Source organism: Mesoplodon mirus, assembly GCF_964341445.2.
Source record: "Mesoplodon mirus genome assembly, chromosome: 4".
Classification (NCBI taxonomy): domain Eukaryota; kingdom Metazoa; phylum Chordata; class Mammalia; order Artiodactyla; family Ziphiidae; genus Mesoplodon; species Mesoplodon mirus.
This window is the reverse complement of record NC_138979.1, coordinates 77,524,245-77,596,333: the sequence shown is the minus strand read 5'-3', so window position 1 is coordinate 77,596,333 and position 72,089 is coordinate 77,524,245.

Genomic DNA, 72,089 nt, shown 5'->3' with positions numbered 1-72,089 from the left:
TAATTTTCTGTCTGGATAATCTATCTATTGGTGAAAGTAGGATGTTAAAGTCCCCCCCTTTTATCGTGTTACTGTCGATTTCCCCTTTTATGGCTGTTAGCATTTGCCTTATGTATTGAGGTGCTCCTATGTTGGATGCATACATATTTACAATTGCTGTATCTTCTTCTTGGATTGATCCTTTGATCATTATGCAGTATCCTTCCTAGTTTCTTGTAATAGTCTTTATTTCAAAGTCTATTTTATCTGATATGAGTATTACTACTCCAGCTTTCTTTTGATTTCCATTTGCATGGAATATCTTTTTCCATCCCCTCACTTTCGCTAGTCCATATGTGTCCCTAGGTCTGAAGTGGGTCTCTTGTAGATGGCATATATGTGGGTCTCTTTTAGATGGCATATATATGGGTCTAGTTTTTGTATCCATTCAATCAGTGTATGTCTTTTGGTTGGAGCATTTAATCCATTTAGATTTAAGGTAATTATTGATATTTATGTTCCTATTACCATTTTCTTAATTGTCTTGGGTTTGTTTTTGTAGGTCTTTTTCTCCTCTTGTGTTTCCCACCTAAAGAAGTTCCTTTAGCATTTGTTGTAAAGCTGGTTTGGTGGTACTGAATTCTCTTAGCTTTTGCTTGTCTGTAAATCTTTTGATTTCTTTGTCAAATCTAAATGAGATCCTTGCTGGCTAGAGTAATCTTGGTTATAGGTTTTTTCCTTTCATCACTTTAAATATGTTCTGCCACTCCCTTCTGACCTACAGAGTTTCTGCTGAAAAATCAGCTGATAACCTTATGGGGATTCTCTTGTATGTTATTTGTTGCTTTTCCCTTGCTGCTTTTAATATTTTTCCTTTGTATTTAATTTTTGTTAGTTTGATTAATATGTGTTTCAGCCTGTTTCTCATTGGGTTTATCCTGTATGGGACTCTCTCTGCTTCCTGGACTTGATTGACTATTTCCTTTCCCATGTTAGGAAAGTTTTCAGCTACAATCTCTTCAAATATTTTCTCAGGTCCTTTCCCTTTCTCTTCTTCTTCTGGGACCCCTATAATTCGAATGTTGGTGCATTTAATTTTGTCCCAGAGGTCTCTGAGACTGTCCTCAGTTCTTTTCATTCTTTTTTCTTTATTCTGCTCCATGGCCGATATTTCCACTATTCTGTCTTTGAGCTCACTTATCTGTTCTTTTGCCTCAGTTATCCTGCTATTGATTCCTTCTGTTGTGTTTTCAGTTATCATGTCGTTCATCACTGATTATTTGTTCTTTAGTTCTTCTGGGTCCTTGTTAAACATTTCTTGTGTCTTCTTGATCTGTGGCTCCATTCTATTTCTGAGTTCTTGGATCATCTTTACTATCATTACTCTGAATTCTTTTTCAGGTAGATTGCCTATTTCCTCTTCATTTATTTGGTCTTGTGGGTTTTTACCTTGCTCCTTCATCTGCAGCGTATTTCTCTGATATCTTATTTTGTCTCACTTACTGTGTTTGTGGTCTTCCCGCAGGCTGCAGGGTTGTAGTTCCTCTTGCTTCTGTTGTCTGCCCCCTGGTGAGTGAGTTTGGTCCAGGGGCTTGTGTAGGCTTCCTGGTGAGAGGGACTGGTACCTGTGCTCTGGTGGGTGGAGCTGAGTCTTTTCTCTCTGATGGGCAGGGCTGCATCAGGTGGTGTGTTTTGGGGTGTCTGTGAGCTTAGTATGACTTTTGGCAGCCAGTCTGCTGATGGGTAGGGCTGTCTTGCTGGTTGTTTGACATGAAGTGTCCAGCACTGGAGCCTGCAGGCAGTTGGGTGGAGCCAGGACTTGGTGTCAAGATGGATACCTCTGGGAGAGCGCATGCCGATTAATATTCCCTGGGCCCAGGAATTCTCTGGCAGTCCAGCATCCTGGACTCGGTGCTCCCACTCTGGAGGCCAAGGCCTGACCCATGGCCGGGGAACAAAGAGCCTGCAAGCCATGCTGCATGGCCAGAGAAAAAAGAAGGAAAAGAGGAAAAAAAAAAAGAAAACAAACAGACAAACAAAACCCAGGACAAATAGCAAAACAAAAACAAAAAACCGGCAACAACAACACACACACAAAGAAGAAAGAAAACAAACAAACAGTCACTCCAAATCCAAGTCAAATGTTAACAACAAAAAACAAACTCTTGGTAGGTCTCTGGACCTGCAGTGGGCACTGTGGGGACAGCTCAGACTCTGACCTGGCCCAACTCCCACGAGTACTTGACCCAAAGTCCACTGCTGCTAAGGCTAGACCGGGAACAGTTGTGGGAACACTCATTGTCTATTCAGGTACTCCACAGACCCAGGATTTACCAAGTTGATCATGGAGATTTAATCTGTGGCTTGTGCACTCGCACAAAAGACTTTCTCTTCCTTAGTCGCACTGTCCCTGGGGCTCACCTTTGGTTTGGGCCCCACCTCTGTGTGTGCACCACCCTCAGGCATCCGTTCCCCACAGATTAGAGGGAGTGAAGGCAGTGACTGATTGGGGCACACTTACTCCCTCAGGCTGGAGAGGGGTATGGCAGCTATAATTGTGTTCATGAATTGCCTGTGGTGGCGGGTACTGACAGGCAGTTGCAACAGACTGGGGCATACTCAGTCTACTGGGAGTCCCTCTCAGTGCCCGTGGAGGCCGAAGAAGCCAGTGGGTGGGGAAAGGGGTTGTATTGGTGGCCCTGCCCCTTACATGCCACTCAACAAGGATGCCTTGCTTCTATTGTGTCCTGAGCTTTTTCTGCAAACGTTCCCAGTTGTGGAGCTCCTTATTCTTGTCCCTTCAGGCTGTCTTTTCACAACCAAAAGCTGTCCCTTCTCTGGGTCCACACTCCAAACCCCATTTTCCAGCACCCTAGCCCCTCCACAACAGGAGACTCACTACTCAGCCTGGGATGCTCAGGGTTGCAATGCATAACATGCATGCAATTCATACTTTGTGCTGCCTTCCAAAGGTCATCCACTGTGTTCTCCTTTGATCTCCCCGAAGGTCCCTTTCTATCCCAGCTGATTTCCCCACCATGAGGGAGCTTTTCTGAGTGTGTGGACCTTTCTTCACCTTCAGCTTCCTGCCAGGGTTGCTGGTCCCTGTTTTGATTCCTCTTTTCTTTTTTTTCTTTCTTTTGTCTTATCCGGTTGAGAGAGGATTTTTCTTGTCCTTTTTGGTGTCCAAAATCTTCCACTAATGTTCAGCAGGTACTCTGAGAGAATTGTTCCATTCTTTTTTTTTTTTTTTTTTTTGCGGTACGCGGGCCTCTCACTGCTGTGGCCTCTCCCGTTGTGGAGCACAGGCTCCAGATGCACAGGCTCAGCGGCCATGGCTCACAGGCCCAGCTGCTCAGTGGCATGTGGGATCCTCCCGGACCGGGGCACGAACCTGCGTCCCCTGCATCGGTAGGCGGACCCTCAACCACTGTGCCACCAGGGAAGCCCTCCATTCTTGATGTACTTGTGAGGAGCGATGAATTCCACGTTCTCTTATTCTGCCATCTTGACTCCTCCCCAGCTCCTGCTTTAGAAAAGCTTGGGTTTTGAGGCCAGAATCTCACATCATTAGTTACAAGAAGTGTTAAAGAAGGTGGGGGGGTGGGGTGGAAGAAAATTTAGTTGGAAAGAAAGAAGACTCAAATAGAGGGGCATAATTACTGTCTCCCCATGGTTTCAGGGTTTCCATATGAAAGACAGATTAGACCTGTTCTTCAGGACCTCAGCAGGCAGAATTTCAATCGAAGGGCAGAATTTCAGCTTATTTCATGGAGGCACAAAAGGAACTGTCTTAAAATAGACGTGACTGCTTTGGGCAGTACTGAGCTCCTTGTTCTTAATAGTATTCAAGTTGACATTGGGTGACCCATTGGGGAAACAATAGAATAATCAGCATTCAAATCCCAGCTCTTCTTGATTTGGCAAGTTATTTAATTTCTCAGTTTCTTCATGTGTGAAATGGGCTAATAATAAACAAGTCACAGAATTGATGGGCAGATGGGTGGAATAATGCTTAAGGAGGGCTGAGCATAGTGGCCATTCAATTAATGCTCTAATAGTGGCCCTGATGCTGAAATTGGTGATTCTGAAGTTGAAGGGGATGCGATAGTGAAGATCTGATCATCCAAAGAAGCAGGCAATTGGACAACACAACCTCTAAGATCCTTTCCAATCCTGAACTTCTATGAGTTTATGATTCTGAACTTTAGTTTATTTATCTGCAATGAGAAAAGGACTCTTATCAAGTCCTGAAAATGAAGGCAACTCCCCTGTTACCTGGGTCCCACAGACATACATCTCACCCAGGATCCACATCCTCCAGGCAATATCCTCCAGATGTGAGTATCCCTCTACAATTTGCTCTGCCTTACCAGATTGAGCCTCTGTCTGAGGGCTGACGTTGGCCTCAGAGCTGAATTTACACTGAGGTTTTGTCTTCTCTATAATCCCTTTTAAAGACTTAAAACTCCAACTAGCTTATCACAACCCCTACTGGTTTGGCCAGAGGGAATCTCTCTTTTGGTCTAAACTTTACAACAGCTGCCCAGAGATAAGTACAAGGGCCCCTGGTTAGAATCTGAGCTCTGTCAACGTAACTCTGTACATCAAGGGCAGACGCTTAAGATGGGATATCTCCAATTTGACTTTTTAGGAGTTGATTAAGCAAAAGGCACAGGATCTTTAACTCCTTTTGCTGGTCTTCCACATTTGGAATTCTCTGCTTCAGGGACAAATAAAGATCTTTCCAGTTATGTTTAAGCTTGACATCAGTGGCAGGAGATTTTAGGGTGCCCAAGTTAGCGATACCAGTGGAAACGGAAGGCTAATTAGAGGCTCCTTCTCATCATGTACCATGATTCTGTACATGTAACTCGGTCAGACAAGCTGGCATTTGATATTTGATTGTACAATCCTAAATATCAACACACCCTGAGTTTCCCTTCCTCCCCCACAATCATCTTCCTTCAGTGAAAAATTTAAGCAATCAATGCCAATGGAGGCATTTCCAGCACTCGCTGCAAGAGACAGTTGAATCAAAAGGTCTAAGATGAGAAAAGTTCTTCTTTTCCCATGTGTTGAGGTTTTCTTTAGTCCAGGGAGTGAAAATTCCTTCAAAGCTGGAACAGGCTTACACATTCTGAATTATTTGGCCAATAAACATTGTGCAGATTGTGCAACCAATCTGCTCCTTAAGTAGGAAATGTCAGGAAATGGTCCCAAGTGCCATCGGCACCTAGAATTATTTACAATAGATTTCTTAATGCCAAAAGCCTCATTTTCAGTAGAGAATAAACATATATCATATTGTACCGATTTTTCTTCTTTTTTTGCTTCTATGAGTTACAGTTATGGAATATTTGAAGGCACAGAGATGTACAATTCTTTTTTCACTCTGCTTTATTATTCTCCAAAGGTGGTTATTAATAGGTGTCAGAACAAGGGTAACTTTTTAACCTCACAGTCCCTGCAGCAATGCCTCATGGCCCTTGATTGTCTAGGTCCACTAATGTAACCACACTGGGAAAATGTTTTAAAGGCACTAACATTTCTAGATGCCATTTTCTCATCAAAATATTTTCCCTTATTTGGTCCACCAAGCTAATGCATTTATGTGACATCCACATTAACACTGCAGTCACTTCGTACCTTGACCCCTTCCTTCTAGTCAGAGCACAGTCTGATGCTGTAGAGTAGAGGCCTCTGGGAAAGAGGGAGGCAATTAAGTAAAAAGTAATACCTGGGTTTGATGGTCTTCGTTGATTAAGTAATCACTAAAGCAGTTCCTGAATTGTGTGATGTATTAGACAACAAGCAAGGAAATAAATGGTTGGAATCCGTATCTATATCTACATCTATATCTATATCTATATCTATATCTATAAAGGTACGCTGTGTTAATCATTTCAGTTCTGTGGGTAAGAGAAATCCGTGGGACCTACTGTTTAGCATTCTAATCTCATATGAACTCAGGGGTACTGGACTTCATATCCATAATCTTCACCTTGTAATTCCAGTAACCTTCCTGAGCCAGGAAAATAACAACCAAAAACATGTTTAGAATTGAAACATGGTCAGATAGCAGATGTAATGGGAAATAAAAGCCCTTCTCTTTTTCACTTACTTTGTGTTTGGTTTTGATGCGAATATATGTGGGTGTGGGGTGCTGAGATACCCTGAGTTTGTTTGCTACAAACAAAATGACAATATTTTCGGAAGGAAAATGGAGATGTAGAGAAACAGCTGGAGGTGGCAAGGAGAGGAAGAGAGTGGTGCTTGCAAACTCATCCTCCTCCTGTTCTCCATAGTTTAGTATCTACTGTAACCCAGGCAGTTGGAAATACAAAGAAAAATAAGACCTAGATTCAGAGATCATAGTCTTAAGTATAAGAAAATGATTCGAGCAGGGCAGAGAAGATTAGGGGCTAGAGTATGGGTGGCATGGATAAGAAGGAAGATTGTGGAATACTGTGTCACATTTTTGGTTGTAATCTAACAGGCGGGCATCATATGATTGCATTGATGCATCCTGTGGTCTGGTTAGGGACAGAAAGTCCTAGCCTGAACCGTGGGCAAGCTGTCAGGAGTTCAGGAGAGGAATATTTCCTAAAGAAGTTGGTGTTGGAGCAATATTGGATCCTAGAAGCATTGACTGAATTTGAACACAAAGAGAAACCCCTCTAGGTAGAGAAAATTCAGAGTTGAGAAAGTGTTGGGTTTCTATGAAGAATGAAAATGTCTACTTTAAATCTCAACATCATGAACAAAATTAGTGTATGTTTATTGAAAGTCTATGTTGTAAGTACAAAGGGTCAAGTGAAATCTTTTCTTTCCCACATACTCTGCCAGGAACTTAAAATAAAAGGAAATAAGGTTGTTTTCAGAGTATTAAACTGTTAAAAAATTCATGAACAATGGACATGATGAACCATCTGTGAGAGTAAACCAAGGCATTTTCTGTAAAGTGAACAGGAAAGTTTGAGAATAGCCAACTGTCCAATCCAGGTGACCCTGTAATTCTCAACAGGAGGCAGAACTGGAGGTAGGAATGTGATTGCTATTTGATGAGTAAAGACCCATTTTCTCATATCGTGTTTGGAAGAGAGAATTTCTCAACAGAGGGGCATGAGAAGCTGAGAGGCAGGTTCCCAATGTACGGGAAAGGCGTCTGATGACAATTATTTTCTTAACCACCAACTATCACCCTATGAGACATCAGTGTGCTTTTTGGGTGTTAAAAATGAGTTTTCATATCTAAAATGTTGTATACCACCAGCATAGGGACTGATAAAAGGGCACACAAAGATCCAGGAGTTAGCAGGGTTTCTCCAGTATTATTCAGGGAAGAAAGATAGTATGAAACTTCTGGTCCCCATAAAGGTACCATCTTTGTACAATAAGTCTTCAAACCTCACCATGAGTAATATTGCCAATAGCTGTTACTAACAGAGAGTGCATTATATGCTTGGGACTTTGTACACACTGTTTCAGAAGATCTTATGAATTACACCCATTTTTTAAAATGAGGAAAACAAGAAGGAAGTTTGCCCACACCTGATAGTGGACCTGGATTTGATTTATGTCTTGCTGGGTTTCCAAGCTCATGTGTGGAGTGCAAACACAAAAATATTGCAGAAGAAATTGACTTTGGGAAGGAAGAGTGGTCTGGGTATAAAGTGACATTATTAGCACTTAGCCTGATGCTTCCTGAAGTAGGTTTGAAATAAAAATTACATAAATAAGGGACTTCCCTGGTGGTCCAGTGGTTAAGACTTCAACTTCCAATGCAGGGGGTACAGGCTCGATCCCTGGTCGAGGAGCTAAGATCCCACATGCCTCAGGGCCAAAAAACCAAAACATAAAACAGGAGTGATATTATAACAAATTCAATAAATACTTCAAAAATGGTCCACATTAAAAAGAAATCTTTAAAAAAAATTACATAAATAAGAAACCTACTGAGACCCAGGGTAAGGTAAGTCAGAAAGAGAGTGGGTGTGTTTCTAGAGGATGCATCATTGAGTATTCACTGAAGGGAGATAAGGAGAATCAGAGTAACAAGTTCTTAAACCAGCTTAATCAAAATCTTACTTTTGTTGGCTGCTTTCTTTCTTTAAATCATTGACACTTTAGGCTGTGATAGTGTGTAAGCTTAATTTTATTATATTGATGAAATATGACAGGCTGAACATATATCTAAGCTGTGTAGGAGGTTAGAGAAGCTATGAGTCAATAGTACCAGTTTTGAAATAAGACAGATGTGGTTTCTGATCCCAGGTCTATAGCTTACTAGCTCTGTGGGCCTGTCTCTCACCTGAAAATGTGAATAAACATCCTTACCTCACTGGATTGTTGTAAGGATTAAATGAGAAGTTGTCTAGTGTTCAACAGACGTAGTTGCTGTATTTTTTATACATTATTTTTCTTTTCTCTCTTCTTTTTCACTCTAACACTTTCCACTCTATATTCCCACCCTTTATTTCCCTATAAGACCTGGATACCTAGAATAGTGCCCTGGTGATACCATTCATCCCAGCTTTCAGGATATCTGAGATATCCCGATTGTGGTCTGTGGTCCAGGCAAACCTGGAGGGAATGGGGATTTGTAGTCTCCCTGGAGACTGGATCTTTCCAAGTGGGTCTCTTTTATCTGATGCTTTATTCACCTGCTTGTGATACTCTCTTTGTATTACAACCTAACAAGAGGGGAGAAGACCAAGGCAAACTTTCAAAAATAAAACTTACACTTCTAGCTTTTGTCATTCTTTTTGTTTGAGTTTCTAAAATTTCAGTTATTATTTTTTTTTACATGATAACCTGTGGTAACTGAGGAGGAAGAACAGCTAGTAAGAGAAAGTAAAACACTTTCTCAGCCATTTCTTCAGATAAAGGTTTTTTGTTTGGTTTGGTTTTTAGAAAACCAAAATAATAATGCCATATGTAGAATTATACCAAGATGCGAGACAGTCTTTCCTACTTCAGCTGGGGAGAATGAAAGAACATGGGCAGGCAGGAGGTTGTTTAACCCCGAACCCCAGAGCAGACAAGAGTTTTCCAAGTACAGATTTTGAGACAGGAAGTGGATTTTCTAGAGGCAAATTTGGAGATGAGCAGACCAAGAAAAAAACAGTAAGTTTTTGTAAAAGACAATTTTCCCTGAAATTCAAATTAGGGAAAGTAGAAACTCCAGGAGAAAATTCAACAAAAAAATGTAATATACCAAATTATATCATTCCCTCTAATTTCCTTTAATATAAACTTTCACTTACATTATCTCCTTTGCACTTCCTAAATCTCCTGTGAGATCAGTATTGTCTCTATTTTACAAATAAGAAAAATGAAGCTCTTAGAGGTCAACAGACTTGCCTAAAGCCACACAGTCTGAAGGCAGTGGAAGTTGGAGCCAATATCAGTTATTCTTATCTGATTGTTTGACTGGTGGATTTTGTTGGTGAACGCTCTTCTTTTCTACCCCAGCTGGTACATATATGCACAATTATGCACTGCATATGTTTCTTCAGTCATTTCTCATGGGCAGAAAAACTGATCACTTACGTTTTAGGACCCATTGTCTCAAAGAATTCACTTGTTTGCTTGCCTTGAGCTGAAATGCTGACCCATGTAGTCCCAAATTATGGGGAAATCAAGGTCTTATCTCTTGAATACTAAATAACAACTCACATTTATTATGTGTTTACCTGTGCCAGTCACTGTCTGTGTTTTATGTGTATTAACTCATTTAATCCTCCAATAACCCTAAGAGATAGGTATTATTAGCATCTCCATCTTTTTTTTTTTTTTTTGCGATACACGGGCCTCTCACTGTTGTGGCCTCTCCCGCTGTGGAGCACAGGCTCTGGACGCGCAGGCTCAGCGGCCATGGCTCATGGGCCCAGCCGCTCCGTGGCATGTGGGATCTTCCCGGACCGGGGCACGAACCCGTGTCCCCTGCATCAGCAGACGGACTCTCAACCACTGCGCCACCAGGGAAGCTCGCATCTCCATCTTATAGAGGATGAAAATCAAGCACTAAAAGGTTATATATACTGTCCAAGTACTCACAGATGGAGGTGGAGCTGTTGATATTTAACACCAGGCAGTCTCGTTCAGAGATTGTGTCCTTTACTTATACCTATCCGTTTCCCACCAGATCAGTAAAGTTGTCAGCCCAGCTGGTTGGCATCCTGATCCTGAGAGAAAAAGACTAGAATATGAAATGGGATGAGCAGAATCAGGGCAGGGACAGACCAAGAGAATTGGAGGGCGACATGAGTATGCTAGCCGTAGAGGATGGCTAAGATGCCAGGGGAGAGAAGGGCTGAGAGTTTTAAGGGAAGTGGCTTGTGTCAATAACGTTTAAATCCACACTTTTTAGTATTTTTCTAGGACCAGAATAAATACATACTCAATTTATTTTGGTTGTTTCCCTTGATACACTGGAGTTTTAGAATTTAGATGGAGGAAGGTCTTAGGACAGCAGTCTGGTTGGAAGAAGGATTAAGGGAATTCACTGGAAACTGTGGTTGCAAGTACCCTATATTTGCTTTAAACATTTTTTAGGGTGGCTTTGGCGGGACTGTAGGGATTATCGGAGGGGAAGGCTGAAGCTCCTTCCATCCAGCTTTGTACCAACATGATATCTACTTATCAGTTCAGTTCCAATTTTTTTTCCTTTCCATGAAATATTCCTGGCATTGTTGGAAGACAGTAGTTATGCACTGCATATTTTCAATAAAAAAGATTTACTTCCATTCCATATGAGTTTGTAGCAGCATTCTACGACCTTGCACAATCTTCAGCAGCATGGAATCAAGTCCTTTGTATTATCTATTTAAGTCTTTAAATTTGGTATTTAGGTTAAATACAAAATATGGTTCTTAGCATTATTCCAAGGTCACTATTCATGATGGAAAAAATGTTAAGAGCATAGAAGTAATGCATGAGAAATCCATTATTAAGAACGGCTCCCCCTTATCTACAATTGCAGTTACTTTAACACGATTTCCTTGCATTGTAGTGACATGCTATTGCCATCATTGCTAAAGCCCTGTTAATGTTTCCACTATACATCACTATTCAGCATTTCCACCACTTTATAATTCCATGTATTCTTGGGCTAAACTTTGGTTTATGGAAATCTCAGTTTTAAAACTTCCCCAAAGAAATTAAAAACATATGAACGAAAATGTGCAGACCATCCCAGTTCTTGTGCACAAGGGAGCAAAACACCTTCTTGTTTGGGGGATTTGAGTGGGAAATTGATTTTTGTCTTTTAATCAGTTGTGACCAGGATTATAATGCTATTAATGTAATAGCATGCTGAACTAATTAAGACCCAGAGAACTGGAAAGGATATTCGGAGGTCTCCAATAGGCAAGGTTATATCAAAACCTTCTAGACAAATGGGGTGCAATGTCCAAAGAGCCCTGGGAAACCCATTCCACAATTGTTATAGCTAACTTGTTCCATTGTGTAACAGCCCCTACTGTCAGGAATTTTTTCCTTATGTCTAACTCAAATCCTTACAGTTTAAGCCAATTTCCCACTGCTTTCAGGGGAAATGGCGAACAACTGTTCGACGTCGCAGGGATAATAACTTCTTTTATTTGATATATACCACTATTGGAGCCCTCCTAAGCTCAGCCCCTGAGTAGAACATCACCTTCCTAGTTCCAGTTTTAAAACTCTGAATCACTGTCACTACCTTCTTAAGTGTTGGAACCCCTTACTGTGCCCTAGTCTAACAACCTCCTAGTATTTATCTGTCCTGCCCATAAATGCAGAAATATCTTATGATTTTCATATGGTCAATGAAAATTATCCAGTTATTTTCATGTTTTGGAAAATAAAATGTATCTTGTGATTTTATATGAAGTTGCACGTGAATCCAGATTATTTGTAAGAAGCTACTTGGCTCCACAAAGTACAGATTTGAATGCAGAGATATGATTTGAACTCAGGTCTCTCTCATTTCAAAGCACTTTCTGCTGACCAGTGGTGGATCCCAACTTCTACGTAAGAGAGATTTAGGGTCAGAATCTGGCTGGCAAGAAAAACATGGAGACATTGTAAAAATGCACTTGCTTCGTAAGTTCCTGGATTTTATGTAGATTAAGCATTTGCCTAGATGGGATTGGCAAAATAATTGAAGTTACAGGGCAGAGGATGGGGGAAGCTATTCTTTTCAAGACATTCTGATAAACAATATATTATGTATTCTATTAATTTTATATTTTCTCCTGGAGTTGCCTTCATCTTGCCTAGATCTGCTTTGTCAGGTCTGGATGCCATCTCCATCTAGGGCTCAGGTGCCATTCTGTCAGCATTTAATTGTGACTCCTGAGCTTATTTCTGTTCTTCTCTTGTGTTGGAGTTTGTTTTCTCTCTCCTGCACCTTCTTCTTCCTTGGTTTATTCCCTTGTTTTGGTGGTACACATCCTTTAGTAGTTTCCTGAGACAGAGTATAGGAGGGAAAATGTTTTTTGTGACCCAGCATGCTAAAAATGTTTATATTCATTTTTATGTTTGTTAGTTTTCCTAGAAGTAGAATTTTAGAATGACATGTTTTTTTTTTCCTTACTCCATTGTTGAAGACATTATTCTATTGGCTTCTAGCTTCTAGTATTACTATTAGGCATTTCAAAGCCCTCTGCTTCCTGATTCTTCCTATATGACCCACTGTCTTCCATCTCTAGATGGTAGTACCTTATCTTTGTCGCCAGAATTCTGAACTTTCATGATGATGTGCCTGTGTGGATTTTTCATCCATTATGTTCAAAATTCAATGGGCTCTTTCCATCTGGAAATCTATATCCTTCAGTTCTGGAAAAATCTCTTGAATTAAATCATTGATGATTTCCTTCCTTCCAATTTCCTTGCTTGTTCATTCTGGAACTTCTGTTACTGAGATACACGGAAGGTCTTGTCCATCTATTTTCTTTATTTTCTTTCTGTTTTACTTTTTTAGATTGTGTCAACTTTAACTTCTAATCCTTCTATTAATGTTTTTATTTCTGCTATTATGCTTTTAATTTCTAATAGTTTTTCTTTGTTGGTTTTCTAAATGTTCCTTTAAAAATAATACCCCAGAGGATATTATTTTGTTTTATTTTTCTCCTAACTTAAGAAATTGCTTTGAATTGCATTATTTCTCCTATTTTTGAGGGGACATTATTTGATCTTTTCTGTCCTCCAAGTTGCTTTTTCTGTTTTTGTGTTATCATCCCTGTCTTTCATGTGATAGGCTTTCCTCGTGTCATAATTTCCCTTTGTCTTCTTGTGTTTAAAAGAAAATAATTTTAAAAGCTGATTGAGCTTGCCACCTAGGAGCTGAACTGTTGTGTGGTGTAACTTGGCCATTTAGTTGGGGAATCTCCAATGTTAGAATCTTTCAGTCTTTCCTTTGGGGAGAAGGTAGTAACCTGGGTGAAAATGTCTTTTAATCTCTTGCCTGGAAGTCAAGCTGACAGCATTCTGGAGGCAAGGGGAATGAAGAGCAGCCAGTGTAGGAATCACCCTGGTTTGCATACGATACCCACCCTCAGATATGTCTGGTGTTCCCCCAGTACAAAGACTGTTTTTTGCTTTCTTCAAAGATTGGAGATTTCATCTTTTACCATGATGAAGAAGAAACAGTTCACTCTGGTGTGCAGAAATAATGATTTGGGAGTCTGAGAGGTTTTATTTAAACACACTTTTATTTGAACCTCTTTTTATTAGCACCTCTTATTCATGCCTCTTTCCAGAGTTATGTGATAGCACCAATTCTTGAGCCTTTTGGGGATGCCTGATATGAATTTGGTCAGTTGTCTGCTTTTCCCATGCTTGGTTAGGATTCTGTTTTCTTGTGTCAGCTATTTTTCCCTCTGCCTTACACCTTTGAAAATGTTGATGTTAGTGTAACAACTTCTGTTTTTCCTGTCCTTGTATTTTTTCCTTTAAAAAATTCCCTTTATTGTCCATTAATGGAAATGGATGTTTCCGATAAATCTGTCATCTTTACCTTGAAGTACATTGTAGTGTTTATTGAGTTTCCTTGGTTAGCGAGGCCAGAAGTTGGGAGAGGAGGGAGAGAGAGAGAGAGAGGAATCACTCCCAACCACTGGTAGCTCATAATCTAAGGAATTGAAGTTATGTGTAAAGGAAGAATTTGAGGGAGCCATCATCGCCCATTGTTCTTCAAGTTGGGGAAAACACCATGGTCATCTATTTCCCACTAGAAGTTTTCTCTATAAGGTCTGGATACTTTCCCGTGTACAGAAAAGCCTGCTGGTTTTAAGAAAAGGACATATTGGTGTTGTATAGCAGACTTCTGGGCTCATAATCCTGGATCTGTCAGCTATTAGCTGTGCATTCTCGGCAGCTTATTTGCTTCTCTTTGCTTTTGTTTCCTCCTCCTCCTTTGGAAATAATAAGAATACCTACCTAATAATGTTCATGTGAAGTTAAAGTAAATGAAGATGCTGAAAAAGGAGACTGGCTTGTGGTTAACATCATATAACTGTGTCCAATTCTTATTTTGTTTTCCATCTATTGGCTGCTTTCCTTATAACTCCTGTATGAATGAGGGAAATGCAGTAGTTGGAGCACAGAGTGAGAGGTTGTCCTGATTTTGGACCAAATGTCTGACGGATGGGAGAGGGGAGTGCCAGGTTGCTCTTCTTTCTGGGAATGCAGCAGTGAACAAAATAGCAATGATCTCTGTCCTCTTAGGCCCTACGTCTAGAGGTTCTATAGTCATGTGGAGACCTCTATAATAATTCCTCTATCCTTCTAGAAAAATCTTATGGCAATAACACTCATCAAACCCCATTCCTGGCTGCCAAATGGAGCTTGAACCAAGCCACAGGGAACCCTGGAGTGCAGCTGCAGACAGCAGCCCACGTCCCTGGTGTTTCCTTAGGTTAAACTTTCTATGTCCTCACAGCCTCATCTCTTCACACTTCGCTTCCAGGATATCTCATGTGGGTAAGAGAGTCTCCCACCATAGAGCCGGGGCCCCCTTACTCATCCTGGTGGGGGAAGGGGAGTTGGGTACACATAGCCTGTTGCCAGTCGGGAAGGGAAGTGCCCCATCTGGACCATTCTCCAGGATAACACCCTTCAGCACCTTTCTCTCAGGGGCTTACTGACTCACTGACTTGCCACCATGCTCTGCAAGATGATTGTCATAAAGAAAACCCTTTTGAAAAGAAGCACATACCCTTCTAAGGAAGACATGGCCCATTCATTTGGGCTGGCAACTCACAAAAGAAGTAACACCACTTCCATATGTCTCCTGCAAAGCTCCAGGAAGCTTGTGCTGCTTACATCAGAACTCTGGATGGTATATGATTTCCTGCTCAGTGGGAGTATGTTTAAAATTCCTGAAGGGAAGTACTTGGCATCAATAATCTCAAGTGTGTGCTACACGGTGGGATGGAGAGCAAAGAGCTGTTTTGCTCAGGGCTCTTGCTCTGCACAGTGTGCTCTGTGAGGCTCTGCAGCTGTTATCCTGCATTTCCCACAATGCTGTAGAACAAGAGACCCAGGGTGAGGAGAAGAAAGCGGGAAGACAGTGCACTATGTACACCCAACATAATACAATTTGCTCTCAGATGTCTTCACAGCTTGCTCTGAGACTGAACAACACATGTGAGGCCATGATCAGTATTTATCCATTTTGCTGAGTGATCTATAGCTGGCTTCTGGGCTTGGGTCTTTTCTTATATGGAAGGACAGGTTGTGTCTGTGCCTACTTTCCCATGTCTCTGGTTAGATGCTAAAAGCGTGTTCATCTCTTGTCTGGATCGTTTAGGAATTCTTAGTGCCCCATGTGGAACAGTCAAAGATTTCCAGGCACAATATCTGGTGGAGGAGGGAGCAGAAACTGGGAAATGAGAAATGATAGCTTATACAACCCTATCTTTTGCCTATTCAGGACCCTGCCAGAACCACACACAGCTAGACACTCCACTGCAATTTCTAGTTATTTCTCTGTCACCCCAAAAGGCTTCAAGTTCTTTGAGGACTGGAATTACAACAGGTTCAGTGTCATATCTCTTGAGAGTGTCTGGCTCTGAGTGGGCTAAATGAATGGCTTATTAGCAAGAATCAGAATGACAACAAGATTTTTTATGTTGTGGAAAGAGCACTGAACAAAGATCTCAGCCACGTGGGTTCTGGTCTCAACCTTACCAGTCACAAGCTGCTAATTTGGGCAAGTTACTTCTCCTTCAGGCCTCAGTTTCCTCTCCTGAAGAAATAAAAGAGGGATCCCTCTGGTTTTCTTCAGCTCTAATATTCAGCAGATCAGGAGACCAGGAACCTAGTTTCCTGCAGGTCCTGGTGTGAATTTGTAAATATCTTAGGCTCACACAGTTCTTAGACTGTAAAACCAGAAAGAAGTGAAGAGTGTGGATGCTTTAAATTCACAGACCCAACAGGCAGGTACGTGTCACACAAGGACCACAATCCCTGCCAGCTCCCAGCACAGGGGTGATCGTGGGTTCTAACTTGCCCTCAGTTGGATTGGCTTATTGCTTAAGTGTGACTGAGGACTGTCTTCAGAATGAATTGGAACATTACTTTCTCATTCCTCTCTCCCAGAAACAGAGTCAGCTGAGGTCCGACATTCACAATATGCTTGTTGAATAATATGTGAGCCTGCTCCAACAGAGAGGGTTGCTCTGCCTGGGTAGAGAAACAGACTCTTTCTTGCAATATCATTTCTCTCTCTTTCCCCTTTTAACCCAGATGCTTCCTGACGTGGGTACTGGGATTTAAGCATGAGAAAACCACCTGGGTTTCCAGCAACATTCCCACACCACCACACTCCATTCTCCGGCCCCGGTCCTGCTGAGCTCATCCTTTCGGTCATGAAGATGACTTTACAAGTCTCATTTGTATCAATTAAAGCACAGCAATGTGAGAGAGACCGCTTTTTATTTCTCAGGTGTCTTTATTGGGTGAAATATGAACTTCTCTGCAACTCTTGGCCTTCTTCTTGGTCCTTGCTGCATCCCTCTGGTGTATTTGTGCATGTTTCTGTTATGGCATTCTTCCATCGGTATTTGAGTGATATGTCCCTTTGACTGTCCACTCTCTTTCCCATGGGACAGTGAATTCCTTATGAGCAGGGAGGGAACCTCATCTGTGTGTGTGTGCATCTCCCAGGCCTGCCACGGTTCAGTAAATGTTTACTAAACTCACCTAATTCTCCATCCCACCCCTACAATCACCTTCCAGACTGCATGGGGATTTGGGTATCTTCTATAATCACCCTAGTTTGCCTATAACTCCCAATAATTTATGTTTCTGTGCTAAAAAAGAAATACAGAAAAGGAAACACCAGTTCAACAAGCACTCTTAGCTGTCAGAGAGCCCTGCTTTGGTTTCACTGAGCATTTTTAGAGTGTCATCAGATGCTCCTACATTTGGAGTTTTTTTAAAGATTAGATTTCCTCTAGCTTGATCTTCAGTTCTAAATAATTTTTAGAGTGCTTTTCAATTTTTAAAGGACTTCATCAATTTCACAGATTATAGGGCAAATGTACTCTGTATAATCCTTTGTTATTTTATAAATATGGGCTTTTAGTATCAACTTTGAAAAAGTCAAAACCTATGTCACTTTTATTTTAGAGATGTTACCTCCTTTCTCTTACTCAAAAGAAGAAGGGAAAAATGCATTACACTGATGAGATCTGATGTAGTCAAAACCCTTCAGTCTCATTATTGTGTTGGCAAGGCTATGTACTACATGTTATTTGAATCCTTTTGGATGGTTCTAATAAATGCATGGTATAAAGGGACACTACACATTTGAATTTAGAAGGATAGAAAGAGTTAAGTGACCATCACCAATTACAGCCTCGGAGGGGGTGATTAAGATCAAAATTGCAGGGAGGTTTTTAATTTAGCTGCCCAGAGAAGCAACCTCCGTTGAGCCAAGCTCATCAGATCACACACATGTTCCATCTCTTCACCCTGCACTGCCACTCAGAGCAATTGTATCAGAAAGGGTACCAAATGGATTGTGTGGCCCAATACCCTTTGCTTGCGTGTCTACGAGAGTCCCCTTACCATTTTACTAGAGAGCGTGAAAAGGAGCAAATCAAATTTAAGTTCAGCAAACCAAGAACCTTTAGAGAAGAAGTTTAAAGTATGACTGTGCAGTTTGTTCAATTTGTGCAGTTCCTTCCTGTTGCAAACGTGCATAAATATAGCTGTGGATCGTGTTAAGACACAGGCTTTGGTTTGTTACTATGTGTACTTTCTGCTACAGAATCATCTGCCAAGTCTTTTCCATATATTTTATCAGAAGTACATTCAGCCTGCACCAATTTCTTCCTTACACTATGTATAACCCTAAATGGCAATGCATATTATACTGATAAAATGTGTGATGGATGTAAGGAGTTACTTTGAAGAAGTGTGTAATTAAGTGAACTTCCTTTGGGCTATAATGGCAGAGCGGTGCTCTTATGAAGAGGGACCCTCTAGTAATATTGCAAATAACTCCTTCTGCACTGCTTACTATGTGTCTGGCATTGTGCTAAGGATGTGACTGTGTCACCTCTGATGCTGAAAACACCTGGGATGTGGTTCTCTTGTCCCCTGCCATGTAACGATTGTGAATGTAGATGAAAATAATGCAAAAAAAAAATGCTTGTTTATAAACATGCTTGGGATGCTATGCACTACTCCTGAGGTACACTTATTGATAGGGCCGCACATCCATTATTTATATAGATAAGGCCAATATAATTGAACTTCATATTAACATAAAGCCAGAATAAATATTTATGAATTAACGTTTAATTAACATGTTGGTTTAAGCAGGTTTCTATTGGTAATACATAGCCAATGACTTGGTAAATTTTCAGAACTGTATACAGAATGAGTGTTCGTAAAGCTAAGAAGCCTATTTTTCATTTGAAAATAAAAATGCAGGTTGAAATCAGGACCCAGTGCACCATTTCTTATGGTATTGCTGATAATATATTCTTGAATATGAATGTGGACCCATAGTAAGTGTTGAAGGCTTCTTAATTAAATTAGGAATAATGAAATATTTTCAGGATTCCCATTAAGAACATTTACTGATGAATACAGTTTATTCTTTGCAGACTAGAGCTTGACTTAATTCAATGTTCTGATTACATTGCCCTATCATAGTAGGGTGGCCTCATCAAAATAATGATAATCCTCAATTCAGTACTTTGAAAACAGCCAACTTTTCTCCTTGTTTAATAGGCTCCAAATCAGTAAACTAAATTAATCAAAAAGTCTTCGTCTCAAGTAATGATGTGTTTTCAATTCAAATTTTTACTTTGTAAATCTATCTATTCATCATGTGTTCCAAAGGAAGGTACAATGACAATGAGTTCATTTAACTCCAGCTCAACAAAATGTCTAAAAAGATTTATTTCATCCAACCTTACTTACTTTGTTGAATGTAAAATATTTTCACACTTTAAAAGCTAAACATTTTAACTGTTTCTATTGCAAATATATAATATTAAATACATAATATATTCTAAAAATATAATATATACACATAATATATGTTTACATAAAATATGTGATACACACAGATATAAAATCACTGAGCATTTAAAAAAACATGTTAGTAAATGCTTAAAAAACCAACTACTGTATATAATAACCCAAGGAGCTTATATCATTTATTATCTCAGAAACCTCCCTCTACATTTAATTGCCTCTTTTTATTTCTGGAAGATTCTGTCCTATTTTTCAGTCTAGAATCTTCTCATTCATTACTATACAATCTGTTCCTGACCAAGTCACTCAGACCACTTTATACTAAAAACTTTCTAATGTGAGAAAAAGTTAAAGTTAAGAAAGGTATTTTTATTTTTATTTTTGAAATTTTATTCAACTGGAATCTGTGTAAATAAATGAGGCAATAATTTATGGTTAAAATTTATTCCGTTACCTTTTGACAAATTTAAAAATGTTCACGAAGCATAATTCATATGTGTGATAATTCTTCTTAGAATGTAGACTATGGTACAAAAAGCTATTTAGTGATTTCAAACTGCAGTGATATATACTCATATGGGAAAAACATTAAAATAAAACCAACATGAATTACAGTTAAAAAATTAGATTTTTGACATGTTCTTTCAGTTACCACAAATAAAATACTAGCCAATACTTTCACCTATAATTGGTGCTGTTTATAGTTTGTATACATTTCAAAAGGTTTATAAATAAATAGTAATGTAACACAGACCACCAAAACAAGAAAAAAATAGTTTCAAATTTTAATACTGTAGACTATTATTTAAATATTGAGTTATATTTCTTTAAAGATTGAGCTTTTCACGTGACAATATAATTTGCATCCAAATAATTCAAAAATAGCAAGACTATTTATATCTATATTTTTCTTTAAATTATAATATGCTCTCTGTGTCTTAGGACTTCTTTAAATATGAAGAAGTTCATCTTAGTTTGCATTTGAGCACATGGCCTAAGTAAGTATTTTTCACAGTTTAATACCAAAGAATATTAATTTATGAAAAAAAATTACAATGGTATTTTTTTGTTTTTCAGTTTAAAATTAAAATGAGTATTGCAATACTTCAATATGAACAATGAATCCTTTATTTTCATAATTTAAATTTCAAGAAGGAATAGAAATTCTTTTGTTTTTGTCCTCTAGCATTACAATTTGTCAAGTAATTTTTCATTAAACCAAATGCTAAGTTAAATTATCACACTAATATTTATTTAAATATATTTTTAAGAAATAGCTTTTCTTTAAGTTGCATACCTAAATGAAGTAGAAGGCAAACATTGTCTTTAATATTTTTAAAAATCTAAGTTTTTGTGGATCATTTAATTTTATGGAAATTTTTGTATCAAAGCAATCAACTAGACATTTAAGATTTATTTAAATATTATTAAATTAAGAAAATTAGAGTTTAAGAACAACACGGTTTATTTACTTTAATATAGTAGAATTTTATTTTTCCCTTTCAGTGTTGTCAGTATTTTGATATTTAAAGAAGATTAATTTTAGATACACCCAACTATGTTTCTATTTGTGGACTAAAATACAGTAAAAATAAAACTAAGCTCATGCAGATTTCACAATTTTTACATGGACTATCAAAATTAGAGATTTTTTTAGTGATAATATACTTTTTACATTCTATTATTATTTATGAAGAAATCTTCTTAATTATAATTCCAAGTAATAAAATTCAACTGCAAAATATATTCCAAGGGCAAGAAGAATAGTGAGGTAACTCATAATGTATTAGAAATGTTTTTGCTTTAATATATTTTATATATTGTAGCAGTCACCTTAAAAGACAATATTAGAAATTGCAGAGAAAGTAAAGATTTATGGGTTTGATTTCAATTTTATAATTTATGATTTTAAGCCATTTATGATATTAAAATGTTCTATTATAGAAAATTATAATAAAATTTACTATGTCAGTTTCTAAAGACCATAATAAATAACAAAATGAAGCAAAGCAACTCAAGTATATGTGGAGCCATTCTGTTGGACTTATTTCTCTATTCTAGATCATTTGTACAGACCCCACAGCAGTTTTAGTTAATGAAGATTGAAAGATATTTCAAAGGTATAATTCTATTAAAATTCTAAGTTACTATCATGATTAAGAAATAAGCCAGTGGAAAGTTTGGCATCTTAATCTTGGCTATCCTTAAAAAACAATACTGTGGCAGAGAGTTTTACTTGAAAGGAAAAACATTCTGAGCAGAATGAAAGTAAATTTTCTATGTCTCATCGATTTGTGTCAATATTGGAACAAGTATAACTCTGTTTGCCTTCTATTTATTTCTGTTGGTAAAATTATTTCATAGAAGTCTGCAGGATTCAATTCATTTTATTTGCTTTGTGAGTTTGAAGACTTATGTATTCTTAGATACATAAAGAATAAGAGTTTTAAAAACAGGTAGTAAAAATTCAGTAAAGAATAATAATTTTTTTCTTTCTTCAATTTATACAATTTTTGGTATATCTTGTTATATTAAAATACTTTTATAAAAGGGAATATTTCCGAAGGTAGATCGCATTTTTTGCCATTTACTCTTCTCTGTTCTTTAATTTTAATTTCTTGGTATATAAGAATCAGCTTTCTTCATACAAATTTATTTAATCACTTTTATTTTCTTTATGTGCCAATATTTACAAATCCCCAAGCCAAAACATTGCAGCATGTAAATATCTGGTCTCTTTGCATACATTATTTTGATAGTTTAATGTTTAGAAGCATTGATAAATGCTAAACTAATATTCCAGAACAGATACCTGAATATTTTTCATGTAAAGTGAACATTCTATGCTGAAAAATAAAAATTAGTGACACCCTAATACAATTTTAATTATTTTAATATCAAATCTATCACTAAGTTATGACTTAAGCTTAGGTTGCTCACAGTGTAAAATTTTTCACTAAGGTAATTAGTGTAATTAATTAATTATTCCATAATTGAAATGCAGGTTAACAAACTTCTATATATAAAAGTTTAAAGAAATGTCCTTCATTCAAACTGTGAACTCTAAGCCTATAAAACTCTTCAAAGGACTCCAAGATATCAAGCAATCTTTTATTTAGCTAACCTACCCCCCACATTCACTCTTATTCATACTTAAATACTCAGTATGCTCACAGCTTGGAAAAAAGCTAAAAAGCCTTAATGGATCACTGATTTTAATTAAAGAGGTAGGTGCATATCCCTTATAAATGAATTCAAAACAATTTTTGTTTTAGCATTAATAGTTTTCATCAAATGAAAACAAGCTTCTTAGTGGTGGAGAGGAAAGTCTTGAATGGGGCACTTATTAACATTTCTTTTATTTTAAACTCAAGGACAAACATTCTAAAACAATATCTATTACATTGGAACCATGGTGCGTTTTTTCCACATTTTCTAATATTCCAGCAGTGCACTTCTTTTGAGCAAAGGGTAGCATAACCAAAGTACAAAGTGAAGGATTCAGTAAAAACAGCAGGAATACATAAAATCAATTTAAGGAAAACATATTTAATCTTGTCATAGTTGAAAGCCAATGGGGTGAATGTGTTTTAGACCTTCATTTTTCATGAGGTGTATATTCTCAGTTTAGGTGCTATGCCACTGAAAGTGTATTTATGATTAAAAACAATGAAGTGGAGATTTGAATTTTCATCTGGCCAATATAGAGGTAGCTTGTTTTAAAGATACCTACACATTCTAGGTAATGTTATTATAATCCACAGCAAGAATAACTTCCAATGTCAAGGTAAGCTTTCTCAAGATTAAAAAGTGTAAAAACCTGGTAGTGCTTTATTTTTTTTGTTCCTTAAATACCTGCATAATCTCTTTTAGAAGACATACACATTGTTAAATGTATGCCTCTGTTTCTCTGAGTGATACTGAATGTCAAACATTTCTTTTAAATAATTTTTTTTCTAGGCTTGGAAAATGGATGACAGTTTGGAAACTAATGATAAAATAAATTATGTATTTTGACAAAAACAGTGAGAAGGGAAATTTCCATTTTTAGTTAATGGAGGAATTTCAACAGATTTAAATCGGGGATGATAAAAATCACTCTAAAATATTCCACTGTTCCTCTTTTTTCTCCTCCCTAAATAGAGTGCTAAAAATTTTTAATATTGGAAACACAAAACCAGTCATAAAACAGGGATATAATCATCTGTGTAATGTTGATCTTGTAATTACCACTTTGAGGACAAAAATGTAATTTTTAATGTGTGATTGTGAGAGGTTATCAAAAGAAAATGTTTGCAACAAGTGTCACGATTCTTTAAAAAGTGTTTTCATATTAACTATGTAAGATTAAGTGCCGATTTGTGACAAACTTTTTTTTCACAAAAAACTACAACTTTTGCTTTCTTTTTTTCAAATAGAGTTTTAAAACCACTGTTATTAATTGCACTATTTAAAAGAATTCTTCTCATGTCTTCTCTGCACTCTTTGTGTTCATTACCTAGTCATCTTTTAGCATTTTGGTCTGGGAGTTTTCGAAGTGCCCTCCCTATCTTTTTGACACATCGTTCCAAGGTATTGTCAAGTCCAACCCAAGTAGTAATCACACATCCAGGAAGACAGTGGCAGTTTCTTTTTTTAACCTTCTCAGTGAAAACAGGTAAGGGCATGAACAAGTATATTATGACCCCAGTGCATTTGTGGCTTTCGAGTCTGACACCTGTCAGATAAAAACAAGCTAGAGATGCTCTTATCAATTACAGGAGATCACCGATAGCACCAGGATGTTGGAATGATGAGGAAGGCTTACTTTTTTTTTTTTTTTAAAGGACGCCATCTGTAGCTATTAGAAAGGGCTGAGAAAAAGACTTTTAAGTGCTTATAGGAAAAAAACAAGTCTAAGAAAAATAGTGTTGAAAGCATCTAGTTTCCCTTTCTGTGACAAATAGAGCTTTAGGGGCCAAAAGCTTCCTTTAACATCTAAGGCTATAGTTAGATAACAGAAAATAGCATAACATAGCAAAATGAAGCGCCAATGTCAATAAGTCTTAAAGAGCTCAACTATCCCAGTTAACTAATTAAATATCAACAGTTGGAATATTAAGGAATATACTGAATCAAATAGAATTTATTTTCCTATTATTTTTCTAGAATCAAATTTGATTCCCTAACCTTGTTACCGAAAGCTGGTAAGGCGGATACATTTCTTTAGGTCTGTAAGGCACATACAGTTCTTAAGGGAAAGGAAGCTCTTCTGCCAGTGAAAAAGAGAAAATTGTGTAGTCTGTCCTATCTAATTTACATGATTTCTTTTAAATAAAATCATTTACTCAGTGACAATAAATGCAACCAGCAGATGTTTAGTTATTTGCTGAAGCAAGACAGTATATTAACTGATGGAAGTATCAATTGCAGTTATTAAAATAGATGCTATTTAGGAGAACTGTGGGATTCAGAAATAATTATTCATATAATTAGAAATTGGAAATGAGTCAACAGGAATTGTTTTGGCATAAAAAAGACATTTGAAATGACTTTAAGTATGGTTCTACCAAACTATTTCCAATGCATATAATACAAACATTAAATTTGCTGTTTTATTTCTAAGATAGTACTGAGATCTTTGAGACAGATTGGATTTGGTGCAAATAAAAATCCTGGTAAATGACATGTATCTTATGGCAACAATTTATTTGAATGTCTTCAAGACTGGTTATACTTCAAAGTTTATTGTTTTCTTAATTAATATCTTCCATATCAATTTGGTCAAATTGTTGCACGTAATTTAGTGGAACTCGTGTATAGAGAAGACATTTAGGATTTGCTCATCGTGGGCAATTATGTAATGCTCCCTTTTGCCTTTAAAATATAGCATAGGAGAGAATATCAGAATAGTCATATGCTAAAGGAACTCAGAATAAATTATTACATTATCTGAGACTAGGAACTCTGTGAACATATTCCCTCAAAATTAGCATCACCACTGAACTGTTACTTGGATTCAGCCCATCTGAAAGATTTGAAAACTACTCTGAATGACCTAACTCCATAAAACAAACAAACAACAACAACAACAAAAAACCAGAAAGAAAACCATCACCAACCTCTGAAAATTAACAACAGTTTTGTTAATCAAGGATTTCATCTCCACATGAAACCAAGACCAAATTAGGGAGGCTATGATGCTGAGGCACACAAAAACATTTGTTAAGCAAAGTCAAAATTAATGACAAACAAAACCAAGTTTCCTTTGTGGCTGGTTTTCAGGCAGCTGCATCTAAATATAAAAGAGCCATCAAAGAAAGATATCCATTAATTATTAACTCAGAACAACTTCAGAAAGCAGAGCCCTTAAACCTCCATTGACATCATTCTGCCAGTCTCCTAATCTCTGCAAGTTGTTGGTAAGAGTTGCATTAAACACAGCATGCCACCAATCCCGCCTTTAACAACTGCAGTTCCAGAGCTGTGCACGGCAGCCTGGAAGACCACATGAGAGAAGCTGCACTTTCTGTAAAGACATCTTTAAGAAACATTTACAATCTCACGTTCTGAATAATCTCCTGGGTTGCTTTACCTCTCTCAACCACACAATAGGGTGTCAATAGTCTAATGGCAACATGCACGATGAAGAAACTCATCCTTTTTTTTTTTTTTTTCCTGTGGAAGTACAGAGCTAACTGTCATGGTTAAAAAGCTGTGCCACCCTGTAGCTTAATGCAGTTCAATCTATAGATCTTTCCCTGGCTTTTTAATTACAGAAGAAAAAGCTCTAGTACAAGTGATGCTGATAAAATGTGAAATAATATAAGGTTGTTACATAAGCTGGTGAAATAACTTACATTATTAAGTATTATTATTAGTTTTCATAGTTTGTCAAAGAAGTTAAATACTTTTCAATTTGTAAGATGTTTTGGCTTTATTGCAAATATCAAATGAAATTTAATTTCTATGAAAATAGCCTTTTAATCTATGCTAATGTTTGTGATTGCAAGTTTACATTTCTACTCTGGACTTATAAAATTCTGTGGCCAAATACAGAGAGACAAGCTTTTTCATTCATTTTGAATTTTTGTAATTTGGCATCATCAAAATTGACTAATTTACTGTTGTGCATTAGTCCAAAGTACAGAGAAACAAAACTCTCATACAGCATGTTTCCAACCTATTAACCTGGGATGAGAGGATTTTTTTCAAAAATATGTTAAAATGGAATTAAAAATGAACATATATGTATATAAAAAATCTAAAATTTTGAACTTTGAGGTTACTTTGCAGATATATCTCCATAGAAAGTAAAGAGCTGCAATGTGGCAGAGAGGGATATTATTTTCAGGCCCTTTGGGCAAGCTGTGCTTTGCCCTTATCCTATTCTCATCTCTCTTTTTCTCATTCTCCCTGTCTTCTAAAAACTTATCAGAGTACAGACGAGCATCATCTAACCAAAGTAAATGTTTAACAATCATTATACTTCATGGAAAATAACACCACATTTGAATAAAAATATAAAAGTAATCAAAAATACTGAGAACAGAAAACATTTATTAGATCAACTCGATTTGCCATAAACTTCCCAACCTTTTTAGTTATAATCTACCTGAAAATTCTTCAGATCATCTTTTTCTATCACAGAACTCAAACGATTAAAAATCAAAATGTTAACTTTTCAAGCCAATATAAAAAGAACGGGATGAGGAAAAGTGTGTATCTGTGTGATGATTCATATTTAAAGGTTTTATCTCTTTACTCTATTTGATTAAAGGCCTTGTATTGAGTTAAACAGCAAATCCTGGAGAATAATTAGTGGCTGTTGGTTTTGTTCCCCCCCTCCCTTTTTAAATGAAAGCTTAAATGGGGAAAATGGAATGTCAGTCAGAAACTGGTTCATACCAATCATAATAATTATAATCTATTAGAATTAAGCCATAATCATTAGAATTTCTTCTTTTCTCCTACCTTTGATGGCCTGTTTCATCTGTTTCATTAAAGCTGTAATTTTTACAGATGCTCTTGATGTTCCTATGTTTGCATCAGTGTCTAAGACAGCCTAAAGGGAAGAAATAGCTGTTTGCCTATAGAAATACATGTTAGTACATTAGTTACTTGAAGCAAGCAACTTTTGCAATATGTATGTCTGGGTGTCTATAGTTGTCTTTATTTGGGCCTGTCCAGCATTTTGTTGTGTTCTACTCTTGCCTGGCAGCTGGACCCTGACCTTCAAGTTCTTTTTTTTTTTTTTTTTTAAGAAAAAGAAAAAAAAGAATTCTTTTCAGATTCCAAGTTCCCCCCTTCTTACCCTCCCACTGACACCATCCTATTCAGAACTGGAGATAACTTTATTCATCTACACATCATTGTATCAAATTCAATAGGCAAACTGCTTCAACATGCCTCAGAGCTGGACAGGACAGTTATGTCTTCATTCCCCACCCCCCTACCCCCAGTCCCCAATGCAATGAGATTTTTACCACCGCCTTTTCAGGCATGAAATGAACACAGTTCCAAAAAATAATTTCAAACAAGTGTTTACTACTCTGTTGGGTCACCATAGACAAATTTCCCTGCAAATTCCTCAATTGGATGGAATACATTACCTCCAGACTGTGTTACTTAGAATCATCTCTAGATAATACATGCTGGAAAGGAAGAAGGGGACCCGTTTATTCATTAAGTCCCATAAACTGGTGACATAGATTTTGATGAATAATGTGCTTGCATCCCAAGTGTTTGCTTTAGTCTAAAATTAAGAGCATCAGATATGATAAAGTGACACCATTGCACAGATGACACAAAGAACTGAAAGGGAGAATTCTGCTATCCCAGCAACCAAAAGCAAATATACTGTTCTCAGAAAACAGAATATTATGTCTGTCTTCTGATTGATCTCGGAAGAGAGAGGAATTAAACCTTTATCCCCCCTAGGCTCTACAACACTTCGATTTCACTTTCGGGAGTTTGGAACTGTTAAAGAGAAAAATAGAACTTGCTTAGTGTCAGGAACATCAAATAACGGTTTGATGTTGGATACTCTTGCTACAAAATCAGTCTACTGTCTTTAGTCAGGAAGACTGGGTATCAGATTAGTGTGTGGAGTGGGAACTGAATCTCATATGTAGATTCTCAATGAGGCAGCAGCGGGCTGTTATAGACAAAATAGTTTCTTCCAAAGTTGGGTTTCTTTCAGAAAACTTCCTAAAGAGTCCTTCTAAAACAACACCTTCTTGGATTCTGATATTTAAAAAGCAACAACAAAAATCTTGATCAAAACAGTTCTGAGCTCAACCGTGCTTCCTTATTCATTCCTGGGACTCCCATTCCCCGCCCCCCCCATATCAGAATGCAGAGCCTGAAAGAAAGTTGAATGGTTAAAATGAAATAGAGCATCCAAAGTCCTTAGCTGGCCATTATAAAGCATTCTAGACCCTGCAGATAGAAAAAGAGAAAGATCTTTTTTAAAAAGCAGACTTGCACCCTTGACTAGGTGTTTTCTACTCTAGCTCCTATATGTTTATGTAAAGGGTGTTACAGACATTTGGAAGGATTTGGGAGTTTCAAAAGAGAGAAGTTTATACATTAGTGCTGCAAGTTGCAAAACACTGTTGATATTCAAATGTTTATTGTGCAAAATCTGGGATAAGCTTCAGCATGAGGGCCCCTTTAAGTGCCTACAACTCTTGCTAATTCCCCTCAGCATTGAGGCTCGCACAAAGGCCTTAATCCAATTCCACTTTTTTCAGAAAGCCTATGCTATTTTCTCTCGCATAAACTAACAACACTGCCCCATCACACTGCAGAGTGGGTCAAAGAAAAAGCACTCTCTGTTTATACTTTACCAACACTTTGTGCTTCTTGGGCAAGCATGGCAAGGAACTTTAAGTGGCTCCCTAGGCCCTACGACATCTTTAGGGGAAAAAAAATAACCTTCATACTTGGAGGGGGTGTTTTTTAAGGACGAAAAATGTACTGGGGTGTTAGGTATTCTCCACCTCTGTTTTCTGTGAAAAGAAATTGATCACCAGAGCCTCATTCTTTCAGTTCTGATTTAGATGAGAGAAGTCAGGCTGGCTTTGATTAGGTGGTATGTACATTTTGATGAGGTGGTATTATTTTTCTCTAAGACTGTTGGTTCTGCCTCTCTTCCTCCTTCTGTCTCTCTGTACCTACCTTTCTATCCACCCCCAGCACAATTGACTTTCACTATTTCCTGGAGATTTCCCAAGGTCATATAGACAATTCTCATTATTTATGTTCTCTTGGTTACCAGTTCCCTCAGCCAAATGAGACATTGATTCAGCCCCAATTTCCAGCATCTTATGTTTTACACCTGTAATTCTGGTGGTCATTTCTAGTTTCAGGTAGAAATTCTGCTAACGAATAATTACACCTGCTGTTGGCAGTGGAAAGCCGGCATTTGTCTCTGATTGTGAGTACACAAGTGACCAATTACTCTTGTAATTAAGCAACTGTGGGTATAATTAGAAATGACCATGATTTTGCCCTAGAAGTGAATTAGAGAGGTGGAATAGGAAGCCAAAATGAGAATGGATATCTGTCGATTTCAGAGCTGTACTTTAGCAATTGGTGTCACCAAAAATTAAACCACACAGAACTCTGTGTCTCAATTAGAGAAAATGATGGCTCATTTCTATTGATTTTTATTCATGATGTCAAACTGAGGAAGCTCACATTGGCTACCTTTGAATGTTTCTATATTTCCATAAACCCTATGAGAAGCAATTTTGGTGGACAGATTTGAAGTTCGTGTGTTTGCAACTGAGGCAGAAGATCTTTTTTTTTTTTTTTTTTTTTTTTTTTTTGTGGTACGCGGACCTCTCACTGTTGTGGCCTCTCCCGTTGCGGAGCACAGGCTCTGGACGTGCAGGCTCAGCGGCCATGGCTCACGGGCCCAGCCGCTCCGCGGCATGTGGGATCTTCCCAGAGCGGGGCACGAACCCGTGTCCCCTGCATTGGCAGGCGGACTCTCAACCACTGCGCCACCAGGGAAGCCCCAGAGGCAGTAGATCTTAATGTATTTGTTTGGAAAGATGACTCTGTTCAGTAAGCTTCTACAATAGAAAACAAGATACATTTGATGCAGGACTTCATGCATCTTAAAGAAACTAATCTTTGCAAGAAGGGAACGTTGCCACACAGTGCAAGATTACCCTATGGCAGTATTTGGTAATTTGTCTAATGAATCATGCCAAACATTTGAAATGATATCTCTCTTTAACTAGATCACAAGAGCTGGCATCAGCTGTCTGCAATGCACTCCAAACTAAACCCCAAGCTGTTGGAAGAAGACATTTTCTACGATGAGTTTGTGTAAGAAGAACATAATCAAGTCAATGGACGCTCACAGCCTAAATCAATCACATGTGAAAGCCAGTACGATAAATCCTCTGACTTCTGAGATTGTATATTTATCTAAGCATAAGAACCACGGTATACTTTCTACTTTTAAGATTCTCTGATGATTCTTTTTTTTTTTTTTTAAGATGTTGGGGGTAGGAGTTTATTAATTTATTTTTGCTGTGTTGGGTCTTTGTTTCTGTGCGAGGGCTTTCTCTAGTTGTGGCAAGCGGGGGGCCACTCTTCATCGCGGTGCGCAGGCCTCTATTGCGGCCTCTCTTGTTGTGGAGCACAGGCTCCAGACGCGCAGGCTCAGTAGCTGTGGCTCACGGGCCTAGTTGCTCCGCGGCATGTGGGATCTTCCCAGACCAGGGCTCAAACCCGTGTCCCCTGCATTAGCAGACAGATTCTCAACCACTGTGCCACCAGGGAAGCTCCTCTCTGATGATTCTTATCTTTGCAATTATTTTCAAATGCTTCCAGCTAGTAAAAAGAAAACAAAACCAAAAATGTCTGCTGTGAAATGGTGAAATGGTGAACAATTTGGAGAGCAAATCCTATTTGAATCTGGTCTGTGATCTAATGGTCAGCTATTACACTATCAAAATTAAATCACTTATGTAATTAACATGGTTTTCATCCTTGCAGGCCTTCTCAGCAGACAGGCCAAAGACCTGAATGAACAGAGAAATGGATTTCCCCTTTTGCGTTATGAAGACAGTACCGGAGGCACAGCTGTGTTGCAGCGAGTGAGGCCAAATTGCCTCTGCTGCAAAGGGGTGACAGGGTCACGACTTCTCCTAAAAATGGTGGTGATGTAACTCAGAAACTGTGAAATGATACTCTTTTAGCATAATAGAGATTTTTGGTTTGTGACAAACTGTAATATGTAGCCTAATGGTGAATAGCTCAGACATGAGTGAATAATACAAATCCCATTTGAATCTGGCCTGCAGTGGTTAGTCACTTGGGTAGTTAACAAGAGTATAGTTTTTTGAGATTTTTCATTAGTTGGGCCAAAGATCTGAATGAAGCATTCCTTTCTTCAGGGAAGAAAAGAAAGGAAAGGAGGAAGGAAGGAAAGAGGGAAGGAAAGAAAGAAAAACACATTTGAAGACAAAATTAAAGTCAAGCATTTACTCACCAAAATCTACTAGAGAGAATAACTGAAAGACAAATAGTGGTTTTGATCTACTTTGTTTCAAAAGATCATTTTTCTTTCAAGTAAACATCACCAGGTCCATGTACAATGCCTAATGAGATGGAGTGGAGATGGGGTTAATTACAGACAGTCGGGATATCCCATAGCATTGTCATGTTATCCTCTACATCATAATCTGAAATTCAAATGCCTTTATGACAGGCATGTTACAAAAGAATATGGAGCTTCTAGTTAGGCCCAGAAACTAGAGAATTTGTGTCTTACCTAAAGTATAACTGTATTATTATTATTATTATTATTATTTTTTTTTTTTATTTTTTTTTTTTTTTGCTGTACGCGGGCCTCTCACTGTTGTGGCCTCTCCCGTTGCGGAGCACAGGCTCCGCGGCCATGGCTCGCGGGCCCAGCCGCTCCGCGGCATGTGGGATCTTCCGGGATCGGGGCACGAACCTGTGTCCCCTGCATCGGCAGGCGGACTCTCAACCACTGCGCCACCAGGGAAGCCCCTATAACTGTATTATTTTAATTTATGTTTCTAGTCAAATAAAATAAAGCCACTGCTCAGTTGGGCCAGAAGGCTGCAGTTGTAGGCAGAGAGGACACCTAAAATGCCTAGTACTGAGGTTTTCATGTATAGAGCAGTCTTCAACACACACACTTAACATAGTGACATAACAACATTCTCCCAGTGAAATGTAGCACTTATTTTCTTTAATTTAGCATAAAATGTATTATATTAAAAAGACAGTGATGGAGTGAGCTACAATTTATTGTCGACAAACTGAATAAAATAATCCTCATATCTTTTATTTTCTTTTTGCTAATTTAGTCCAAGCCCAGCAGCCATCCTGTTGGGCTGGTGGTCAGGCAATTTCAGCCATTATGGTTTTTTTCACCACCTTCCCCATGCCAGGGTCACCCGAGGTCTGGGCTGTGACACCCAGGCATTGGGAATGACCTTTTAGCCACCTGTCACTGGTCGTCGGGTCACACTTGAATGCCGACATACCCACTGGCCTCCTCATGGTCACTTCAGTCTGATGGCTCTGTGGCTTTTCTATCAGGTTTGGGACATGGGTAAATCATGGATGAGGCAGGAGGCCCTTGGTCAGGTACCCTCTGAGCTACTGCTGCCATCAGGCCAGGCACAGTCTCCCCCACCAGACACAGTGCCCCCAACATTTGGTCTTTTCAGCCTCAGGAAAATCTCTTCCTCATCTTTCCCTTAAAGCCCACTCCCCTCTTCCTGTTCTCTCCAAGGATACACAGGATGATGTTTTCATGAGCTTCCAAGGATGCGACTGAAATTCCTTCAGGAGCAAGCAGGTAAGAATAAATAAGAGAAGTGAGTTAGTGTGAAACAAAGGAGGGATGGGGATTTTAGTGAATTAGAGAGTAATTGAATGTCTAAAGCCTCTCAAATTCAATTTAAAACACACACACACCCGTGTGAGAATCTCAGTTTGAAATCCTTTGTTTAATCTTTTACAAAATATAGTATGAGCTCTTGAACACCTACTTTCAATTCTGCAAAACTCCTTGAGGCAGAGAAATGCAAGAATAACTGAAGGGTTGGGATACCTACTCTGCCTGAGGTCACAGTGTTGGAAAAATTCAAGGGGAAATGCACAAAATATTATTTCAGTAAATTATTAGGCAACAAAAACAGTAATGGCTACTTTCTGGTGTTATTTTTTTCTTACCAACTATGGTGTATTAATATAATTAGAAATTTTATTCAATACACCTTTGGGTGCCTACTATTTACCTTGGTCTGGTGAGCAGTGAGGACTATACACGTATATATGATTCCCAGGGAGTCCTTATTATGTACTGGGAACAGTCACAGCTAATAAGAAATCTTTGTAAAACAAGTAATTTGCATGCAACACTTAATTCTCAAAACAACTGAGGAAGGCATGATTATCATGCCCATTTTATAGATGAGAAAACTGAGGCACAAATAAGCTTAGTAAGTAATTTGCTCAAGGTCACAGAGCTGACAAGGGGAGGAGATGGGAGTAGATTGTTGGTTGGTCTGCCCTCATTTCCTGGGAATCTTCACTATCACTCTAATATAATTATCTAGATCGAATTTTTTATTTTTTAAAATTTTTTTGCAGTACACGGGCCTCTCACTGTTGTGGCCTCTCCCGTTGCGGAGCGCAGGCTCTGGACACGCAGACTCAGCGGCCATGGCTCATGGGCCCAGCCGCTCTGCGGCATGTGGGAATCTTCCCGGACCAGGGCACGAACCCGTGTCCCCTGCATCGGCAGGCGGACTCTCAACCACTGCGTCACCAGGGAAGCCCTAAGATCGAACTATTTTTACAGGGCTAAATGCTGTTTTTCAAAAATCGGAGTGACACTAGCATCAGAGTCTGGAAAAGAGTTAGTTGCTCAAAACTATGCTGGTGTGAAGGCGGGAATCCATTTGCCTGGACTCTGAGATGGCCTCAATCCGGAACCTTAGGTGGCTGCCAAGTCGGCCCCCGAAAGATGCTCCCCGGAGTGCTCTCAGTTCCCCCAGACACTCCCCCTTTCTAATTGCAACACACCAGTTCTATTCACAGGTAGATCGACCAGCAAAGGCTCATTTAAACCCTCTCCACCACTTTCTCCCACCTTCTAAACTCGAAAGGGGGCAGAAAGGGACTCACAAAAGCCTCTTCTTCCCAAAGCCCTTGTAATAGGCTCATTAAGCACCCGCCTGGGCTTGTTATAAAATACTTTGGAAGCAGCCCATAAGTAGCTGACTGTTTGTAACAGATAATATCAAATTGGAGAAACATGTAAAAGCACATACAAAAACAGTAAAATGAGATGCACTCTAATGATACCAGCCAAACAAGCAGGGAAGTAATTAGTCACTCCATGTACATACTTTGGGATGTGTAGCAGAGCTAATTTTATGTAAGGCCATGTCAGTCTCTAACTTTGGTGTTTTGTGTATGGGGTAAATAAAAGATGTTTTATGGAGAATTCTGTAGCATAGGAAACTAAACTACTATCTCATTATGGTAGTCACACATAGTATTTATTAAACATTGCTCTTAAGCCTCCCTTAAGGGATGCTGTAGAGTGTTTTGGTTATTTATGTTTTTCCTTTCATCAGATATGAATTTATGTTGTGTAAACTGGTCTAGTTCTAAATAAAAATTATTTATTTATAATACATAGAGTGATACTATTTCAATTTTGTGACAATGTTAAAAATAGTTTTTTGATTTAGAATTAATACTCAAAGTATGTTATCTTTTATGCAGGACACTGAGATGAGTGATATACAAACAATTGATGACTGTTGATTACCTTTTGGAAGACTACATTCTGAAGGGAGTTATATTTTGAGGAAGAATTTTTAAATTTGGGGAGATAATTTGGTTTTTGATTGTTACCTGTAAAATAATCCTCAGCTTATTTTGAAGTGTTACTATATTCATTTCAATGACTTTTGCTAAGAAAAAGAAACTTTTATTCCTCAGAAAACTACAGGTATAACCTCTGTGGAAATGAAACATTTTCTATGTCTAAAAATATAAAAGAGACAAAAAAGTTTTTTTATATACCTCATCAGAGAAGAACCATTAGTGTTGATATTATTGAAATAACTTTTGATATCTTAAAAGCTTGTTGTTAAGCATAAGTTATATAGGATTGTATTTATTTCATCAATTTGTCAGATAAATACAAAAACTGCACTTTCCTATTTTGCTACCCCTCCCCCCCCATTACAAGCTGTTTAAAATTACTCTTATATGAGTTTAAACTTTGCTCCTTGGCCTCTGATTTGGGCCTCAGTGGGTAACAAGATTGGGGAAGAGGCAGTCTTGTCCTGACCCTGAATGAGGACCCTGGATAATTCTAGGCCTTCCTCTGCCACATATATCCATGGACATATCACTGTGCCTCCTTTGCATCCTTGTAGGTCAAATGAGAGGGTTGGAAAAATAATTCCTATGTTAACTTTCAGCCCCCTAATTCTATTTTTATATGTGATCAGGGCAAAGTGTACACACACATGACCTATCATAGTTATCCAGGCTGAGCAAATGTATTTAATTAATTCTATAACTTTGGAGAAGAGGGTGACTCAGTAAAAATAATTGTGAACAATTAAAAAATTATAGGACATTTTGCATCAGGTGATGCTGGATGGTGAACATATTCCTCCCTTTGAAAATTGTGATATAACTGCATACCTTTATACCTTTTGTATGTGATATACTTTTTACTGGACAAGGTATATTCACATCTGAAGATCTTCTTTCGGACAATTGGACAAAGAATGGACATATCCTTTGACCCAGTAAATCCACTTGTAGTCATTTTTCCTACAGATATAAACATACATTTGTGCAAAGATGTCTAAGTGTAGACATTGAACCATTGTTTGTGACAGCAAAAGATTGGAAACAATCCTATATGAAATAGATAAACAGCAAGTACCTACTATATAGCACAGTGAACTATATTCAATATCTTGTAATAACCTATAATGGAAAAGAATATGAAAAATAATGTATATATTTATATAAAATATATATAATTGAATCACTTTGCTGTACACCTGAAACTAACACAACACTGTAAGTCAACTATATTTCAATTAAAAAAAGATTGGAAACAATCCACATGTGCATCAATAGAGATATGCTTAATAAATCATGATACTTAAATTTAATGAAATATCTTGTATTGATACTGAAATAAGCAGGGCATCTCTATAAGGGCAGATAAGGAACTATCTTCAGGATGGGTTATTAGGTGAAAAAGGCAAAATGCAAAAAATGGTATGCAGAATACACTACCATTAATTTTTTAAAAAAAGTATAGACACACACATATCACATATGTTACATGTTTATAATGTCTCTAAGAGCTTACCTAAAAATATGGTAACCATGGTTGCCTTGGGAAGAGAACTGGGGGTACAGAGGTAGTGACAGAGGCCAACTTATTTCTTACTGTGTGCTGATTTATACCTTTTAAAATTTGCACCATGTGCATCCAATATTTATATTTTAAAAGCAATAATAAAATCAAACATTAAGTGTTTAGTATGTACCAGGTATTGTTCTAATGCTTACATGTATTAATTCAGTGAATCTTTACAATAAAGATTCTTATGAGGTCTTATGAGAACTGTTACTATGATCCTATTTAGCAGATAAGAAAACTGAGACAGGAGCAAGGTTATCCAAGCTCACACAGTAAATGAGTGGCTTATGAGCCACTGGGCCCCCTTCCTAAGGCTCTCTCTCTAAAGTTTTAGAAGTACCTCCACAAATGCTCTCTCTCTCTCTCTCTCTCTCTCTCTCTATCTATCTATCTATATATATATATCCTCAACAAGCCTGTATCTTACATATACAGGATTATTGAAGTCTCCTGACTTTGATAGGAACATCCTTTCCCACCATAAATGTTGCCCAGTCAAATAAAATTATATGTGGTTTTGCCCACATCAAGGATTAGTGGTGGTCCTTTGGCCCATCCAAGATTAACCGAATCCTCATGGAGATGCCTCTGTCCCTGGTCCAATTATTCTATGCTTTGATTCTCAGTGTCCCCTCAGTTACTCAAAAGTTCAACTTTTACTGCCTGTTCATTAGTATAATGCACATGATTTTTTCAAATGCTGCAAGTTCCTGCCTCACAAATTTGCACATCTTTTTAAAAAGTTGAACACATCTTTTTCTAAAATATTATCCCAAATGTATGTTAGTCTGAGCACCCAGGTAATTCTGTAGACTACTTGCTTTCTCAGAAACAAATACACTTTCAATTTGGTCATAAATACAATTATAATTAAAAGCCAGCCCCCTCCCACACCTAAATCAGTGACCATCATTAAAGAGAACATTTCGTTATTTACAGATACACTACTCACAGCCTTAATAGAAATTTTAAAAAATCGGTTCTGTTAATTGATGGATACGGAACCCTGTGCATTTAATAGTGATGAGCAAACAAGTCAAGGTGGAGGAAGGAACAGATAAATTGTTTAACAATTAGGAAAGGCCATTTATCTTTTGTCCCTCACAAACTCTTATTTGGGAACTGACTTAACAATGTGAGACTGCTTCTAGGTTATTTAATTGTTCACCAGCCATTGCTTCAGCTTTGAGTTTTCTCTGCCGGTCAGCTTCTAAGTTCAGAGATTTACTTCATGCTACTTCCCTCCTCAACATGCAAGAACACTTTCACTCTTAGATTTCTCACCTTTGGTGACCTGTAGCTCAGTTTGTCATTAAGAACAAAACCAGGGCTTCCCTGGTGGCGCAGTGGTTGAGAGTCCACCTGCCGATGCAGGGAACACGGGTTTGTGTCCCGGTCTGGGAGGATCCCACATGCCGCGGAGCGGCTGGGCCCGTGAGCCATGGCCGCTGAGCCTGCGCGTCCGGAGCCTGTGCTCCACAACGGGAGAGGCCACAACAGTGAGAGGCCCGCGTACCGCAAAACAAACAAACAAACAAACAAAAAACAAACAAAAAAACACGACAAAACAGTCCAGAAAGTCAATATCCTTCAGGTATGAGTTTGGGACCTCTCAGGGGTTGGCAATGAGAGTTTAGCTGTGTCTTGAGTCTGAGAGAATGAAAAGGAGAAAGTTCATAGTCCTGAAGTTTGCCTCTCTTTCTAGAACCTAACTTTAAGTCTTTTGACACATCCCATTCAGTTGTTGGAACAAATCTGTCTGAGAATGTTTTGGAGGGTAGACCAGAAGTTTATTTGTTTTAATAAGTCTTAATATATTTTTTTTGGAGAAACCTGGAAACTTCAGTTTCTTTCTGTTACCTCAGCTCCATTTAAAGTATTTCTTGAAATGTAGAGCTCTTGAAGGGATTTATTCTTTTACCAGGCTTGGTGTTTGGAAGTTCCTGCTATGAGCAGTGAGGTTTTGAATCTCATATCAAAGGGTTTAAAGTTAATGATTTTAAGTATGGTTGGATTTTATTGCTCCTCTGGTGGGCTAAAAACTTCAGCCACGCTTTGACCTCTGATCAGTCAATTCAATTCCATCTAATGCTCTGTGACTAATATGGTGGATATTTAATCTACTTTGCTGCTGAAATTACTTTTAGAGTCACTTTTTTTTCCCCCTTGGAAAACTTCCTCCTGAGAGAAATTGCTTATCATAAGCTCTAAATATGTTGCATATTACAGAATACATTTTTAAAAGCTTTTCTTCCAGAGACAATTAAACCTTATCACTTATTTTGCTATCACATTACAAATGAGACAGGAAAAGTGATATTATTCTAGAAATAAAAGTAGAATCAAAAGGAAGAATGACCTGAAACCGCCCTGATCCTGGTATTAATATAGATATCATAAGCAGTCATGTCTTAGCCAAATATTTCCTGCAATGTAATTAAATTGGAAGAGAGAAATTGATGAATCACAGGGTTATGCATCCAAGTGGGTTCCTTTCATATATTTCCTTGTTCAAAACACGTGTGGTTGCTTTTCAAGGCTCATTTGGAGGCGAATGTGGCCTATGTGTTCAAAAGGCAAGACGGTGACTGCCTCAGGCACTTGGGAAGTTGTGGTTCAAATAAGGGTTGAATGGATAGAGACCTGATATTGCCCCCAGGGTGCAAAAAAACTCTGTCTAATCTTTTCCTGGTCCCTAATTACTGGTGTGACCCCCTGGGCCAGCCTTTTAAACCTCTGTCCCTCTAGAGGGTCTACAAGGTCTTCTAGGGCTACCCATCTACAGTCAACTTAGACCAATTCTGTGGTCACGTCTGTATCTGAGCTCTGATGAAGGCTCTTGGGTAGTCATTCAGGGGAACCAGGTTTGGCGTGAAGTAGGCAGAGCCCTTCCTTTCCTGTGGTCAATTTTCATTCCTCATGCACTTAAAATTCTTACCACCATCAATCATATTAAGCATAAAAGTCTCTTCCCAGGAAAATTTACATTTAAACAGGGATCAAACTAAACTAAGGAGTGGTGGCAAAGGTGGAAAAGACCCTGGGGCTCCAGAAATAAGTTTCCAGTCCCAGTTTCACCGTTCACTCACTTGATACCATCACTCCTCTGAGCTTCCGTTTCTTACTGAATGAGGAGAGGGAGCTGTAATGATCTCTAATCTTCCTTCTAACTCTACAAATGTAGCCATTTAGAAATAAAGACCTTCCTCATGTATCAGAAGTCAAGGCCAGTCCTAGCCTTAAGCTTCCTCCCCAGTTATATAGGCTATAAATGGCCATCCAGTAGTGGGGGTGTGCGGTGAGAAGAGATTCAGGGAAGCCACAGGCAAAACTTCCTGCCTCAGTTTCTTGAAATATAAACTGAGGATAGTAGTACATATCTCATTAAGGAGATATGATGACACAATGAATATGGGCAGTATTCGGCATAGAAGACACTTGATCAGTGTTAATTTCCCTCTGACCATCACTCAGAGGATAGTGGTATCCTCCATCACTATGTTATTACTTCTACTATCCTCTTCCCAAAAAGTCAGATGAGAAGCTATAGAAAGTTGGATTCCTGGCCCTTATTTTTACATCTACCCATCCATATTCCACTCACTAAAGCCATGTAACTTTTCAGTTTCTCCAGCAAAAAGCAGAGTGTGCACTTTTGCCAAACAGGCTAAATGCTGTAACAAGCAACCCCAAAGTCTCAGTGTCTTAAAACAAAATAAAGTTACTTCTTGCTCACCTTACAATCTGATGAGGTTAGCAGGGCAGCTCTATTCTGTTCAGTCAGTCCCAGTCTTTTTTTGTCTTGAGCTTCCTCCCCACTCTGCATACTTGGGGTCTTTCACATCCAGCCAATGAGTGACAGAGACCATGGATGATTCTACAGGAGGTTTTTCTGGGTCAAGCCTACTCGGAGTGAACATCACTCCTGACCTCAGTCTATTGTCCATGATTTAGTCACGTGTCACTCCCTCCAAAACTGCAAAGGGACCTGGAAATACATAGCTTAGTTTTGTGTCCAGGAAGGAAAGGAAAATGGGTCAGTGAACACATAGCAGCATCTGCCATGGCAAGTATAGACTGGGGTCACCAGCACGCATATCTCTGTGAGAGATGCAGGTCAGGGCAATGCAAAAGGGCGTAACGATGACTGGGAGAACCAGAGTGGGTACACTCATTCTACAAGGGCATTCCCATGTGGACTGGTTTACCAGATCTTTCCAGTTTCTATAAGCAAATGGGAATCTGGATTTTTATGTGGAAACCACAGCTTTTAGGATGTGAAGTTCCTTCTTTAAAAAAAAGTGTGCCAGCCAAAAGCATATACCTGTAGGTCCTGTTTGGTGTGCAGAAGCCAACTAGTGTTCTCTGGTCTGGATACACTGAAGGAATGAGTATCCGAGAGGTAGAGGCATGGATGCTTGGTCCTTTCAGAGGTAAGTGGTGGGCAGGGAGTAGTCTATGATGGTATTTGGGTTCCTGAAAGACAAAGAGAAAATGTGTGGGTTCTGAGAGCAGTGGAGACTGTAGTACTCAGAGGTTTACAAGGACATTTAATAGGCATGGAACTTGATGTGGAGCTAGGCATAAAATACCTGCCTTGGCTTGAAGCTGACTCCTTTCCTACTCAGCCACAGCAGTGGACAGATGGTGGCTGGCCAGGACCAGGTCATCATATTCCCCATTCATTTCAGCCTCTGTTACAGTGTCTGACACATTGGTTAAGTACTTGACAAGTGTTTTTTTTTGCTTTTTTTTTTTTTTGCTGTACACGGACCTCTCACCATTGTGGCCTCTCCCATTGTGGAGCACAGGCTCCAGATGCACAGGCCCAGCGGCCATGGCTCACGGGTCCAGCTGCTCTGCGGCACACGGGATCCTCCCGGACCGGGGCACGAACCTGCGTCCCTTGCATCGGCAGGCGGACTCTCAACCACTGCTCCACCAGGGAAGCCCGACAAGTGTTTTTTTGAATTAATGAATGATTGGCTTGAACTAAGTGAATAAATGAATGCAGCCCCAATGCAACAAGGGGTGTCAAAGCAGTGACACACAAACATATGTGTGTTCATTTGGGACTTTACATAACCTCCCTAGGGCACCTGTAAGATCCCAGAAGAAAAAAGTAGGATTTCTTGTTAATATTGGATGTGTGGTTATGAACCATATTACACTTGATTTAAAGAATAAAGAAATGCAGACTTTTTTTCATTCTGACCTTTGGAATACAATTCAGAGCTGTTTGTTATTAACATAGGCTTTTTGGATATGGCAGAATATCCCACACATTTAACAATTTTGTGTTTCAAAAGACACCATCAAGAAAGTAAAAAGATAAGCCACAGAGCAGGAGAAAATATTTACAAGTCATATATCTGACAGGAGTCTTGTATCCACAACATATAGAGAACTCGAAACAATAAAAACAGTAAAAAGACAACTCAATAATAAAAAGACAATAAAAAAGACAATAACTCAGTTAAAAATGGCTAGTGTTTGAATAAGCATTCCTCCAGAGAAGATATACAAATGCCCAGTAAGCACATGAAAATATACTCAATACCATTAATCATTAGGGAAATGCAGACCAAAACCTCAACAGAATACTATACTTTCACTCACTAAGATGGCTATAATAATAATAAACAGCGCTGGTGGAAATGTAAAATGGTGCAGACACTTTGGAAAAGAGATCAACTGTCCCTCAAAACTGTCACTAAGGAGAATTGAAAACTTATGTCACACAAAACTTGTACATGAATGGTCACAGCAGCATTATTCACAATAGCCTAAAAGTGGAACCAATCCAGACATCCATGAACTGATGAATGGATAAAGAAAAGGTGGTATATCCATGCAATGGAATATTATTCACCCATAAAAAGGAATAAAGAACTGAAATTTGCTTCAACATAGATAAATCTTGAAAACATTATACTATGTGAAAGATGCCCAACACAAAATGTCATATGTTGTATGGTTCCATTTATATGAAATATCTAGAATAGGTAAACCCTTAGATATAGAAAGTAGATTAATGGTTGGCAGGGGCCAGAAGATGGGGAAATAGGGACTGACTGCTAGTGCGTATGGGGACTGTTTTGAGGCTGCTGAAAATATTGTGGAATTAGATAGCGGTTATAATTGCACAACTTTGTGAATATACTAAAACTATTAAATGTTATACTTTTAAAGAGTGAGGGTACAGTATATAAATTATATCTCATTTTTTAAAAGTTAGTGGTTACCATTGTAATTGGTGGGTTTGAAAGTGCAGCTTTGAAGCAGGGAAGAAAATAAGGAGACTGTCAGAGATTCAGGGACTGTGAATGAACAAAATGATGAGTTAAATATTTGTTTCCTGCCCCACCTAAGTCCCCCTATATAGTTTGTAAATCTTATTAAGATAATTCAAATGGCTGGGAAACAAAGCTTGACATCTGGTTTTCTGGTGACTGTGTTGTTTCAAAAGGCCAGAAGACAATCAAATTTTGCCTCCAGAAATGTTATTTCGTGTTTCAGTCATGAAAGTACAATTATTTCATCAATCAAAGACGTCTACTGATGTCCTGTCCAGACAAGCATCATATAATGGGGAACACATGAGTTCTGAAGTGGGAAGATATGAATTCAAGTTCTGCTTTTATTATTTGTGTAATATTGGTAGAAAAAATTTTCTAAGCCTCAGTTTCTTCTTTTAAAAATAATACATGGGGGCCTCCCTGGTGGCGCAGTGGTTGAGAGTCCGCCTGCCGATGCAGGGGATACGGGTTCGTGCCCCGGTCTGGGAGGATCCCATATGCCGCGGAGCGGCTGGGCCCGTGAGCCATGGCCGCTGGGCCTGCGCATCCGGAGCCTGTGCTCCGCAACGGGAGAGGCCACAACAGTGAGAGGCCCGCATACCGCAAAAAGAAAAAAAAAATAATAATAATACATGGATTATTTCCTCTTACTGTCCAATGAGACAGTGTAGTAGTCTGGACTCTTGATTGCAAGTGATAGAAATCCTGATCAAACTGGACTGAGTACAAAAGGGAATTTCTTGCCTGACCTGAAAATTCCAGGGATAGGTAGGTATGCTATTGATATGACTGGGTGAGGGAGTTTAATGATATCACCTGGGCTCATACTTGCTTTGTCCATCCCTCCTGGTACTTTGCATTGGCCCCACCCACAGGCAGGTTCTTCTTGGTGGTGTGGTGGTGCCAACAGCCACCACTGTTTTCACCATTCTAACCTCTCAGCAGCCCCTGGGAAGGGGGAGGGTATGCGCAGGAAGAGACTTCATTTTCCTTGTCTCACAACTTTGTGGAAAGAAGAGCATCACTTTCCCTAGCAAAGCCTGAGTTGATTGGAAATCACTGAGACTCTTCCTTCTTGAACCAATTCTGTGGCTAAAAGGATGTAACATGCTACTTGGCCAGGTCTAAGCAGGGGCCCACTTCTCTCTATGAAGTGTGAATGAGGGAGGATGGTTCCCATTGAACATTAGGGTGACGTTAACTGAAAATATATGATACATAACAAATAGGGGAAAATAGTAGGTGTTCTCTATAGCACTGTTTTTTAGACTTTTTGATTATCACCTAAATTAAAAATCACATTTTACAAGAAGACCTGGTATACACATACATATTTATATATATATAAATGAAACTATAATTTCACAATGGAAAACCAACCTCCCTACATACAATGGACTCAGATGTTTTCTAGTCCATTCCATTCTAATCTGTTTTGTTCAATCTTCTCCTGTTTCATAAAAAATACAGTTTACTCCAGTAATTTGGTTTTATAACTCACAAATAAATTTTAACTCCAGAATAAAAATTCTTTTTTATAGGAACACGTATAGAAGTGAACCATAAATTATAAAGCTCTTCAAATATTAATGTAATACCATATATATATATATATATATATACACACACATATATATATATATTAATATAGGGTCAATGCCACTTTTTTAAAAACATTTTTATTGGAGTATAATTGCTTTACAATGTTGTGTTAGTTTCTGCTTTATAACAAAGTGAATCAGCTATACATATACATATATCCCCATATCCCCTCCCTCTTGCATCTCCCTCCCACCCTCCCTATCCCACCCCTCTAGGTGGTCACAAAGCACCGAGCTGATCTCCCTGTGGTACGCAGCTGCTTCCCACTAGCTATCTATTTCACATTTGGTAGTGTATATATGTCAATGCTTCTCTCTTACTTCGTCCCAGCTCACCCTTCCCTCTCCCTGTGTCCTCATGTCCATTCTCTATGTCTGCATCTTTATTCCTGTCCTGCCTCTAGGTTCATCAGAACGATTTTTTTTTTTTTTTAGATTCCATGTATATGTGTTAGCACATGGTATTTTTCTTTCTGTCTTACTTCACTCTGTATGATGACAGACTCTAGGTCCATCCACCTCACTACAGAGAACTCAATTTTATTTCTTTTTATGGCTGAATAATATTCCATTGTATATATGTGCCACATCTTCTTTATCCATTCATCTGTTGATGGATGCCTAGGCTGCTTCCATGCCCTGAATGACACCTTAATTTTGTAAACAGACTATAGGAAGAAGCAAGTGCCACTGATTTGAAACTGAAAATTGTTGTTGCATCAGTGAGTGTCCAAGGGCAGGCTCTGTGGATTGACCAAAGTACTGTCAGCATACTGAGTGAGGGGCAGTTCAACCACAAGCAAGAGCTAATTGGACCAGCTATAGACCTTCCCAGATAGTCAGACAACTGCTATGATTTTGGAAAATCCAGACCAAGTAGTTAAGTGGCTTATTGCAATGACTTGCAACATAAAGACAAAAGTGAGTGGTTTAGAAACTCAGGCTCAAGCAAAGACCCATGACAACAGTACAGTCTTACTTGGTATGTCTAGTGCTTTGACAATGGCTCTAACTCTTAGGCTTAATTTTCACCAGTAAGTAAAATAAGTTCAAAATAACTGTGGCTTAAAGAAAACAGAAGTTAATTTTTTCTCCCACACATAAATGCATGGAGGCAAGCAGTCCAAAGATAGTATGCGGTTCTTCCCCATGACGTCTTCAGGGACCTTGGTTTCTTTGCATTTATGATGATACATGCCCTGTTCTTGTGGTCCAGGATGATGGCTAGAGCTTCATTCATCACAGCTGCAGTTCAGGTGGCAGATAAAGGAGGTGAGAGAGGAGAGAAGATATAGCAGATGGTCATACCAACCAACTTTTAAGAAAATGTTCCAGAACCTGCCATGTTTCTTTATATTTCCTTGGCCAGAATATGATCAGAAGGCCATATCTAGCTGCAAGGGAGTCTGAAAAAAGTGTCTAGCTAAAAACAAGAGTAACTAATATTCTGTGCATTAGTTAGCGTTTACTGCCTAACAAATCATCTCCAAACTTTCCAGCCTAAATAACAATTATTTAGCACACAATTCTCTGGGTCAACTGAGCTGTTCTTTTGTTCTGGCCCAGTGTGAATGACTTTAGTTTGCAGGACAGCGTCATACACGTATGTGGTGGTTGGCAAGGTATGGGCTTTGATCACCTTCACATGGGTTCTTGCCCTCCAGCAGGCTACCTAGGACTCATCACATGGTGGTATCAGGGTTTCACATACAGCAAAAGGGGGCAAAACCTAATGTGAGCCTTTTCAAACCCCTGCTTGAGTCATAGTTACTAATGCTCCATCGTCCAAAGTGGCTAAACCTGATTCATAGGATAAGAAATACACTCTACCTCTTGATGAGAAGAGAAGAATTTGTGGCTATTTACTGTGATCTACTGCACAATAGAATAGGAGGAGAATGGATAACATGAGACATTTTACCATCAAAAATACTATACGATCCCCACCAATGTCTATTGTTGCAGGCTGATTATCACTAACTTCCTGCATTCCATCTTCACCTGGGTGTGTCCTGAGACATATAAAATGTAAAACATTCAAAACATAACTTACAGTCTATCTACCACATGTAACGAAACTAAACAAAGCTTGTCCTCCTACATCATATGATACCATAACCCTTCTAGTTAGTTACTCAATCTAAATAGCTGGAAGTCATCCTTGACAACTCCTTCTCTCTTGCTTTCTCATATTCAAACTATAACCAAGTTTTGTTGATTTCATCTCTTATATATCTCTGGAATCCACCCACATGTCTTCATCTCTTTTGCCACTGCCTTAGTCCAAGAGATCAGGCATTCTTGCCTCCTCCAGTCTAATTTTCATATGACAGCTAAAGTGATGAACAAGTAAATTTCATCATGTCACTCTCTGGTTTAAAAGCTTTCTCTGGTGTCCTCTTACTCTTGGTATGGGGATAAACACTTGACATATGGCCTGCAAGATTCTGCATGATCTGGCCCCTACTTCTCTCTCTCTCTCTCTCCTCACTGCAACACATGGATTCAGAGTAAGGCACAAAAATGTAGTTTTAAAACAATAATTTCAATAATTCATGACCCAAGACTTGACCACCTGCCCCTTAGGCCACCAACACCATCACTCTCAAAGGTTTCAGTCCATGTGCTACAAGCTCGCCGTAGGCCCTCTCTTATGGGCAACTGGAATGATGTTTCTTAGTCTTTTAGATGTTCTTCTTCGTCCTCTGGGCAGGGAAGTAAGGGAGACTTCCTTTGGGGGGTTATGGTAATGTTAGAAGGTACTTCTGGGATCCCTATGTGTGATTGTAAGTAATAGCTAATAAAAAGGCTGATATTTATTGAACATATATTTTATGTTCACAGTTTAACTGAAGCCACAGAACAATGCCATGAGGTTGGAATCTCACCGTTCCCATTTTACAGATAACAAATTGAAAGGTAGAGATATTAGTAATCTGTCCAAGGACACAGGTAACTATTATCAGATTCAGATTTCAAATCGGAGAGATTTCAAATCGGAGAGATTTCAAATCAGAGTCTAACTCCAAGCCAGAATTTTTAACAGCACGCTCTACTGCCTCCCTTGACTTTTATTATAGTGCCAGGGAGCTGGTTCAGTGTAAAGGGGGCCAGCTACATGGTTCTGAGCTTAAACGGAGACATTGAAAGGTAGAGGGTGTTCTACCTGGGAAGTTCAGCATGGGATCACCTAGGCAGGCTCATCTGAGCTGAAGCTGAAGTGAGGGAAACCACAATTTGTCCCAAAGATAGGGCAGGGATGGAAGATAAGGGAAAGAACCAAAGCTGGGCCAAAACAGAGGAGAATGGGGAGGATCCGGGTGGGTAACTTGGTGAAAGGACAGATTGTTTAGCTAGTAAGGGGCTTTTCTTGTGCTACCAGACTACTTTGGGGGTTTCCTTCCTTGACGGCTTGGTTGTTGGATATTTGGGAAACTAATATTAAATGAGGTCAGGTATCTTTTCCCAGTTCTCGTCTATTTGACCTTGCCTGGGACAGTCTATAAGGCCTAACAGTGGGTCTAACCAGCAACTCTGTTTCCTCAGGTATTAGCAGGCACAGCCACCACAGGCATGTCCCTTATTGCTCTAAGGGGGAGCAGCGCTCCTGACATTCTCTCTGCAGTGACTCCCTTATTTGAACAGGATGCCAGGACAATGGGATGGATCCGTAAATGAAAGTACTACTGTTCTAATGCTTCTCTACCCAAAGGTGCTAGAACCTGAGCAAGAGACCCAATCCCATTTAATAGCAAATTTGACAATATCTTAGATGAAATTATTGGAAAATCATAAAATAAGGAGGAACTAAAGGCAGCTGAGTTTGTACCAAGGACTGAAATTCTGAGGCTGAAATTTGGCAAGGATGGTACCTTGATGAAATCAAATACACAGGAACACAGGACATCCCTGGTGGCACAGTGGTTAAGAATCCGCCTGCCAATGCAGGGGACATGGGTTTGATCCCTGGTCCATGAAGATCCGACATACCGTGGAGCAACTAAGCCTGTGCACCACAACTACTGAGCCTGCTCTCTAGAGACTGCAAGCACAACTACTGAGCCTTCGTGCCACAACTACTGAGGCCCGCATGCCTAGAGCCCGTGCTCTGCAACAGGAGAAGCCACCACAATGAGAAGCACGCACACTGCCATGAAGAGTAGCCCCTGCTCACCACAACTAGAGAAAGCCCAGGTGCAGCAATGAAGACCCAATGCAGCCAAAAATAAATAAATTAAATAAATACATTTATTAAAAACAGAAGTGTGAGCTGTGCAGCCTCTCATTTTACAGAAATCTCACCATTCGGCAGCATTGCAATTGTCTCACCAAAAAAGCAGAGTATGTTACCAGGCATGCATCCTCCAAATTGAGGAACATGGGACTCTTTTTCCATCTTAAAGGAGTCTGAAAATGGAAAACCTGTGGGCTTTATTCTTTTAAAGAGATTGATCTAGCGTTCCTGATTGCAGGGAAAGGGAGGAGATAAAATTGTGCTATTAATTCATATGTCTACTTTGAGGAGCAAAGGGGCTCTGCAAGTAAGATAATTAAAACTATATGATTCACCAAAGGGGGGAGAGAGGGGAGGAGGCAAAAATTAGGAGTATTGGTTTAACAAAGTACTATACCTAAAATAGGTAAGCAACAAGGACTCACGGTATAGCACAGGGGACTATACTCAATATCTACAATGGAATATAATCTGAAAAAAAGAGAATCACTTTGCTGTACACCTGAAATTAACACAATATTGCAAACCAACTATACTTCAATTAAAAGAAAACCTATATGATTCAAGGGATCTAGGCCTATCCTTTATGTGCCATTTTCCTTTACCCACTGGACTTGTAAAGGGCAAAAGACCACTATTTTCTTCAGTTCCCAACTTGTGAATTTTTACCTCCTTTTTTGTGGAGTCCCTGTCCTGTCAGTGATAGTCGCAGGACATTTGACCATGTCATGCCTGCACTACTGTTCTGTTACCGTTACTCTCCCTGTAACTTTATTCCCTTTTCTCATATGCCCCCAGCAGGGTAACGGCCAGACAAAGCAAGAGCTCAGACAACAAATGATGCATCATGTGGAGGTCTAGGTTGCAAAGGAAATAAACCACCTCTGAGTAACTTCAGCAGGAAGGGAATGCATTGGATGGTATCAGGCAGTTCACAAACTAATGTGAAGCTTGGAGAGCCAGGCCTGGGAGACTGAGGCAGGAGCAATGTGCTCTTTGTCCCTCCTGCCTGGACCTTTGACACTGATGGCACTGAGGGTCAACTCCAACTACATTCCTGTTGCTCCTGTGTGAATACAGCCCCCTAAGCTTCTGAATCCCAGGTAAGAGAATCAGTTTGGTCAAGTCTTGTTGGATTCTTACTCTCCAGTTTCCAGCAGATAGGGAGAGGGTATATCAGTCCTGTTTGCCTTTAGAGAGGGTGGCTGAATATGCTTCCTGCCAACCAGACATACACAGTGGGGACTGATTCTGAATAGGGAGGGAGCACCAGCTTCTGGCAGACAGATCTGCCTTTTTTTTTTGCGGTATGCGGGCCTCTCACTGTTGTGGCCTCTCCTGTTGCGGAGCACAGGCTCCGGACGCGCAGGTTCAGCGGCCATGGCTCACAGGCCCAGCTGCTCTGCGGCATGTGGGACCTTCCTGGACTGGGGCACGAACCTGTGTCCCCTGCATCGGTAGGTGGACTCTCAACCACCATGCCACCAGGGAAGCCCAGATCTGCCTTTTCTTTGCATTGATTTTGTTTCTTTGTGTCTCACCTCAGGTCTTGTTGACAATTGGGATTTATCTTTAGATGACTTAGGAATCAAAGTTACCCCAGAGTCTGAGATAGGACTAGATTATAGGTAACTGTTAAGTGGGTCTAACTACAAAGGATAGTGGGATTCTAGGGTATATCACTCCAGGCCCTTCAGAGAAAATTGTTTTGCTTTGTCCAACAAAATCTCTTTGTATTCCTTTGCCATTCTCTATTACTGGGGCTACAAAAATTGGACTTCATCTCACTTTCTCTCTTAGTGGTGGGATGGAGTGCTGGAAACCCATAATGTCATGCTCCCACAAAGTCTAGATACCATAAACTGTATTTGTAAGTCATCTGATAGTTAAGTTCTCATTGACAGTTGTATATCCCTAAGGAAGCTTTCTCCGGATTTATTATTATTGCTATCCTGCCTCATTTATTGTATATACTTATTGTAGACTACCTCAATCCTCTGTAAAAATGTGGAATGATAAATAAATGAGTATAGTAACAACCAACTAGTGGCTTATTAGCAGTCTAGCTTGCCAAATAATCATATAAATAAATGAATGAAAAGACCAAAATATATCTTAAAATGTAAGTTCCAGCTTATCACAAAGCAAGTCTGACCATATCCAGCTAAGATCTTGTCCTTTTCTAACAATAATTGGCCAGTTGTAAATGACCATTCTTTTCTTGCCTTCCCTTTCTCTGAGATTCAGGTACATGGTCTGACTGCCATCACCCTGTCCCACCCTCAAGTCTTGCCATGCCTAGGTGTGACTTCCCAGTTTAGAGGAAAACTGTGTTCTATTATCTATACAGCCAGGCTCTGTGGTAGGCAGAATGGTCCCCCCAAGATTCCATGGTTTAGTCCCTGGAGCCTATGAATATGTTCTACTACATGGCAAATGATACTTTGCAGATGTAATTAAGGTTACAGACTTTATTATTTTATTTATTTATTTTTTATTGAAGTACAGTTGACTTAACAATATTGTATTAGCTTCAGGTGTACAACATAGTGATTCCATATTTTTTATAGATTATACTCCACTTAAAGTTATTATAAAATAATGATTGTATTTTCCTGTGCTTTTATAGACTTTAAAGTAGGGAGACTACCCTGGATTATCTGGATGGGCCCAATCTCTTCACATGAGCCCTTAAAATCAGAGAACTTTCTCCAGTTGCAGACAGAGAGATGCTGCAGAATGAAAAGTCAGAAGGAGTCCAAGTGTGAGGTCATTGCTGACTCTGAGAAAGAGGGGCTGAGGGGCATGGACTAGACAGAGAGCTCAGCCCCCAGCTGACAGCCAGCAAGGAAATGGAGACCTCAGTGCTACAACTGCTGGGAGCTGGGTTCTTCCAACAACTTGAATGAGCTTAGAAGCCGATTTTCAGAGCCTCCTGATAAGAGCTCAGCCAGTGACACCTTGATTTTGGCCTGTGAAACCCAGAGCAGAGCAACCAGACAAATTCATGTGGACTATGAGATAATAAATTTGCCTTCCTTTAAGTCTCTGAATTTGTGGTAATTTGTTATGGCACCAATAAAAAATGAATACAGGCCCTTTCCTTGGATCCTCTTTTCCACACGGTTTAGAAAACCCATCAGACCTTCAGGGATAGAAGTTTCTAAGTACACCCTTCCCTGCTAAAAATGAGTTGAAATGACTTCTCAGAGTCTCCTTGGGTAGAGTCTGTCAGGAAGCAGACAAAGGGAGTCTGAGGCGACCCTAAGCCAGCTGGAACATCCTCATTTTATTTATCACCATCAGCTGGACCGTATCAAGCTTTCAGTAGTTCACCAGGAGGATAGCAGATATATGTTAGCAGTTGGACAATGTGCAAAGGTGTCACTCAGGTAGGGAGTAAATGCCAGTCCTTGGAAAAGAGTGGAAGGAAATCTTCTTCATGAATAAAAATCTGTGTAGACAGCATTCCCAAGGTAATGAAGGGTTTTCTCCAAAATTAAGACAAACAAGTTTAAAGGTGGGACACATTATAAAAAGATAAAAGTGTAAATAGTAATAGTGACCATGCTGGTTGCTAAGAAGGTTAAGACATTTTTTCACCTGAGTCTCAGCAGCAGTTACATTACCTGGCATTAAGGCAGCTCCCACATTCAAGTATGAACTTCCTGCCTTAAAAGCAGTAACCTAGAATGTCACCTTTATGAAGCACCTGGATTAAAATTACTTGCAAGTCACAAAGTTACTCTTTACAAAGCATCAAATGATTTCCCTTAATTTTTAATAAGGATAATCTGTGGACTGCATAGTAGCCATTTCCATTAAATAACCAGCTTAAGAAAAAAAATTAAAAAAGAAAGAAAAAGCTTTGAAAACTTTACTTGCAATATCTTTTCTTTCTTTCTTTGATCTATTTGGAGTAGGGGAATACATTAGTGCCTTTTAGTTTAGCGGCCAACTCTCTCAAATATAAGTAAATGGAAAAGAACTGACTAGAGTGTTTACTTCATTTTCAGAATTACAATGTCAAAGATGTTTCCTCAAAAGGCAAAAAAGTAAAAAAAAATTAAAACAGTGCTGAAACTTTAAACAATGCCTTTACTTCTCATCAATAGTCGACTTCAATTAATTGGATGCTGTCATGCAGGGGATTGTCTTAGGAAGTTGTCAGTCCTTGGACCATATGACCCATGGACAAGTTGATGGCTACACTGGTACCTGGCAGCCCTGGGGAAGATGAACTTCAGAGAAAAATGACCAAAAAGAGTTTTTACTCCACAGCAAAGACCAAGTAGACATTCAGAGCCTGTTCCTCAACCTGGGAGACTAGTATGTACCCACCTCTGGCCACTCTCCTCTTCTCCACCAGATATAGAGTTTTTGCTGGCACATGACCTCCCACCTGAGCACTTGAGATGGGATCTCTCAGTCTCTCTGAAGGTTGGATGTAGTCAACAGGATGTAAGTAAAAGTCATGTGTGCCACTTCTGGGTCTGGACCTTAAAACATGGAAATGGGTTCCTTTTTTTTCTCTCTCTCCTCTCCCTCAGGGTAAGATACAGACGTGTTCTTAGCAGTGACCCAGGTCCTTCCACCCAGAGGAAGGTGACACCTGGGGAGATAAGTGGTACAACCAATAGAAGGCACCTGAGGCCACAAATGGTTTTCGAGGCAGAGGGCTGCTCCACCCTGTCAACTTCCAACCTACAGAGTTATGCAATAGGGAAATAAATTTCCATGTTATTTAAGTCACTATGTTTTAACATCTCTTTGTTTTCGCAGCTCAGCTATTACCTAGCCCCCGACCCCTTCCCTTGTACCCAGAGCCTTTGGTTGCTTCAACGCCCAACTCTGAAGCATCCTAACCTAGATCTATGTGCTTTTGTGCAGCCATTAATTTAAAAATGATGAAATTTCTGTTACGTACCAGGTACTATATTCTGCTCTGGGAATAGTCATGCCAACCCCTCCTGGATGCTCCTGTGTTCTATGAGTCGTTCTCTTAAGGCCTCCAAGTCAGATCTTCTGATGATCCCCTGCTCATGTGCATCTGCCACTTGTGGGCAACTGGTGGATCCTAACATTGACCTTCCAGACACCATCTTCACTTTCAATAGGAACTCTTATGGTGGGGGGTTCAGGACAGGTGGAGAAAAGCATGGGTCCCAATGGGCCCTTATGGCATCTCTCAGCATGCTGTGTCCAAAGCTGTTGTTTCCTATACCACCATGATTAGAATATTACTCTCCTTTCCACTCCCGGTGTTTTTTTAAAAAAGACATATATAGATTTTGAATAAATCTTAAAATTTTAATGGTCTTCATCTTTATTAATTGTAAGCAAGATTTCACTTTTTATTAAACAACTAAGATTTGACTTAAAAGTAATTTTTAAAAAGGAAGTAATTTCACAGATACAGAGAATAGATTTGTGGTTGCCAGAGGCAGGAGGTGAGAGGGTAAAATGGGTGAAGGTCAAAAGGTAGACTCCAATTATAAAATAAATGTCATAATGTACAGCATAGTGACTATATTTAATAATACTGTATTGTATATTTGAGAGTTGCCAAGAGAATAAATCTTAAAAGTTCTTATTACAAGGAAAATAATTCTGTAACTATATGTGGTGATGGATGTTAACTAGACTTATTGTGGTGATCATTTCACAATATACACAAATATCAAATCACTATGCTGTACTCCTGAAACTAATAAAATGTTGTATATCAAGTATACCTTAATATAAAAGTAATTATTAAAGTTAACGAAAATATGAGTGAATGCTTTCCTCAGTCTCCTCAAGCCCAGCAAAGTTTAGAAATATAATGCAGGGTTCAAAATAGATACAAATTCTTAGGTTACATGATGCCTAACTCTCAATAAAGCTGTTTCATGATTTTAAAGTGGTGTTATATGGCAGGGTGTATAAATAATGCTCATTTATGATAAAAATAAATGTTTTAAAATCTAGCTATGCAAATGTTTTAAACCTTTAAGACTGTGTTATATTAAAAAATTCAGTCTTAGAAGCAAAGGTGGCTATTATTAACATTCCAAAAACATTCATCACGAGGTTTCTTTTATAGGGAACTTATGTTGTGTTTCAGTATCACTTGCTTTATAAAACTTAACTTATTGACAACTTCTGGGAACAGACACAGAATGCCCCCTAGAATCGAGGGTGAAAAATCTTCCCTCTATAAATAACTGCTTAACACCTTACAGGGACACACACCCACACACAATTTTATAGATATGCAATTTGTTCACACAAAATTCTACAGGGAAGTGGAAGCATTTTCTATCAAGCTGGTGTAAACAGTGGCCAAACAGGAGGAAAGGTAGACATTGTTACACTGTCTATTTACCTAGTAGAATGAGAATTCATGTACTTATTAGAAGTTCTTGCATATTAATTTAAATTACTTTAAAGATTATATACTTAAAATACATAAACCATTAGTCAATCAATCAACAAATATTTAACTGGGTGCTACTAAATGCTAGGTGTTATTCTGGACAATGGACCTTCAGAAGCAAACCTGACTTATCTTGAGCCCAAATCTGTAGGATTTTATTTTCTTGTAAGTCAGTTGTAGCCCTCAACAAATGCCAACAATAACAACAAAGAGTTGACCAGTATTGTTTGTGCACAGAAAATATAGTTTCAAGACAGCTGGGTGTGTGTACTTTTCTATTCTAATTACTGAATGTACCCACACCTTCCATCTTTTTTCATCAGCCAATTCCTGTTATTTCTCTTCTGGTTCACCTTTCTTTCCTTTCTGTCTGTCTGTCTCTCTCTCCATTGCAGTAGTAATTCAAAACAGAAGACAAAGGTTAGTACCAATAGTTAGATGACCAACTGGGATACTGGATTTCAGTTCTGTGCTCTTCATTTTTAAGAGTCTCCTTTTGGTGCATGGTGGAACATATGGATATTCATCTGAGCTTGGAGGAGGAGGGAGTCTTACAGAGCATGAGCTGACTGGGAGTGTCACTCTGGCCTGGTAGATGTGTGGTGGTCTTGGGGTCAGTTGTGAGGGGCCTGAAAAGCGCAAGTGACTCATTTCCTACTCGGGCATCTTAGAGATCAAACCCATTCATCCAGACAATTGAAGAAAAATAGAGCCAGAAGCCCAGCCATTTCAGAAAACACCCCAGGGAAGCAAAGGTAGCAGAGCAGAAATCTCTTTATGAAGGTCATATATACAGTAGGAGGGAAGGGAGCAACATACCTCCAAAGTGTGGTGAGTCACCATCCTCTGCTCCCAATTCCAAGCACATAGTCAACCCCATACCTGGTGCTAAAATCTTCTACTTATGTGGATGGGCTTTGACCCAACCTACACTGTGATTTTAAAACAGCCTACTTGTTAGAATATGGATGTTTCTTACGTTGAATCTGTAAAAACTGCTAAAAGCAAAACTAATATTAGATGAGCTATTATCTTGGGAATTATAACATGTCGGCAGGTGAGGTTTTATGGATGGGAGTTTCTAGGAAACAGCAGGTAATGTGGAGAAAAAAGAGCTGCTACAGGCACAGCCTGTGATTTATCTTTGCATTGAACCAGAGAGAGGGTGTTTCTAATTCTACACAATTGGTATTTCTTTTGAAGATGGAGACTGAGGGCAAGGTTAGCACTACATCACGCTAAGGCAAGAAGTCTCTTTCTTTGGCTGGGATGTTAGGAAGCATATGGGATAAGATAGTACCTCTTCTTGTTTCGTTGCTGCTGGTGAAATTGTGGGGTGGTTGTGATTTTGTTTATGCAGCTTATCTCACTAGGTGGAGAGAGAGAAGGGTGAGAGACAGAGAGGGATAGAGAGACAGAGATAAGAAGAGAGGTCCATGACCGCTCTCCGACCATATCTCAGAGGAAGTCCCTGCTCATATTCAAAGTGAGATAAATCAGCTTATAAGGCAGGCTGAAGGCTTGTTGGAGGAATAGAAATGCCTGTTGTCCTCCTCTATGGCAGAAGCTGGCAGCTTTATTTCCATCCAGCAGCCCATCAGGCTCTGTCACGTCAGACGTGGTTATCACACATATTATGTATCCCGGAACTTGGTGAGCACGAATTCCACTCAATTTAACTGTGTTACCGTGGAGCACAGTTTCTCCTGACCTAGAGCGAAAAGTGTATTCATGAGTCTGTTGATTTGAATCTTTCACAGGAACAACATAAACCAAATATTCCTCATGTTAAGTCAAGAATTTAATGAATCCCATAACCACTCCAATGGGAAAGAGTCCAAGTCAATCCATGTGGTTTTCTTTTTAAGCTGATTCTTATCTTTATTACTATGGTGGAGAGAAAGTCGTGTACACACACACATACATATGTACATATATGTGATCGTCATTAGGCAAATGTGAAAAAATTACATCTTATTCTATTCTGTATTCCCCATAGCAGTCAACATATATCATTCTCTATTGCTGCATCACAACCTATCCCAAAACATAGGGGCTTAAAACAATGGCAATTATTATTTCTTGTGATTTGGTGAGTGGACCAGGCATTTCTCCTTCTGTGCATGGTTTCATTCAGGTGGTCAGATGGCTGAAAGGTCCAAGATGGCCTCATCCACATGGCTGGCTGTTAGTGCTAGCTGGGATCTTACCTGGGGCTGTTGTCTGGGACCCCATCCCTCCTCCAGGCATATAAATAGGCTGCTTGGGCTTCCTCACAGCATGGTAGTCTGATGGTATTCAACTTCTAACCTGGCAGCTGGCTTCTAAGAGTGCAAAATCTGCTTATAGGACTTATCAAGGCTCTGGTATAAAACACCACTTCAGGCAGCATCACTTCTGTCATAGTTTATTGGTTAATAAACTATGTTAATAACATCTCCACCTCTATCTATCTTTGTATCTATCTCTGTATCTATCTATCATCTATGTATCTCTGTATCTATCTATCTGTCTGCCTGTCTGTCTGTCTGCCTGTCTGTCTATATAGATATCTCCAAACACTTCACATGTTTAAATGTGGTCTTTATTTTTTAAGACAAGCCTATTCAGTGTGTTCGATGTCTGATCTGAGAGTGAAGGATTGAAGTATCCACAGATAGCATTTCAGAGGAAGAAAATAACTTAGAGATCATCTAGTTAAACTTCTTTCTTTTCAGATGAAAGAACTAACTTATTATTCAATGCTCTCTTCACTAGACTAAATGTCACTGATCCTGTTTTTATTACAATACTGAGCAACCCTTTCACACTGATTCAGTTGTTTTGACATCAAAGGTATTGAACAGTAAATGATTGTAATGCCCAATCACATAGCACATTCACAATCTGATCATTACTCTGGAAGTTTGCTAATGATCTAACATCTAAATTGGAGTTATTACAAATGAAAACTCTGATTCTAGAGGTAAATAATCAGGATAAACTTGATTTCCTGGGAGAATGGAAGGCAGCATATGTTAAAGAGACCTCAACTATATGTAGGAGAGAGAATTCTTCCAGGAAATATGACTTTGCTTAACTGAACAAGAACAAAAATAGTGTATTTTGAAAACCCCCAACAAACTTTAATTGACTTAGAAATTTTGTTTCCATTTACAAGTTGGATGTGAATATAAATGTTGTCTTTAGGTAAGTTGATATTTAAACTACTTATTTAATTTACATTAGCCTATCTCAACCTGTGTTCTGTTCAGTGATCCCCAATAAACTAGATAGTTTACAGAGACGAAGAAAAAAATATTTATGTTCAACCATAGGCAATTAGTTAAATTAATTATGATACATCCACAGGATTTACAATTATTATAACAGAAGTTATAAAAGAATATTTTAAGAGCTTTATTGAAGTGTAATTGATATATAGAAAATTATGCATCTCTTATGTATACAATTTGATGAATTTTGATATATGCATATACTCATGAAGCCATTACCACAATCAAGGTAATTAACATCTATAGAAAGATATTTAATATAGAGAGAAATGTTCAGGATAAGTATCAAAGTGAAAAAGAGTGCTAAAGGCAGTAGGATGAGGACAAATGCCTAGCATAGTCCAATGTTTTGAAAAACAGTCTTTGTGCATAGCAAAGAATCAAAAAATGTTAATGGATTATTTCTGGTTCCTAGGCCTGAGGTAATTTTTTCCTGTATTTTTCAAATTTTCCACAGTCAACAGATATTATATGTTTGTCAATATAAGAAGGAAACAAAAAATATTTAAAAGTAAAGAAGACTATTTATTATCTATCTATCTATCTATCTATCTATCTATCTTGGTTTCTTGTCTAACTATCTATTTATTTTTCAACCTTTAATTTTTCTCTACAATGTTGCAAAACGCAGAAGTAGTCATATGAAAATTTTAAGTTCCTAAAGAAATATATAATAAGCCTTGAAAAGTCTAGCACCACCATGCATTTCATTAAAATCACCCTGAAGGACAAAAGCTTATGTATCTGAGTCCACTGGCAGCTTTGCCACAATGAGAGTAGGGGCATATGCAGGACACCTAATCCTGACCCTTGCCTGTTGCACTTGAATATCATCATAGCATAATGCCATTTGATCCCAACACATCTTTGATCAATGTTTAATGATCAGAGTTTACGTAGCAATCAAAGACATTATGAAACAGCAGATATTTATAGCTTATGGTCAATGAAGGCTCTGCAAAAACAGCTTTTCTGTGGTGCGATACAGTTCAATTGATGCCATTGGCATTCCACAGCACGCAGAAACATATCAAAGAAATTTGTTATGCTTTGAGCATGAAAGTGAAGTAAAACACAGATAATTTGAGAAGCTAGAAAACTTATCAGGGATGGGATCCACAGGCTGCCTGTCAGTTGGCAGACACAGTGCCACGGAGCGCTTGGCAGGACAGTGCATGCATGCAAATGCGGGCCCTGCAAGGCAACAGCAGGTTTTCCTCCAACTGGAGGATGTTGCTATTCAAGGGGGCTGACGAATGAAACCAGAATTGCATCAACCACAGTGGAAAGGCGGACAGGAACAGGAGACAGCTGCGCGGGTGACCGCTTTACAAGTAGAAGCTATCAATCAGAAGGCGTGAAAGGCCCAAATCCAGGGAAACCAGGATCCCACCCCCTTGATACCAATCCTAATAGAGTGCCAGTCACTGATGCAAATATGCGGCCGAAGAGCATGATGATAGCTCCCGCCTTCCCTGTGGAATGATCTCGGCCAAAGTTGGCCTTGTCCTCATTTAGGGACAAGCCACATTGCAGCTGAGAGTATTTTTATATGCCAGAGATTGTTCCTGTCCTTCCTTGGAGTTGTTTAGGCCTGTTTGGAACCTTTCTTCAGGTCCTGGAGTATTGATGGCTCTAGCTGTCTCCCATCAGCCACAAAGCTCAGGGTATCCCCCAAAAAGAAGCCAAACTGCAGAGACTCAGCAGCTCATTTCTAAGGGAATGTGGCACAGGGGATAAGAATACAGCTTCTAAAGTCAAGCTGCTGGCTGAATTCAGATCCCCAATACGATCTCTGTGAACTCAACTTTCTCATCTGGAAAATGGGTTGATGACAAGTTACAAAGATGGAACTCAAGAGCAGGGCTACCCAATAGAAATTTTATGTGGGCCACATGTGTAATTTCCTTGCACCTGAATTTAAAAAGTAAAGAAAAAAGTGTGACATGTAAATAATATTTTATTTAGCTCAATCTGTCCAAAATATTGTCATTTAAACATATAATCAATACAAAAATATTACTAATGAGATCTGGGTTTTTTGGACTAAGCCTTCAAAACCCAGAGAGTATTTTACCTTTATGGCACATCTCAATTCAGACCAGCCTCATTTCAAGCTCTTAGTTAACCACATTTGGCTAGGGGCTACCGTGTTGAATAACAGAGCTTTAAACCATGAGATACATTATATTTATGGTCAGCCTAGAATTTGGGGGAAACTAAACTATTTTAAAATGTTCCATAAATTTAACAGACGATCTCCTTGGGATCCAGGGCTGAGAAGGTGATGGCTTATAATTCCCTCTGCCAGTAAAAGCAACATTCTCTTTTAAAAAAAAGTCTAAAAATAAGTGCTCTGACATTTATAATTTCTATAATTCTATCCATCTCAATCTAAACTATCTGTGTGAGGTAATAGGGCAATTAGTTTTAGAGCTCTTTAAAATAATTTAGTAGACATAAATATACATGTGGATACACAACTGGGATACACTAAAAGTTGGCTCCAGCCACAGATAAATTATTAATCAATATGGAATGTTAAATTCCAGGGACCCAAGTGGAATCATCAGAACAAACCACCTCCTTACCTCATAATGACTCTCATATTCATCAGCATTAGTAGCATTAATAACATTAAAAAATAAATACATGGATCCTAGAACATTAATAATGGTAATCTTGTCATCTTTGAAAATTACTAGATGCAGTTACTCTGCACAGTGGGATGCGGATATTATGGAGAAAAATAATTAAAATATTACTTACACATTGGATAGAGCATTGCCCATCATTATTATGTTATCATTATTGTTGTTATGATGCCAAATATTGCTTTATGCAGATTTTGCTTTATAAAGCCTCTATGAGACATAAAACCTTTTATGATTTTCCTATTTACTCTGTTAGCAACTTAAGCTCCTGGGACATTAATGCATGATATATCAGATGGAGACGATCAGATTCAACAACGAGGAAATATATTAACCTGGCTGTGCTGTGGGCCTATGCTCATTAATCTGAAATGTTGAGCATATAATGTGTGTCCTTGAGTCAAATGGATGCCGGGATGGAAAAACAAGTGGAACATCCATTTTAGGCACGCACTTTGTTGAGTTAATTATCAGTAGACATTTACACAAAGGTGGAAAGTTCTGTAGACCCAGGTTTCACATGTCTCTGGTACTCACTTCTAGGGCCTCACTTATTTGTGTCATTATAAATTCCTCTGCGTTTGAGGCTGTAATGACCAAAGGGAAAATTGTAGTGGACAGTATTATGGGCAATATGGGTTAGTTCAATAAAGATCATACCATGATGCTTAGTTCTCCACTTCCCATGTAGTAAAATGCAACGTCGGCTTGTTGTTATGACTTCAAGATTAGACACCAGGAAGCAGAGTGTCAGTGAGAAAGAAAAGCTGAGTCTGTCACCGTCACCAACATCTCCTGTCCAGGGAGGGGCAAGATCTTTCTCTTGATCTGCCATTTCCTGGCTCCTCCCAGCCTTGAGGTTCACTTGTATATAATAGGGGGTGGTGGTGGTGATCACACCTACTAAACAATTTTGTGGAAGGACCAGAGTCCAATGCCCTTTAATGTATATGTACATTATACGTACAGCAGAAGTGGTCAATATTATTCTTCTGTGAATATTTAGCTGCATAAAACTTGTCCACATTCATTTCAATCTCTCTTTTAATAAACATTTCATAGGGGTCCATTTATACGATGGACGTCAGATCTGGTTAAATTAGGCAGAGGATAAGGTCCTGTCTCAAGGGCTGTCAGTCTGAGGGGGAGACAGACATACAAGCAAACCGAGCTCAGGCCATGGCAGAAGAGGTGGGCAGTGGTGACTATGCATGGCTGGCATTCTACCAGCCTCCTACTGGGCGAGGAACCCTGCTTTTTAATTTTCTTGTGTGGACAAGACAACAACGGGATTAGAAATCCTAAGAATAGTGATTTAGTCCCAGTTACTAGATCCAACTACCTTTAGCTGTATGCACCGGAACTGTACGTAGGTATATATCATATACACAGGCCAAGCCGTGACGGTTAATTTGCTTTTGTGTAGTATTAATATTTATTTTTGAGGATCTCTACTTGAATGGCTTCTTCAACTGACTATTAATTTCTTAGGTGCACATGGGGAGGGAATTGGCACTGGTGATTTATTTCCTTCAGGTCTCTGCTTAAATGGTCTTCAAACAAAGAGTACCTGACCACCCACCAGAAATAGCCCTTCCTCCACTCCCGTTGGCTTTAGACTTCTGTTCTGCTCAATTTTTCTTCATAGCTGCTATTGTTACCTGAGAATTAATATGTTATTTGCTTCTCCCACTAGAAAATAAACTCAGGCAGGGTGGGAATTTGTTTTATTTGCTGGTGTATTCTTAGAGCCTAATATAATGCCTGCTATATAGATGGCTCCTGATAAATATTTTTTGAATGAATGAAGAAATAAAACAATCCTTGAGGAAAGAATCACACATGTGTAGGGAAAAGCACTTAGACTTCAGAAAGAGATGCTCATGTTTTAATCCTGACCCTCTGGTTTTCTAAATGTGCAGCAATGGGCATATTACTTCTTTTTGAACCTCAGTATTATTATCTGTACAATGGGAGTCTTAATTGTCATATATGATAGTAAGAGCTCTTTCAAAATTTCACTATTTGTAGCTAATTATCTCATATGGAAAGTCAACTCATTTAGTTATCTGAATGGATATTACATAATTGGTTAATTTGGGAAACCGTTGTGAGAACTGAGATAATTTAAGCAAGACCATGGAGCAAGGTAAATGTTTCTTCAACATTAGTTTTAATTCCCAGGTGTTATATTTAAAGGGATTTATTTCATTTATATAATTTTTATGTTTTCTAAATCATCTTTAATCAATATAAACTAATCAAATAAACATTAATTTCAATCAAGGAAACTTAGAAATATCTTTTCAAACAAGATACCTAGGGAAAATTTTATACATTTAAAGACTTTTTTCAGGATCCCATTGACAGCACTTGATCTTCAAAAAATATTTTCTCTATGTTTGGTCATCATTTAAGTTTTCATTTGTTTTTCTGTTTACCTAGAACCTATACCTCTAATGTCTTCTTTCTCAGTATTTGGCTATTGTGGAACTTAATATAAATTGTAAAAGAAAAAAATAACAGAAAATGAATTAAAATTCAAAGTAAATTCCACTCATTTTTAGGTCAGATATAATGTTCATAGAGCAGAATAGTTAGACACATTTGTAATAATCTTGGGTTTAACTTTTGTGTGCTTTTGTCTGAATTTCAGATACTAGACACTTTTCAACAAATCCCAAAATGGTGTCATCTAAATTCTAAAGGTATGGAGCCTTCTACAAAGCAATCAGTCCATTTCAGCAATTTAGACAACTGCTCATTCATTGGGAATATAGTCCCATGTATATCAAATCTTTGACTTGATAGGTCTGTCAAGTGAATCTCTTTCTGTAATGACTGTTTTACAAATGGGAGAGAAAGTCAGGGCTTTCCCATTCAGTATCAGCCTTGGTTAGGATGGGCAAAGGCACAACCTGAGTCTGTCTGAAATCCCCGAGAATAAAGCCAGGGAGTTAGGAGAGCTGGTTCTGATTAGCCTATACGGAGAGTCCAATGTAAATGCTATTAAAAACTTATTGAATGGTATAGGAACTGATTACTTACCCAGGGAGTTCTAAGTAAATTGAAGCAAATTGCCTGAGATTTAATTTAACAAACATTTACCAAGCTTCTTCTCTGCTCACAGCGCTGTGCTCAGAGCTATGGGAGATGCAAAGATGAAATAGAGGCAGGCTGCCCTCCAGGAGCTCACACTCTAGTTCTGTATGACCCAGCCCCAGAAAGAGGCATCTTCAGTTGTAGCTGGAGAACATTTTACTCACTGATCAAAATTTGGAGCAAATTGTTAAGGGTTCAGAGCATACAGCTAGAGAACCACTGACCTACACAGGCGACTGTAATCAATGGCAGAATATGTTAAATGCTAGAAGGAACATATAGGAGAGAATGAGTTCTAATTCTGAACGAGAGTACCAAAGGGGGTTTCTTGGAGACATGGGTCTTAAATGACCACTGGGTCTTCGACAGGCATACACTAGAGGGTAGAATTTTCCAGGTAAGGGAAGAGTGGCTGAATAATACTAAAAAATAGCTATAATGAAGTGCTTCCATGGTGCCAGGCATTATTCTAAGCCCTTTTCATGTACTAACCCACTTATTTTTCACATCAACTCCATAAGTAGGTACAGATACAATCCTTAGTTTACAGATGAGGAAAGTGAGGCACAGAGAGGTTAACTAACTTGCCCATGGTAACTCAGCTAGGAAGTAGGGGAGTGAAATGCTAATCTGTTCTTTATAATGTTTCTGTGTTGCTTTTCAAAGCTTCGAGGTTGGGAAATTCGGGTGTAGTCAAGTTTCTGTGCATATATAGGCAGGGTTGGAAGATAGCTTCATGCAGGTTTATGAGATGTGGTTTGAAAAGTAGGTAGGGAACAAATGTGAAGATATTCTATAGGAAATGGAAGCCATAAAAGGTTATGGACAAAGTCTCTCTTTTAGGAAGAAAATATTGTCAGTTGAATATCAAATGTAATACAGGAGAAAGACATTAAAATAAGAGAGGCCAGTGATTAGTCTCTTGCACTAATCCAGGTGACATATGGGTAATGAGGGACATAAACCTGTGGTGGTGGGGACAGAAAAGAGGGGACCAAGAAAAGAGACATTGGGAAGACAGAGTTACAGTATCACAGCCACCTTCTCTTGCTGCGCAGAGTATTCTTGTGCTTCCTGCTTAGATAGGGCAAAGCTACTGTTGACCAAAGTTGTGCGGACTTGACAGCTCCATGTCTGAAGTCTCAGACAAAGTGCTTGGTTTAAGACTCAGCCCTTTGTAGCAGAGTCTAAAAGGACTTCTGTACATTTTTGTAAACTGAACATAACCCTGCTAATGCCGTAGTCCCAGGGCACAAGCTGACTATTGAGAGTCTATCCATTTGGGAGTATTTCTGAGCTCTGGGGCTTATGAGCAAAAATAAAAGAGAGGAATAAGAAATTACTTTAGTCACTTAAAATTCTGGATGTCATGATCCCTAAAGCTCTTTTTAATTCTAAGCTTCCAAACGTTTTCAAATCTTGTGTTTACATTGGTATCAAATGAGTTAAAATCTTAAGCACATTTTCTTATACCATATTTTATTCAAAATGTTTTGACTTAAATGTAAAATGGATTGTCAAATGAGAGCACATTCTCTCTTGATGTCATTTTCTCTACTAAAAATGGCAAATACACTTAAAAAAATGAAACATGAGAAGGTGTTTTAACTTCTACCCAGTAGCTAGGATGTTTTAGGTCTGAGTAATGCTGCTGGGTTAAGGAGGAGTTCTGCTACAAGTACTTAAAATGGGAACTTATTTGGAAAATTTCTGATATTGTTCTTACTCCAACAAGACATTAGAACAATAGTTTTGAAGCAATGGTTGTTTGAAACCACCATTGGGAGAATAATAAAATGGCCATGGAAAGAAAACTAGCCTTATGAATTCTAGAATCCCAAAGTTGCCCAAATAATTTCATAAGGGCAAAACTGCCTTTACAGATCCTGAATTATTCAGACATGTACTTTGGAGGAACACGGCTTTAGTATGCTGAAGAGGTTGTTTAAGGCATCTGGGGTCACTGCAGATATTAAAAATTGGTACCAAGACTCTAGACTACTAATCAGACAATGACAGAAGGACTCAGACACGCTGCGGAATTTCTAAGAATTCGAACAGTATCTGATCAATTGTATTTTTAAGTGCAGAAGCAACACATCCATGTATAATTAGTGATCCATTTGTGCGAAAATTTGTGCATCCATCTCAACATTCTATAAGCCATGAGGAAACAGAGCTTTGGTGTGTAAGAGAAAGCATTCTAATGGCTAGCCTGATGGTAAAGTAACCCCTAAGGTGAAGTTATAATTACAATTTTGTCAAGAGAGTAAGGAAGTCAAAGTTTCACAGGGAAAAAAAACCTATTTACGAAAAAAATATTATGCGTTTCATTTGATAGAAAAGTAATTATTGCAAAGGAACTCCTGGAAGATCTAGGAGACAGTCACCCCCTCTTTAATAAGTCCTTGTGGCAGTTAAGTGGGGATCAGGAGTATTCTTTATCAGGTTTGCATTCAAGTAGCACTAAATCTATGCAGGTAGGAATTAAATAGTATCTGAGTTTAATTAAAATTATAAAAAAGGAGAAGAATGGTTGGTAGACTGCTCGACTGCATTTTAACCAGTAACCTCAGACCCTAATTAGAAATGCTTTTCATATCTTCTCTGTGCAAGGGCTTAATCTGACGTGAGTCTGTGAGCGAGGGCTTGGGGACCGGTGTTAATTCTGCATTCGATCTTGGTTTGTATGGAGGCGGGCGGCGCTGATTGACCGCACCGAAGCACAGATCCCATGACCTTGCGGGGATTTTCATGTGAGGTGTTAATTGAGAGGGTGGGTTAATCTTTGAGCATCATTGTCCCCAAGCTCTGGGCAAAGTTTGTGCTTCGTTTCCTTACCCAACAGTACATTTGATCTCTACCTTGTCCCTCTATGGCAGTTTCATAAGCCCACCACAAACTCTCTCTTGATAAATTTGTTGGGGGAAGATAAGCTCTTGCCCTCTTGTTTGATTTCATGAGCTTGTTTTCATGCCCAGCTCAAAAGAGAGAGGAGTGTCTCCCTGAATTATATTCAAGTCCTACTTAGAGGCAGATAAATGAACACACAGTAAAGATCTCGGCTTCTCCTTCCTGACCCTCTGCCTGCCTCTGCCCCTCCCCTTCCTTGGTTGCTTCAGTCTCTCAGGAAAGAAAAGAAAAGACTCATCCATTGGGAGATGAACAGCATCAAACACGAGAAGTAAGCAGGGGGCAAATTCGAAGGAGAGGTTTCAATGGTATTCCATCCGAGTGCTGTGAAAATGTTATTATTTTTTTTATTTCTCTGGTGCAGAAATCCCAGAATAATTAGAAAATCAGGGAGACATAATAGGGGATAGTACTTTCATAACAATACACACAAACATACACACACAAGTTGTCATCTAGCACGTGTGTAATGTACAAAAAGACAGCCCATCACTTCTGCTTTTTTAAAAATAAATAATGAATGACTTTTTTCATGTGTTATTGTACAGCCCTGTCATTTCTATCATGAGGAGTAAATTCTTACTTGAGGCAGGATTAATGTATACTGGCTGACCTTAAAAATGACTCCCAAGTGAGCAGGATGGGAGTTAAAAGAAGCAGAAGTAATGTTGTTCACATAGGAAATACAGGGTAATAATGATTTTTTAAAAAAGAATTATAAAAAAGCACAAACGTTAGCTGTCCTTGACATGCAATGCCTTTCTCTTATTTGTTTCATTACACCAGCTGTAGATGAGTTTAATTACACTGCTTCAAGACCCTTTCTAGGGCCATTACTGAAATGCTGAGAGAACTCAGTGGTGCAGTGCTTGGCAATGGGCAGACACAGACCCCACCCCAGGGGCTGAAGGGAAGAGGGGGGCTGTCGGCATATCTGATCATACAATGGGTCACTGTGCCTTGCCGGTGGCAGGCTTCTTCCTTCCCCTTTTCTGACACTGCGAAGCAAGGGTGAAGAAAGAGGAAGAGGGAGGTCGAGGTGACTGGTCCGTAAGAGTTGTCACTTTCTCTGGCCATCACCAGAATAAGCTGTAACCACTGCTCCAGTCAGGATGACTGGCTTTCCCCCAACAATACCCCCTCTCCAGCTCCTGCCTGTACCTTACTCCCTTTTCCAGACTGGCTTTTAATGATTTTGAATGGTATAGTTAATTAACATAAGAAAAAACCCTCTGTTATTTGAATTGAGTTCATTTCAAAGAATATGGATAAAGTAATCATCCTCATCCTCGTAATAATAAGTTAATGGCTTTAACATTTAAAAGCGTTTCATGGTTCTGATAATAAAACTAACCTTTGGTCGACACAGTTCCAGAATCCTTTTGCCCACACTAACGGATTTAATACACTGAAATCGAATCATTTCCTTAACAAATTCCTGGATATTCAGATTCCTCCAAACCATACAGTTATCGTGGCTGGAGAAATAGAAACTGTTACTTACTTGCCAAACACATTATCAAATTTTCTGCATCCTTGTGCTCTTGAGGAATGAATCCTTTTCCCTTTAAAACCTGTTGGTTCTTCAAAGACATTATCCTTCCCCTTTATTAGACTTTTGACTCCTTTGCAAACTCAGGACCTAGATTTAATGTGCGTAGATGCAAGTTTCACTCTAGCCAGGTTTAAAATGCAGCAGACCGGTCTAAGGACACTTCCATTTTAGCCATTTGTCCTGCATTTGCCTTAAATGAAACCCAAACCCTACAGTCTCATCAGCATTGCAGTCAGCTCCCTCACCTCCAGGCCTAGAGTCTGTGTGAGTTAGGGCAGTGCCACAGGGAAAATCAATCTTACAGCAACCTGTTCAGTCACAAACTCCAAGTTCAAGAAGGCAGCTGTGGAAGGCAGTCTACCCTCCAATATCCTGTCGCTGCTGATGCTGAATTCTGAGCCCTGCTTTCAAACTGAAGTTTTACTTTGGCTTCTTGAAGGAAAAGATTTCAGAAACCGGGTAAACGGCCTGGGCCTGCATGAAAGGAATAAAGACAGAGAGCCAGGAGTGGAGGGAAATTGAGGATGTGACAGAGGTCACAGTGAGTTCAAAAAAAATTTGGCCCGCAGAAGGCAGGAAAAATCCTCCGGTGACAGGTGCCATCTTGTGGGTCATTCTGCCACTTCTTATAACAAGAACAGATAAAGGAGGAATAGATTCTTGGAGGCTTAGAATTGGAAAAGTAATTTAAAGAGATGTGAGTGGAGTTGGCTCTGTGTTTTCCATGATACCATAAGCATCAATATTTTGCTCCTCAGCTTGGAGTATTATTAAGAAATTGAAAGCAATGTATAGAAAGAGAAAGCAATACTTGTATAAGGAAAAATGACTAATTTAAGTACAAGAAGTTCAGGACATAGAATTTCTTTTTTTCTTTCAGTTTTATTGTGATGTATTTGACATACAGTGCTGTATAAGTTTAAGCTGTAGAACATAATGACTTGACTTACATGCATCGTGAAATGATGACCACGACAAGCTTAGTGAACATCCAGATACAAAATTAAAGAAACAGAACATATTTTTTTCCTTGTGATGACAACTCTTAGGATTTACTCTTTTAACAACTTTCATACATATTGTACAACAGTGTTAATTATATTTATCACATTGTACATTACATCCCTAGTACTTATTTATCTTGTAACTGGGAGTTTTTAAGGAAATAATCATTTTTTAAAATCTTGAAATGTTTACTGCTTTAATGACATATGCAAAATAAGTTCTTGCTCAGGCAAGACCCAGACCCCAAAACTACATCAATTAAAATGTGTCAATTCCAAGGAACACATTACTAACATCTGTACGCACATTTAGTTTATGCAGATACTCTGTTCGGCAAATTTCTTTGAGATAATTACTTTTGAATTGGCTCCCTTGTAATACACAGGTCCACAAAAATAAGATCTCATCCCTTTATCTTGAATTGGAGTGTCTAATGGTAAAGAAACAAGCTACCCTAAATAGCTAAGAGGTTAGCATTAACAATTGAGGTTATGATTCATTTTTTTTTCCATTCATGAAGTTCCTGTTTGGGTTTTTAGCTCTTTTAGAGGCTCTCATACTCCAGAAACAAGCAGTAAGAAATGTATTTTGTTGGGGCGGTGGGGAGGGAGTGTGGTTGAATAAGCATTCCAGAGCTAGCCCCAATGTCCGTGTATAATATGCAAAAAATGAACTATTCTGCTTTTTTTATTTTTATTTTTTATTTTTTTTATTTTTTCTTTTTGCGGTATGCGGGCCTCTCACTGTTGTGGCCTCTCCCGTTGCGGAGCACAGGCTCCGGATGCGCAGGCCCAGCGGCCATGGCTCACGGGCCCAGCTGCTCTGCGGCATATGGGATCCTCCCAGACCGGGGCACGAACCCGTATCCCCTGCATCGGCAGGCGGACTCTCAACCACTGCGCCACCAGGGAGGCCCTATTCTGCTTTTTATAACAAAGTATTTTCCTCATGATAAAATGACTTAAGAAATAGGAGCCCCAGTCTCTACATTGTATCAGTCAATACAATTTTATTACATGCAATGCAACTTTATCTTTACACATTTATATATAAAATATCTCATTATTTTGTAGACAATTGCGTTTGGACTGTAAATTTCATTGTCCTGTATGTAAGTCTTCGGATAGGGTCTATGTTTCTTGTTTCTTGTGTTTCAAAGGACAATTAACTTAATAGTGAGCTGCTGTGAGCCTTTCTATTAGCTTAGCTCAGAGGGAAATTGCTAAGTATCTAGTCTTCCCTTTGGTTATTTCCAGACCTTCAGGGGTACACTCCTGACAAGGGGATTATATGGAATAATTGTAGGATTCCTCAGCAAAATATTTGGGTACTTTTCTGGGACCCCAATTTTTCTGCTGGTTTGTTATTTTCCAAATAGAACATGGATCTTATTTTCAAATTCTTCATGGGAAATTCTGACATTTTAATAAGGGACCATGACAACTTTATGCAAGAGTCATAAAAACAGGCTGATTTTAAATATGGCCCTTCCTTTGCATCTGGTTTTTCTGGCTCCATCCCCCCACCTTTGGGAGAAATATCTAACGGAGCAAGAGATACTGTATTCCATTATGAACCAGCTTTGTGATCCCAGCCCAAGGTTTTATCCGAGCATGAACCATCTGGCTTTTCTCGGGGTGAAAGTATGTCAGCTCTCCCCCAGAATTTCAGCATCAGGCAAAGGGGCACGGGCTGGGGGCCTCCGCTAGAGAGCTAGCCTCTGCCCTTTGAACTTCTCCACCTTCCCACCAGTTCCCCCAAAACAACGCTGCAAAAGACAGGAGCCAGCCCCTGAAAAGCATACCAGACATTTTTAAACACAACCCTGACATTTCCTCAGCATTTCCATAGCTAAGACTCTTCCCGCGCACAATCTCCCCTCCGTCCCCCCTTCAATCAAATAAGGCACCGCTCTCTCCTGCTACTGCAAAGAAGGAAGGAAAAAAAAAAGTTGGCAATTTAATTCAAACAAAAGAAGCTTGAAATCTATAAGCACAGCAACTCTGAGGCTTCTGGCAAATAGAATTCTAATTAGTATGCTGCTATTTTTCTTTTAGACAGATGAGCGATGCCCCCTATTGACTCTAGCAGGCAGGCTGGTAAGGGGAAAAAAAAAAAAA